General features: G+C 50.8%; 1 protein-coding gene and 1 long non-coding RNA gene across 2 annotated transcripts; one reads left to right on the top strand and one right to left on the bottom strand.

Annotated features, from left to right (window-relative positions):
• The first annotated feature begins 32,864 nt into the window (after positions 1-32,864).
• Positions 32,865-33,061, top strand: LOC133056181 (translation machinery-associated protein 7-like). Its single transcript, XM_061141279.1, has one exon. The coding sequence runs from the start codon at positions 32,865-32,867 to the stop codon at positions 33,057-33,059; it is 195 nt and encodes a 64-aa protein (XP_060997262.1). The 3' UTR covers positions 33,060-33,061.
• A 6,368-nt stretch (positions 33,062-39,429) lies between these two features.
• Positions 39,430-67,990, bottom strand: LOC133056180 (uncharacterized). Its single transcript, XR_009692753.1, has 3 exons — positions 67,858-67,990; positions 44,369-44,681; positions 39,430-39,472 (listed from the first exon to the last, which is right to left on the bottom strand). It is a non-coding gene; the product is annotated as an uncharacterized LOC133056180 (long non-coding RNA).
• Between the last annotated feature and the right edge of the window lie 3,297 nt (positions 67,991-71,287).

The following is a 71,287-nucleotide window of genomic DNA, read 5'->3' as shown; positions in this document are numbered from 1 at the left end:
GGATTCTCCAGGCAAGAATACTGGAGGGGGTTGCCATGCACTCCTTCAGGGGATCTTTCCCGACCCAGGGATGGAACCCGGGTCTCCTGCATTGCAGGCAGACTCTTCACCATCTGAGCCACCAGGGAAGCCCCTATAATCTCCAAAAGTGGGAATCATAAGGTCTGAGTTGAAAAGCAACAGAAGTTCTTGGAAAGAACATTCCAGAATTCCTCCTTCAGAATGAGGGCATTTCATTCAAATTGTCCCTCTGGGAGCCTGGACCCTTACTCCAGGGATGGGGCCATTATTCAAAACATCTTATTTTGAAACTGACTTTTTCAAACTAACTTTAGACTCAGTTCATGAGAAATATTTCACAGTCTAATAGCTGTAACTTTAGCTCTGTGTGTGTGTGTGTGTGTGTGTGTGTGTGTGTATGGGGGTGTATGGAAGGGGTGTGAAGGTGGGGGTGGTTGCTGAAGGCAGAATTCTGAATTCATTTGCACCAGAGAAGTTTCCAAATGGTGATTCACTGACCCTTCTCACCTAGACAATCTGGCCCCAAAAGACGCAGCTGTGTTACCTTTGAAAATATTTCAAAGAGTATTCCTGGACTTCTTATTCAAGGTAATTCCAGAAAGGAGGTCCAGAATGCTTCCTGCTAGAGCAGCTCATCTGAGCCTTGCAGAGTGAAAACTATGATGGAGGAAGAAGATTACACTCTCTTGAAAGAGCACACACACACACACACACACACACACACACACACACGGGCGCACACACACACACACACCCCTACGCACAGAGTCAGGATGCACATTCAGAGACTGACCCCAGCATCCCCTTCTATTTCACTGTCCATTTATCCAGGCTCACACATAAGCACAGCCCCAGTCAGGCATTTGGGTCTGTTTTGGTTACTGGCAAGTCCCCAGAGGCTGGGACACTTGCCAGCACACAGCAGGTGCTTGATGAATAGCTGTGAAATGTGGACCAAGGACACAGTATTAGACAAGGTTTTAAGCAGAGTGAGGTAAGTGCGGGAGCCAACATTGAGGACAGCCCTGACGACTCTTCCCCCCGATATTCACATCTGCGTGTCATCTCCTCCCAGGTTGTGCCAGGCCTGATCTCTGTGACCAAGAGACCATGCAGAAGTGATGGTGTGTCACTTCTGAGATTGGGAGGAGCCAACGGCCGTGTCACCAGCATTCTTGTGGAGAGGCCCACATGGAGAGGTGCTGAACTTTCTTGCATGCAGCCAGCCAGGAACTGAGGTGTCCAACAACCATTTGAAAGAGCCACTTTGGACGTGGTTGTTCAGTCTCCCAGTCATGTCTGACTCTTTGCGACCCCGTGGACTGCAGCATGCCAGGCTTCTCTGTCCTTCACTGCCTCCTGGAGTTTGCTCAAACCCACGTCCATTTGGACATGGGACCTGGGGCAATCTTCAGCCCAGCCTGCATCTCAAGACAACATGGCAGTGTGGGGTGATTTGTTACACGGCATTTGATAACTAGCACAGTGACAGGATGGAGCAAACACAGGCTAGGCATGCACCTTTGCAATCATCCATCAGGTTGTATTTTTTACTCCAAACCTTGATTCTGTTTTTCAGAATCTGTGGGGAAAAAAAGGAGGGATGGAGCTGGTCATACCTATCTTGTAACAGGGATTACAAATGATATGTGTTTTAGGAACTCTTCCAACCCATCTCCAACCCTCCTTAGATATTTTCACTTCAGATCAGGACAGGTGGCTTCATTTCTTTTCTTTGAAGTCACTTTTTAAAAAAAGTATTTATTTTTATTTGTTTATTTGGCTGCGCTGGGTCTTAGTCGCAGCATGTGGGAACTCTGATCTTCACTGAAGCAAGTAGGATCTTCTGTTGTGGCACACGAACATTTAGCTGCATGTGGGATCTAGTTCCCCGACTAGGGAATGAACCCGGGTCCCCTGCAATGGGAGCTCAGAGTCTCAGCCACTGGACCACCAGGGAAGTCCTTCCATTTCTTTTATGACTTTTCTTTTGTCACTTGACTTTCCAAGGTGCATCTTTGCCACACTACTAGAGCTGCACCTGGCCTGTACTGGACACTAAATAAATATTTGCTGAATGAGAAAATGAAAGTGAATGAATAAATAACTAGGCCCCTGTCTGTTCTACTTACCACAGGGCTGACCAGGGAACATGGCCAAACTCTCCTCACTGGCTCTCTCCCCTGGGATCAGGGTCTGCAGAGGGTGAGAGGGAAAGAGAGGGAAGGGATGGGCCCATCATTACTGTTGTTCTGGCTAATGAACTGGGATAGGGATGAGAGAGTCGTGATGGAGAGACAGACTGGAGACTTTTCCAGCCACTATTATTTAGTAGGAGACATGGTGGCAGATTGAGAATGAGCTGGTTTTCATTACTAGATAATGAACCCAAATGATGGAAGAAAGGGATGGCTGGCTGGGGAAAGGAGCCGAGAAGCCCTCCCACTCTGCTTTGTCAGGGAAGAGCGCCAGGGACCAACCGGATACCAGAGAGAGGTGTGCCTGGCTGGAGGAGCTTCCAGATGGCCTTCTCTCTTTGGTTCCAGAAAGACTGAATATATATTTACCTCGAACACGGAACTCAACCCCTGGGCAAAGCCAGCTTCCTCCTCCGGCTGCAGCCATCAGCTGAGCCCCTGCAGACAGCTTCCTGGAGTCTTGGGAATCCCTGCTGATCACAGACCCCAGAACCCCTGCCGCCCCTGGTGGAAGGAACATGACCTCTCTAAGTGTCAGGACATTGGGAAGAGTGTCCAGGGCCTTTGGCCTCTACTTTTTAGAGTTTCCAGACAAATAAAAACAAGGATACTCAGTACAGTTTAATTTGGAGTTCAAATAAATGTTGTTTGTTGCTCTTGCTCAGCTGACCCCATGGATTGAGATTTTCCAGACAAGGAATACTGGAATGCGTTACCATTTCCTTTCTCCAGGGGATCTTCCCAGCTCAAGGATCGAACGTGCATCTCCTGCCCGCGTGCCCCGAATTGCAGCCAGATTCTTTACCACTGGGCCCCAGGGGAGTCCTCCAAAGAGTTAATTTAGTATAAGTGCTGGCTTAGTTGCTTGGCTGTGTGCAGATCTCTGTGACCCCATGCACTGTCCCGCCAGGGTCCTCTGTCCATGGGCTTCTCCAGGCAAGAACACTGGAGTGGGTTGCCATGCCCTCCTTCAGGGGATCTTCCCAACCCAGGGATCGAACCCAGGTCTCCCACATTGAAGGCAGATTCTTTACCATCTGAGCCACCAGGGAAGCCCAAGAATACTGGAGTGGGGAGCCTACTTCTTCTCCAGGAAACTTCCTGACCCAGGAGTCAAACCAGGGTCTCCTACATTGCAGGTAGATTCTTTACTAGCTGAGCTACCAGGGAATCCTTTTAGTATAATTGTAGCCTGACTATCACATGGGTGATATTTATGTGAAAATTTATTCTTGTTTTTTAGGAATTCAAATTTAATGCAGCTTCCTGTATTTTCTTTGGCAATTTTGCGACAAGCCTTCTCACCCATCCTTTCCATGGTCTCCTGTTCCCAACAAATACGGGGAGTGGTTGAGATGCTGCAGTCCCTGTCTGGAGTCCATGTCTCCAACCCTGGAGAGATGCAAAGATGAAAAGTGTGGTTTAGTAAGAACAGCAGTCATTAACAGGTCCACTGGCTATTGATGAACCAACCCAACACTTAGTGGCCTAAAGCAACCATTTCATCATGCTCAGAGATTCTGTGGGCATTTAGACAGGGCATGGCAGGAAAGACTGGTCTCTGCTCCATGACTGGGGGCTTTGGCTAGGAAGCTGCAAAGGCTAGAAGGTCACTGTCACCTGTCTGGTGGGTGACGCTGGCTGTGGGCTGGGACCTCAGCTGGGCTCTGCAAGGGCACAGGCGCCTGGCCTCTTCACGTGGCCTGAGCCTCCTCACATCCTTAAAGTTGAAACCCTTACCTGGTAACTCAAGGAGCCAAAGCTGAGTGTCCCATGAGACCCAAGAAGACATCGTCTGGCCTTTTCTGACCTACTGTCACTTGTGCCAGAATCTGCAGGCAGGGAGAATAGTTGCATGTCAGCCCAGATTTAAAGGAAGGCAGACAGACACAGCCTCTCAGTGGAACTGGAGGGTTAAAGGATCTGCGTGTGTTTTAAATTCCAGCAGGCGGTGGGGAGACCTTAAGTGGAAGGAAAGAGGGGAGCTCACAGCGAGATGATGGAGGTGAGAAGGGTCTGAGGATGATGGAGAAGCTCCAAGGAGAAGTCTTCCCCAGAAGAGGGATGCTCGCCTAGGAAGAGATGCTCCAGGAGGTCGGGGACCTCTGGAAATTGAGAGACCCGGGAGTCAGGAGGAGAAGGCACGCTGGGCTGAAGTGCCCAGGGGGACGGCAGGGGCGGGCTTTCAGAAGGAACCACTGCTGAATTTGGGGAGGAAGAGTAGCGCAGGGTGGGAGGCATCAGAAAGCACCCCGAAACACACCTGACCTTCATCAAAATTGTCTGCTGCTGGAATTGCATTTGACGGACACCGCCTGCACTGATCCTGCTCCCACCCATCTGCACACACCGAGGCTCGAGTCCCCCATCTCCACTTGAGGGCAGAAACATCTGCCTGCAGCAAAGCTGCCTCCGCCCAGCTCGCCTAGGAAGGGTTTTGGCTGCCAGCATGTATTCTTGCCTGAAAAGCCCCATGGACGGAGGAGCCTGGTGAGCTACAGTCCGTGGGGTCACAAACAGTCAGACACAGCTGAACACCCCCCCCCCACACACACACACACGCACACACACACACACACACACACACGGGGACTAGGACCAATTCTGCACACCTGGGAACAGCCTCCCTTTGAGGCTGCGGTGGGGGATGCATGCACTGACCGAGAGAAGAGAGTTTGATCCAAACAGAGGGAAGGGGAGCTGAGGGCGCTGGGGGCGCTGGGGGGCTGGGGGCGCCGGGGGTGCTGGGCTGGGGGTTGGGCAGCCTGAGACCCTACGGTGCTTCATACACTCCCATTCCTTCCTGCTCCCCCAGCACTGCCAAGAGGAGCCGGGAGCAACCTCAACCTCAGGGCGCTGGCCTGGGAAATCTGGATGCTGCCCAGCAGGCCCTTCCTGGAACGCCTGCCTCTAGGACACCGCAGCCGGGCCTGACCGCTGCGCGCAGTGGTGGGAGCTGGCCCCACATGGAGCCCAGGCCTTTTGAAGCCTGAGTTAATTGGATTTTACAGCATCACCTCTTGCCTGCCCAGTCCTTATTAAATGACAGAGAGGAGAGGCGAGGAGCAGCATGTCGTCACACAGAAGGAAAAGGTTAGGACAGCGGCGTCTCTGTGGAAGGTAATCAGTGCTCAGCCTCCCCCCACCACACCTCACCGTGCGGGAGCGCAAGCGGCGCCCAGAACTTAGGGGAGAGTGCAGAAAGGTTAGCTGTCTTTATTACTGTCTGTATCTGTACTGGCTTTGTTTACAGGGAGTTGTAATCTCAGCCCGTGCTTAGTCGCTCAGTCGTGTCTGACTCTTTGCAACCCCGTGGACTGTAGCCCATCAGGCTCCTCCGTCCATGGGATTCTCCAGGCAGGAATACTGGAGCGGGCTGCCATGTCCTCCTCCAGGGGATCATCCCAAACTAGAGATCTGAACCCAGGTCTCCTGCACTGGCGGGCAGAGTGTTTACAACAGAGCCGCCTGGAGAGCCCACACCTACACAATCACACGCGTGTGTGCAAATGCCTGTGTGCACACGTCCCGTGCATTCACACCCAGCCAACCTGCCACCTGGGGTGACCTGTGACTGCCCAAAGGACCCAGGAGGCTGGTGCTCCACCTGCTGTTCAAACAGAGACCTGCTTCTCGGGCCACAGACGGAGTCTCCAGCAGCTGAGTCACCTTGGGCCTCCGTGGCCCCGTCTGTCCCCTCCGATCTGTGATAAGAAGGCTGGAGGAGCATCGCAGAGTTCCTCCCTCACCTTGCTTCCCGAGGCCCATAATTTAAAGAAAAAGGGTGGCTATTCAAGATAACGCCGGTGAAATTGACTAGCGTGAGAGATGGGATCTCGCGCTGGGCGCTTCGCTTCCCTGGGGTGGGACACACATCGCAGCCTTTGTCACGGCCTCAGGGAGGGCGGGGGGACCTCCCCCGACCTTGACTTCCAGCTTGCCCCGTTGAACTGGCTTCAGTCAGAGGAACCGGTGCAAAGACTTGCCACCCCAAGGAAAGCGCAGCGCCCTGATCTCCTGCTGGTCTGAGGAGAGTAAAAACTCAGGGAGCAGACTGATTCCAGCCACAGCCCAGAGTCGGGCTCCGCTGGTCTCCAGCCTACCCACAGAGCAGCCAAGCGGCCAACCCGCAGAGAGGAAACGAGCTGGCTGGTGTGTCCCACCGAGATGGTGTGTAGTTCCTACACAGCTCCGCCCCGGCCATGAACAACCCACACGGCACACCTCACTCCGTCTACAGATTTACATTCTAGAGGCTTTGAAAATTAAATGGAAAAAAACAAACAAACAAAGGGTGAATAAATTTTTTAAAGACTCAAATCCAATGGAAAGCTAGGAAAAAGAAAGACCATGAATTAAACTACAGAACTACTAACCGTCTCTGTCTCATAGAGCCTTATTGTTCAGCCACTCAGTCAAGTCTGACTCTTTGCGACCCTGTGGACAGCAGCATGCCAGGCTTCCCTGTCCTTCACTGTCTCCCAGAGATTGCTCAAAGTCAAGTCCATTGAGTTGATGATGCCACCCAACCATCTCATCCTCTGTCGCCCCCTTCTCCTTATAAGCATATTGAAAATGTAACAGAATGCCTGCTAAAAACTCAGTTTAACTTTTGTCCCATTTCTTTAAGACACTAAAGCTGACACCCTATCCAAGGGACGCGTGTAGGCCTTAGGGCCTCCCTCTTGAAGCCCCCTCCCATCTCCCTCCCCATCCCACAGAGCACTGGGTTGAGCTCCACGTGTACACAGGACATTCCCACTGGCTATCTGTTCTACTTATGGTAATGGATATGTTTCCATGCTACTGTGTCTATCCGTCCCCCCCTCCTTCCCACACCCTGTCCACAGGCCTGGCCTCTGTCTGTGTCTCCACAGCTGCCCTGCAGATAGGTTCCTCAGTAGATTCCACACACATGCATTAATATACAATATTTCTCTTTCTGGCTTACTTCACTCTATACAATCAGCTCTAGTTCATCTGCCTCATTAGGACTGAGTCAAATGCAAAGAAATCAAATTTTGATAGCAAAGGTCCTCATCACTCAGGGAAAATTGGGATTAAAAATGATACAAATGAACTCACATACAAAACAGAGAGAGACCCACAGACAAAGAAAACAAATTACGGTTATCAAAGGGGAAGACAGGAAGGGATAAATTAGGAATTTGGGATTAACAGATACACGCTACTGCATATAAAATAGATAAATAATAAGGACCTACTATAGAGCACAGGGAACTCTACTTACTATTTTGTAATAACCTCCAAGGGAAAAGAATCTGAAAAATAGATATATATGCACGTAAAACTGAATCTCTTTGTAGTACACCTGAAACTAACACGACATTGTAAATCAACTACACTTCAATAAAAATAAATTTCTTAAAAAGACCACCAAGTAAATCCACTGTTTAAAAGATGGGGAGAAATAAAAGTTTGTGACTTTATTTAAAAAGAAATGACAGATTATGAAGTTTGTTTTAGCCTATGTTTAACCAGAGTCAGCTGTGAATGCAACTCTTTTTTAATTCATCCAGTGAACAAAGAATAAATCAAATGTTGATTTGGTGGGCATAATTTTTCTGACAAGATTGTCTGATAGCGCAATACAACATCCTTGATTTCACGTTTGACTTTCACAGCACAATCATAAAGAGGACATTTTTGCAAAAAAATATTTGAAGGCGTCATCAATTTTCCCAATGGCCTGTCTTAATCCTCTAAAATTCAAATCTCTCTCTTTTGAAGTGCCTGTCATTTCATCAGCCTCAAAGATTTCCTCCTCTGTAATTGTTAACTGGCTGAATTCTGCTATATTCTCACTTGCCAGTAGCCTTGCATGGGATTCAAATAATTCTCCATAATCACTTTGATCAATCTCAGGAAATTTTGCATCTTTGGCAAAATTTGAAATGGTTTTGCATGATACTCAAGAATGTTTATAATGTACGGCAAACCGGAACAGACCAACCTACAAATCTAATGATGACAAGTGGAAAAATACAATAGTGTTAAGTGTGAAGGACGTGGGGGTAGGAGGAGAATTTGTAACAGCCCAAGAGCAACTGCTTTTGTGTTTTGGCAAATTTGGTTTTCCTATTTGACCTTATAATGTGAGGGACTTCAATCCTGAGAATGTAGGCAGCCCAGGAGTGGCTATTTTTGTGTTTTGGGAAATTTAGTATTCCTATGGGACCTTGTAATGTCAGGGCCTTCAGTCCTGAGAATGTAGGCAGCCCAGGAGTGGCTGTTTTTTTTGTTTTTTTGCTTTGGCAAATTTGGTTTCCCTATTCGAACTTACACCTTCAGAGACTTTGATCCTGAAAATGTGGAAAACATGGACCCCTGTGTATGATCCAGGGACAGTCACTATAATATGTAAAGAGTTCATACAAAACAATGAGAAAATAATGGGCAGAAATAAAAACCTATTGTGAAGACAAGAAAGAAACACAGGAGACTAACAACCACAGGAAAAAAATTCCTCTCCACTGTAAACAAAGAAATGCACAACAAAGCAATATTTCCTCATCAAATGAACATTTTTTAAATTATAATTCTCGATGCTGCTAAGGTTATAAAGAACCAAACCTTCCTTATCACTGTTGGTGGAGTGTAAATTGCACAGGCTATCCAGAAAGCAAATGCAAAGCTATATCCAACCTTAAAATTATTTCAGCAGCATTGTACTTTTTTTTTATGAAGTCCCATGTTGCCTGTTCATATCCTCACATCATTCTTAAAATGAACAAAGACTAAATCAAATGTTGATTTTGAGGGCGTAATTTTTTCTGGGGGAAAAAAATCGTCTAGTGGCACAAACAATATCTTTCACTCTGAGTGAAGTTAATTGCTTTTTCAGCTCTCTCCAGAGTTTGATCTCTCACTTGGAGGCCGCTTTGCACAGGAAATAAAGGCTTCCCTCGGAGTCCCCATAGGAAGCGGCATGGAGCCAGGCAGAGCTGTCTGGGAGCCTCCTACCCCAATCAAGGGACTTGCCTCTGTTTCCTTCCTCAACAAAATCAAACTCCTGTAAGTTCAGGCCTGTGTGTGGATCCCAGGTAGCAAGAAGCTGGGACCTCAGGCTTTGGATGGCCAGGACTCTACCCATCACGCCAACAGTGGTTATTTCTGGGTGATAGGTATTGAGAGCTTTTCAACTTTCTTCTTCAAACTTTCTCTGGATGTGTAAATTTCGACAATGAGCAAGCATCACATTTACAATCATAAAAGGAAATTATTTTTAAAAAGGGAGAAAAAGAGAGGGGATTCGCATGAACGAAGCCCAGAAATAGAACCAGGAGGAGGGATGAAGAGAAAATGTCAAGACAATTCAGAGGCTAGAAGCTTCAATAGCAGGTGGGTTGGGTGGAATCAGACGGTGAGGGTCCAAAATTATCTCACTGAAAGAGTGCTTATCTCTGTGTACCGTGAGGAGCCAGGCATAGTGAGGAGAAGGCAGTGCCTTAGAGGGGGCCGTGGGGAAATGGAAAAAGCACTCAGCTGCTGAATCAACCCTCACCTGAAGTACACCCTACCTCTGGATTTTTCAGACACAGATGCCAATTAGTTCCCTTTATTTTTTTTAAGCCACTTTGAGTCAGGCTTTCCATTTACAGCAACAGAAAGTGTTCCAGCCGGTAGACTTTCCAAAGCAACGGGGCTCCAAGCAAGACGCTGGGGTGAACCTGCCACTCCTTGTCCTAGTTAAAATAGGACACGTCACTTAAAATTCGCTGAGCCTTAGTCATCCCTACAGATGGAACAGGATGCTTGCGTCCTCTCTCACCAGCATAAGGATAAACATTTTGAGGCTATAATGAGACTCTTAGATGAGCAGAAGATTTGAATTTTTCAAGTCCCACTTGCAGACACAAGAGCAGTTGGTCCGGTGTCAAGGACTGAATTGCTTATGAAGGTCAGATCTTCGGGGAAGTGTGCCCAAGATGTGAAGTGTCAGACGTGTGCATAGGAATCACAGTGCGGGCTTGGGGGCGGGGGTAGTGGATTCTGATTGAACAGGTCTGCGGTGGAGCCTAACACTCTGCATTGCAATAAGCACCCAGAGGGATGCAGAGACAGCCAGGAGCTGAAGTCAGATCAAGGAACACACTGTCTGCTGGGGCTCCTTTCGAAGCATCCCAAATAGCATGTTTAAGAACTTAAGCTCTAGAGTCAGACCTTCCCACCCACCGCCTTACCAGCTGTGCAAATTGGGCACATCACCTACACTCTCTAAACCTTGGGCTCTTACATGTAAAAATGGGGTAACAATAGTACCTAGCTGCTAGGATTGAAAAGATAAAACACATAAAGAAATTAGCATAGCATCTGGCCCCTAGTAGGTACTCCCCAAAGACAGCCATTTTTCTTACTCAGTCCCAGCAAGGAACCCACGTGGTCTGAGCTTTGTGAAATGTTACAAGTGAACACCACTACACTGGCCAAGAATAAATGAAAGGCAATTAGATGTAAACTGTCAATAACAAGTCATTTGATGTACAGCCCTCAGTCTCAAAAATCTTATATAAGCTGTGTCTTGACTTGTAATGAAATAGTTCTCAAAGCCTTCTGAGTTGCTCTTCCCAGGTTACAATCCTCAAATCTGGCTAGAATAAAATTTTCCAATTCTTTCTTAAAAAAAACAAAAGGCAATGCATTGTGTGCACTGGAACCTCTCAAAGAGTATCAAACGTTGACTCGCTTCACTGCCCACGTGCGTGCATACTTAGTCGCTCAGTCCTATCCGACTCTTTGAGACCCCATGAACTGCAGCCCGTCAGGCTCCTCTCTCCATGGAATTCTCCAGGCAAGAATACTGGAGTAGGTTGCTATTCCCTTCTCCAGGGGATCTTCCCAACCATGGGATTGAACCGGGTCTCCTGCATTGCAGGCAGATTCTTTACCCGCCTGAGCCTCCAGGGAAGCCCCTTCCTGCCCACAGATATTGTAAATCCCTACAGCTTAACTCTCCATTCCCACACTCCTCATGCTCCAGGGTTTTCCCCGCCCACCTCGCTCTGGTTGAACGATGCTTAACTCCTCGGGCTTCCTTCTCTGTTTGGGTTCTGCTTTGCTTTGCTGGGGTGGGGACAGCTGCTCAGTACTGTCCTCTGTCACTGCCCGGCCCTCAGATTCTGCACAACCAGGAGGACCCGGGAGCTGATGGGAGTGGGTTAGCTGGGGCTCCTTGGGGTTGAATGTTGGCAAAACCCAACCCAAGTTGACACAGTTAAAAGAATTTCCAGGCTGACATGCCTCAAATGTCCAGAGGTCAGTGGGCCTGGTGTCCACAGCTGGACCTGGGACTCAGTCCCTCTTCCAGCTCTGTCTCCCCTGGGCCAACACCATTTTAGGACGCCCCCAGCGCTCCAGCTCCTACGCCCCCCAAGCCCAAATTCAGGCAGAGAGATTCCTGTTCTGAGAGCTTCACTCACACACCCGGAATTCGGACTCTTTGGCCCTGATTGGCCTATCTCGGGTCATGTGTTCATCCCTGAACCAATCCCAGCAGCCGGGGGGGTGGGGGTGGGGGGTGGGCACTGCTGATTGGCTCAGCCTAGGCCATATGCTCCACCCCATATTAGGCTAGGGATGGGACTATCTTCTGCAGAACTGGAGGGTCTGAGCTGGGGGTAAGAGGTGGGTGTGGCTAAGGGAACCAGGGAGCTACTTTACTGATGCCGGGCAGTCGGAGCCCCGCATGAAGGTGATCCTCTACCCTGGGAAGTCTGTCCTCCATGGAGGACGGTGGAGAAGATGTCTGAAGACCCCCACAACCAGCCTGTGGGGGGATTATGTCACGGGCGTGGCTGTGCTATGAAGCATGGACTCCTTGACAGTCGGTGTAAGGCCAGATGTCCGTATCGCAAAGTCTCGGTGGAGGTTTGCAGAAACTCCAGCACGTGTCAACTCCCCTGCTCAAACGCCTACCATGGCTCCCCATGGCTATAAACCTAACTCCTCAGCCTGACATTTGGAGTCTCCATGACCTCACCCCCCGTGGATCCTGGATGATCTGCCCTTGGGCTCCTTCTGCGTGGTGTCCTCTTTCTCTCTGACACTCAGCACCACCCATCTCCTCTCTGCCCTCGGTGCTTCAGCCCCCCACCTCGACGGCCCCTCCTTCTCACCCCAGCAGTGTCCTGGTGGAAAAGGAGACAATGGAGGTCCCCGATTCTCACACTGGTCCTGCAGCCTTTCTCGAATCAGTCAACCTCGCAGGACCTCCTCCACCTCCCACTTCAGGCTTCTGCCTAAGACAGGTCAAAAAGTTGTGCGTGTGTGCTCAATCGCTCAGTTATATCTAATTCTTTGCAACTCCATGGACTGTAGCCTGCCGGGCTCTTCTGTCCATGGGATTCTCCAGCAAGCATACTGGAGTGGGTTGCCATTTCTTTCTCCAGGGGATCTTCCCGACCCAGGGATCGAACCCCTGTCTCTTGCATGTCCTACATTGGCAGGCAGATTCTTTACCAGTGTACCACCTGGGAAGCCCGAGGTCAAAAACAGGTAAAAAAGAAGCAGCTGTGAAAACTAACTGAAAAGAGGCATGCACCCCCACCCCAAGTTCTTCTTTTCCTTGGAACATACAAAACCTTAACCTACCTGCCTGTCAGCAACCCTCTCCTGCTGTTGGCTCTTTGGAAACATGCCCAGCATATATGCGGGGCCCGTCTCCTCTTGTGTGCCAAGCCCAGGTCACAAACCCTAGAGGTGCCCCTAGCCCCTCAGCGCCCTGGTCCTGCACTCCTCCTGGCCTGAACTCCATGCTGAAACAAGACAAGAAACAACACTAGTTGCAGAGACCAACAACCCACCCGAGTGGCACGAAGCTCGCTGTAAACTAAAGATGTAGATACAGCAGATACAGCTTGAAGCTGTTCCTGAGCTTCCTTTTTTTTTTTTTTTTTAAGTTTTTGTTTGATTTTTTTAATTTTTTGGTCTCATTGCATGGCATGTGTGATCTTAGTTCTCCAGGCATCAGACCCATGCCCCCTGCAGTGGAAGGTAAAATTTTAACCACTGGACTGCTAGGGAAATCTCCTTAATAAGTTTTTTGAGAAAACAAGTAATGTGCCTTATCCATCTCTGTGCCCACAAAGCAGAATCTTCCTTTCCTCTAAACTACAAAACCTTAACCAACATCTGCTTCTATGCCCACTCTGTCCCCATCATGGCTCTTCTGCCTGGACCCGTGTTTGCTTTTGCCCAAGTTGTGTCTCCCCCATCAGACAAGGCTTCTATCAGAGACTGTCCAGATGCCCTAGCAGACGCTAGCGTCAAATGAAAACAAAATTCGAACCCAGTAAAGAGAGACTTATTCAAAAGAGTTATTATTGCCGGGGGCACGAAGGTCCTGCTGTAGTCAAGGCAGGGGGCCCTTGCAACAGAGCAGATGCTTTGACTGTAAGATCTGTACGCATCTCAAGAGTTCGGCAAAAAGAGTTCTTTTTTACAGAGAGAAGCAAACAAGGCTGGAAGAACCAGGAGCGGGAAAGTGGGATGAAAGGGTGCCGTGATGGAATCCGAGATCAGAGGATGTTTTACCTCGAGGCCAGTCTGTTCTCAGGAGGGGCTGTGAGCCGGCGAGGCGCGGGCACCCCAAAGGTCAAGGGCTGGAAGAAGGAGAGAAGCTTAACTGCAGTTTGGCTAAGAAGCATCTTGTTCCGATGGGTCTGTGGAGACAAGCAGTTCAGCTAGTCATTTACGGAACAAAGAATGAGAATTTGGAGGATCTGTGTCTGGCCTTATCATAGGTCCACGAGGCTTACTTAAGTCAAATGGGGAAGGCTGGTTCTTTGCAATGAGTTGTGTTCCAGACAGAAGGGTAAGGGGATTCCTTGAATTGTTGTTATTTTCCAGGAACACAGAGCCTGCACACACGCACACGCACACATACATACACGCACATATACACGCACACACACATACACATGGGAGCATACACATGCATACATGTGTGTGCACAGATAAACAACAGACCACAAGGAAGTCTTGTTTTTAAGCTTCCTGCAGGAATTCCCAGGTGGTCCAGTGGATAAGAATCAGCCTGCCAATGCAGGAGACCTGGGTTTGACCCCTGGTCCAGGGAGAGTCTTCATGCTACAGGGCGTCCGAGCCCGCGCTCCACAGGAAAAGCCACCCCAGTGGGAAGCCCGTGCACCACAATGAAGAGAAGCCCCCGCTCGTGGCAACTGGAGAAAGCCTACGCACCAACAAAGACCCAGCACAGCCAAAATAAAACAAATTTTTTTAATTAAATAATTAAAATTAAATAAAAGTATAAATGACCTGGGGAAAACTTTTTTTAAAAAAGCTTCTTGCAGTTGTAGTTTTTTTTTTTTTTTTATCTCGAGACACAAGTTTGACCCTCCCAACCGCGGCAGGTTGGCCCCTCATTTGGAGACGGTTACCCTCTTAATCGACCTCTCGGTTTTGCAAAGCCAGCATCCACTTCCAGTGTGAGAATTTGAGATGGAGAACAAATGCCGTGCATATCAATGAACACGTCCTCTGAAATGATGATTGCTTTAAAGTTAAAAATAAAATTTCCTCTCCCAAGGGCACTTCAGAAGATGAGAGTTCTGGGCGCTGAGGAGAGGAGGCCAGGCCTGAAACCAGGTCAAGGTTGGGGAGTGAGGACGGGACCCCACGGACCCTGGGAGGAAGCAGGCCACCTGTGTTTGTTTCTCTGGATTGTCCTGCCCTCTGCCCACCCCGAGCCATCAGGGAGAAAGTCTGGTCTATGAGCAAGTAAGTGGGGCTTACCCAGTGGTGTGCTGCTAAATGCTTAACAACTGGCTCTCTGGAAAGATTGGGGAGCCTTACTTCATAGAGTTTGCCAGTTTCCACGGTGTAAATACTCCCACCATGGCCCACTCAAATCTACCAAGCTCACAAAATTCTGGAAATCTAACAAACGGCACCCATATACAGGTGTAAGTCAGCTCTGGCACACACAGGTGTATTTGTGTGGTATGTCGGGCAAATTTCAGGGGAGGTGGTAGGCAGCAGCCTAGGGAGGTTGGTTACACGATGACCAAAGGCAGTGATCAAGCTTGATGAGTGGATGAGATGACTGGATTTGGAAATGGATAAGAGTTTCTCAGGAGTCCCCAGCATCCTTGGAGTGGGGGACCAGGAATAAATGGGGCTTCCTAGTGTCAAATGGGCTTCCTTGGTGGCTCAGATGGTGAAGAATCTGCCCACAATGCGGAAGACCCAGGTTCAATCCCTGGGTTGGGAAGATCCCCTGGAGAAGGGAATGGCTACCCACCCCAGTATCCTTGCCTGGAGAATTCCATGGACAGAGGTGTAGTCCATGGGGTCACAAAGAGTTGAACATGACTGAGTGACAAACGCTTTCACCTGTCGCTTTCACATGATCACGTGGAGGTGGGGACTCGGGTTATCTGGAAAGCGAGGGGGCCAAATGCTGGACCCCGAGTGGTTTACAACAGCCACTTCAAAGTGTCGTGCGTGACCCTAACTCTTAGGTCTCCCCACTCCCAGTTCCCAGGTGGCTCAGTGGTAAAGAATCCGCCTGCCAATGCAGGAGACGCAGAAGATTGGGGTTTGATCCCTGGATCGGGAAGATCCCTAGAGGAGGAAATGGCTACCCACTCCAGTATTCTTGCCTGGGAAATTCCATGGACAGAGGGGCCTGGCAGGCTGCCATCCATGGGATCGCAAAGAGCGGGACACGACTGAGCACACAGGTGTTCACGGTAAAGTCCAAATTCACTGCCTGAATCACGGACAGGGTGGCGGGGACCTCCTGAGCACGTGCTTGTGTCGGCCTAGCTTGCTCAGAACGGCATCCTTCAGGAGTTCCATGTGACTCAGAGTGTGCCTCAGGGCTGATCTCCTTGGTTTCACATGCATGTCCACTGGGCGGTCAACACTTATAACCAAAGCCAGAGACTACTACTCCTTCCTTACATTCCTTCGAGCACCAAGTCCATTAACTGGGCCAGATGGAAACAGATGGGCAGAGCCCTTGAGGGGATTGGGAGCTCACAGGCGTTGGTTCCATGAAGGAATCTCACCTCCCTCCAGGGTGATGCAGTGGAAGAAATTTGCAGTCTCCAGCTGCAGGATGCAGGGAGTGGTGCTGGGCTTCATTTTCTTTAAGTCGGGTTCTGTCTAACTCCAAATCTGCCTCCTATTGGGGTAGCAAGAAACTCAATCTCATTCAAAGTCGGGGCTCCCCCCCCCCGCCACCGCCTCTCTCTGCCCAGAGTCACAGGAAGGAACCAGCCATCCCTGCAAAGTTTAAACATCTCGGGAGTCTGCGATCTGCGCTGGTCCCTTGAAATTCAGCAGTTCCCGGGCATCTGGCTAGGTTCAAGCTTGGGCTCTGCAGAGACAGGGAGCCCTGGTGTACCGCACCCCCACTTTCCACAAACTCACCCCCTGGGTACCTCAAAGGAGCAAAGCCCAAGGAGCCTCTGTCTCCTCCTTCCTGTTCTTGGAGAACCTCCCTCCCTTTGCTGCTGCTTCATCTGTCCCTGCAAAGCCTCAGCCCTCTCTCTTCCAGGTGCCCCCAGCGCCATCTACAAGGTGAGTCAAGGCTTTTTCAGGGACCAAGAGGAGACACGGTGGTCTTCACAGCTTCTGCCCTGCAAGTGCCTCAAGACAAGCAGAGAGAAAGACTCGCCCTGCAGTACAGAGAACCAAACCAAATCGCTCCAGACGGCCTGACGCCTCCACGGCAGGGAAAACAGCACACCAATTAATACTGCAATACATTAGCCTGCTGTGTGTCATTGGGGAAAGAAACGACATGAGAAACTGTCGGGTGGGGAGATGGGGCTCCCTCTGCAGAACTGGGAGCCGGCAGGTATGGTGGCCCCAGATGCAGCTTGCCCAGGCCAGAGATGGCTGGAAATTTCTCTGGAGTTCGGAGAGGCAGCGGGCAAAGGGCCGGGGCCCTGCCAAGGGTGGCCATTACCGTGTCTCCTCTCAGAGACCTGCAGACTCAGCGCTCCAGACCTGCTTCCCCCGAACAGCCTGGATCACCCAGAGCGTGACTGTCTTTCCTCGCTTGCACCGGCCCCTCCCCGACACCCCACCCGGCTTCCTTCCACCCTCACCTTTCCAGGCCCGCCCCCCTCACCTCCCATCCCACAGCCACTCCCCGGCTCTTGTTCTGGGTGTCTCTTGTGCACAGTTAAACATCAGGGCAGATTCACCAGGGCCCCCTGGTGTGGCCGGTGTCCTGCTGGAGTCCGGCAGGACTGACCCCTAAAACACGTTCAGAGTTCCTGAACAAGGCAGGGAGCCGCATGATCAGAACCTCCTGCCTTCGCACACGTGGCCTCCATGGCCCCAAGCCCCCGAGTGGTAGACGCCTCCAAGGGAGCAGCCTGGAAGGTCTGGCCACCATCCCGAAGCCCAAGCCCGTTACTCAGGACTCCTCTGTCTGCTTCTCAGCTAGAGAAACCCACAGCACCCTAGATGTCCCCAGCCTAGCCTCCGTGTCCCTAGAGTGCCCATTTCTGCCCACACAGCCCTGGCTAGAAATGTGGGAAACGATCAGATCTTCCCCAGGTGTCTCCCTGGGCCCGGGCATGCCCTGGCCGGCTCCCGGGGGCTCCAAAGCCAAGCCTGAGATTGAGGTGACGATCATAATGCACGAGTGGCGTGTACCCACTGATGCCTCACAGCAACTCTGCCCACGGAGACATCCGCGTCTGACAGCAAGCTAACTGATGCTTAGAGCAGTCACTTGTCCACGTCTGCACACTCCGCAAGCCTCGAGAGAGAGAAAACGCCGTGTGTCAAGTGCTCTTACAACTCTGTTACAGGGTCAGGAGGGGAATGTGCCGGCCCCACATTCACGAGGAATTAGCCCCGATGTGTTTGCCAGATTAGGGCTTCCCAGGTGGCGCGAGTGGTAAAGAACCCGCCTGCCAATGCAGGAGACAAAAGGAACATGGGTTCGAACCCTGGGTCCGGAAGATCCGCTGGAGGGGGCATGGCAACCCACTCCGGGATTCTTGCCTGGAGAACCCCATGGGCAGAGGAGCCCAGCGGGCTACAGTCCACGGGGTCGCAAAGAGTTGCACATGAATGGAGAGACAGCACAGATACATTTCCCGTGTTGTACACGTATAGACAGGAGGGAGCAGACAGAACCCCAACAAATACACGTGGAGGGCAGGAAAGCAATGGAAAAGGACAGAGCTGTGGGAGACAGTCTGGGAGGCTGGTGGACAGACACGGGCCGGCTGAAAATTTATTCTGATGCCATTTCAACTGCCACTTACAGCTTCCAAAACACTTTCATATAATTCATCCCGATCTGTCCTGGCAACAACTGCCCTAGGTGGAGAGTTAGCTCACTGAGGACCTGGGTTGGGGAGTCAGGGGGCGGGAGGGGCTTGGCACACAGATCAGAACTGGGGGTGCTACGAGCTTACCCCTCCTCCTAGTGGAGGGGAGTGAGGGGGGCAGGAACCCAAGTCACAGGTTGGGTGGAGGTGATACAGAACCACACAGTGCATGCAGCGCCAGGGAGAGTTGTCACAGACAAGCTTTGCTCTCGGTCCACTGGGGCCCACCTCTCACACTGGAATGTGCACCGGAACACCCCCAGGATGTTGTGAGAATGCAGATTCTGGTTCGGCGGGTATGGAGTGGGGACTGAGGGTCTGCACGTCTGATGAGCAGTCAGGTGATGCTGAGGGTCCTAATCTGTGACTACCTGTTGAGTAGTAAAGCTTCGGAGGTTGTTCTCATTTTGAGATAGCTTCCCCGATGGCTCAGCGGTAGAGAATCCACCTTCAATGCAGGAGCCACAGGAGACGCAGGTTCAATCCCTGGGTCAGAAAGATCCCCTGGAGCAGAGCATGGCAACCCACTCCAGTATTCTTGCCTGGAGAATCCCATGGACAGAGGAGCCTGGTGGACTACAGTCCACGGGGTCACAAAGAGTCGGACACGACTGAGGCGACTTAGCATGCATGCACACTGCCCATCTTGAGAAGGTCAGCCTGCCGGGGCCAGCAGACCAGAGCTACTCCAGCTCCTCAAGTCCCCTCTTGGGCTCTCAGAAGGTGCTGCAGATCCCTGAGGCCCATCTGGGGCTAAAACCCCAGCCCCTAACTAGGATGCCCGCGTGCCATTGGCCTTTGCCAGGCTTGGCACTGCAACTGCTGGCGCCAGAGCAGCTCAGGGTACCAGAGAGACCAAGGAAAGTAATATCCTCACAGCCCAGGGGGTGTAAATAATGAAAGTCAGATCCATAAGTAATTACTTTTTAATTAATTAGGAATGATGAATAGCAAAGACCCAGCGACTCCAGGCGGAGTGGTGTTAACTGTAATAGCCTTGGTCCTTTCCCTGCTGAAATTGATTTGCAGAGGGAGGGGGCAGAGGAGAGGGGACACCCTGGGTCTGGGGGTCAGAAGAGGGCTAGGCGAGGAGGGAGGCACAGGCTCCTCCCAGGACCGATGGTCCAGGAATCCTCTCCACTCCGTTGGAAGGTCTCCTCCCTGGAGGAGGAACCTGGAGCGAAAAGCGCTACACTCCTCATTTCCAGATTCACCTAATTAATCTTCACACTCTTGAGAGGAGAGAAGCCTGTGGTTCTTCCTCTCCGCTCAGCGACAGGGGACACCTGGGGGCGAGGGGGTGATGCTCAGTCCCAGAATGCTCAGCGGCAGGGGGTACCCGGGAGCCGGGGAGGTGATGCTCAGTCCCATAATGCTCAGCGGCAGGGGACATCCTTCCGAAGGCAGCTCCCAGGCCCGGGGAACAGTCGGCACGTGGCAAAGAGCAAGGCCAGGTGGCCCTCCTACAACACGTCAGGTCCATGCCCAGGAGGGCAGAGGGGTCCAGACAGCCCATGCCATCCTACACTTTTCTCTCACCCGGTGCCAGGAGCATGGCAGACCTCCCGGCGCCCTGCCCACTGCTTGTCCCCTGAACCAGAGAAGAGGGCCATTCTAGATCTCTACCATCACCACCTCCTGCCTCCCCATCCCCACCCACCCCTGCCCTCTACTGCTGTTAAGAATTCCATCATTCAAAGATGACTGACACTTAAGCGTCCCAGCTTCTTGTCTGGAAAGGGGCAGCAAGGGATCATCTCAACATGAACAGGGACTGGCATCTACGTCGGTCCTCTCCCCTCCCACACTGCATACACCCTCCTCCCCAGACCCCTTAGCCTCTGAGCACAGAGGGGGAGTGGGCTCCCCTTCCCTGAGGTTCCACCAGGGTGAGCGAGCTGGGGAGGGAGGGAAGAAGGTGGGAGGATGATAGGTAAAGATTTTCTTAAGCGCTTGAAGAAGGCCCAGGGCTAGAGTGAAGCAAGCCTCCAGCTCGAAATTTAAGGGGGCACTCAAAAAACTCAGTCCATCTCCCAGGCCTGTCTCCCTGAGAGATAAGATTGCTGAGGACCTCATTATCAGATACATGGAGCATCCTTGCTAAAAGATGAGTGATCTTGGGAATTCCCTGGAGGGCTAGTGGTTAGTACTTGATACTTTCACTGCCAAGGACCTGGATTCAACTCCTGATGGGGGAACTAAGATCCCACCAAAAAAAAAAAAAAAAAAAAAGAGTGTTCTCACAGGCATGAGTGGTAACTAAGTTTTAAGCATCTTCGAGGCAGGAAAGAAAACCAGATGGGGCTGGTAGTCACGAAGAGGAAAGGAAAGAAAGGGAGAGTTTTTTAGGACCTGCTCTTTGGGGCCGTGTTCTTTGCACACCTTGGAGGAAAGCCTTTCTGTCTTCATTTACAGGTGCTGAAACAAGGAGAATCCGATTCTGCACCTGTGTAGAATGGGCCTGAGCTGAAAATCCACAGTGAACAAAACACACAAACGTTAAATCCAGGCCTCACTCTCCTGTCCCTCATCCCAGCCCTACTAGATCCTGTTCTTATTTGAAATGTGGATGATTTTTTCATCATGAATATTTTGCATTAATTTTTATTGTTTAAAATATTATGCATCTTGGGACTTCCCTGGCGGTCCAGTGGTTAAGAATCCACACTTCCACTGCAGGAGGGGAGGGTATGATCTCTGGTTGGAGATCTAAGCCTCCATGTTCCTTGCAGGGTGGTCAATAGATGTATATATAGACATAGATATAGATATAGGGCTTCCCAGTGGTGCTAGTGGTAAAGAACCCATCTGCCAAGACAGGAAACATAAGAACTATGGGTTCAATCCCTGGGTCGGGAAGATTCCTTGGAGAAGGAAATGGCAACCCACTCCAGTATTCTTGCCTGGAGAATCCCCTGAACAGAGGAGCCTGGCAGGCTACAGTCCATGGGGTCGCAGAGTTGGACACGACTGAAGCGACTTAGCACACACACACATGGGTATAGATATATCATCTGTCTTGGTAAGACCGAGTTTTGACCTCCCCCCCTTAAAGTGAAGTGAAAGTCACTCAGTCGTGTCCGGCTCTTTGTGACCCCATGGACTACACTCCATGGAATTCTCCGGGCCAGAATACTGGAGTGGGTAGCCTTTCCCTCCTCCAGGGGATCTTCCCGACCCAGGGATCAAACCCAGGTCTCCCATATTGCAGGCAGATTCTTCACCAGCTGAGCCACTAGGCCCCTCAAATCTAGCACCCAAAGACGCTGCCTCATCTCTCTCTCCCTACTCTTGGTCCTACTTGGAAGCCATATGTGTGAGTGAACAAAACCCATTGATTTTGGAACCAGTCGCAAAACCAAGTCTAGCTTTGCCAGAACTCCCAGCCAAGTTTCCGTTTCCTCCTCCTCAGAAATGGGCAACTAGTGCCTCGGCAGAGAGCGGGTGGGACCAGTAACCGTGTCACTGTGTCCCTGCTCACATGGAGTCCAGCACGTGGCAAAGGCCCAGGAAGTGGCAACTCCCTACCTACCCCAGACCCTGCACTGCAAAGGAACTGGGAGCCATGGACCCCCAGAGCCCACCAACACTAGCGGGGGCCACCAACCTTTTAAAACTCCCTTCTGGGCATTTTTTTGACAAGTTGAGAAATGAACCGCAGATTCAGGGTGAGAAGGGAAAACTGATAATTGCAAGGATGTCGAACCAATTTGTTTGTGTTAATTGGAGCCAATTAAAGTTTTCTCTTCGTCAGTTACCCCAGGTCAGGCTGTCTTACAGGAGTTGATTTCTGGCCAGATGGTAAGTAATGCTTTTATCTATCCTCTCATGAGGTGGAGGGAGACAGAGGACTTTCAGAGGCATTCCAAAATGATAAACAGATGGACAAAGGGCAAGGGAGGACAGGACAGATGGAAATGGATGACCAGGACGGTCTGACCACCCAGCCCCTGTGAGGGACACGTGATCACGGGGGAAGGCCTGCACTGGCTAGGCTGGCTAGTCAATGTGCCGTCCAAGACCAGCTGTAGAGGCATTACCTGGGATCTTCTTAGAAAAAAATACACCCCACTTCCAACCTGCTGAGTCAAAATCTTAATTTTAACAAGATCCCTGGGTGGGGGGAGGGGATTTGTATGAATATTTACGGTACAGTTTGACAGGTGCAGGTTAAGACAACCCTGAGCTCCATCCACCCTGTATCTGTCTGCCCAGGCACCAAATAGAGACTCTCGTAGTCTGGAGTCTTCTTCGAGTCACCCCATCCATTTCTGAGGCCCCTGACCATTCACTGAGAAAGCATCTATAATCTCTGATCCAATTCCATCAACCTCCACATCAGTTCTCTACTTGCTCCGCCCAACTCGGTACTCCAGGAGCTGTCCTCAGGTGCCTGCTGGCTGCAGCCAAGAGGAGCCCTGGCTGGAGATGGGAGAGAGGAAGAGAGAAAGCAGGCTTGTTTCTCCCCTGCTCTCCACCTGCAGGGCTGCAGCTTCACAATAGCCACATCTGGCAGGCACCCTCTCCCACAGTGACAGCTTTCGCTGGCCTCTGTTAAGGACAGCAAGGAGATCAAACCAGTCCATCCTAAAGGAAATCAACCCTAAATATTCATTGGAAGGACTGATGCTGACGCTCCAGTCCTTTGGCCAGCTGATGTGAAGACCTGGTCTTTTTCATTGGAAAAGACCCTGATGCTGGGAAAGATTGAAGGCAGGAGGAGAAGAGAGCAACAGAGTTTGATGGTTGGATGGCAGCACCGACCCAGTGGACTTGAGTCTGAGCAAACTCAGGGAGATAGTGGAGGACAGCCTGCCTCCACTGCATGCTGCAGTCCAGGGGTCGCAAAGAGTCGGGCACAGCTTAGCAACTGAACAAAAAACTACAAATACACACACAAAGGAACTGGGGAGATTAAATAGTATTTTGCACAGGGAAGCAGGAGTCAGGACAAGAGGTACATCGTCAGAATGGGTCTGGTCTTCTCCCATCCCCTGAGGAATAGGGGTCGTCACCCTCCGCTTTGCCTCCCGTCTGCTCCCTGAACTTGATGGTGCAGATCAGGAGCCAGGAATGTGCTGAGCAGGCTGCCTGGAGCTTGCAGGCCTATGATGATCAGATTTAACAATTATCAGTGATCTGTGCATTTTCTGCAGCAGATGAAATAATTGTATAGGAGGGCTGGTGGAAGGAAGAAAGCCATAAATGCCTTTTCCTTTCAGCATTAAACCAGTAAAGCTATACAGCTTGCCACAGTTAATTAGCAGTCCGTCTTATTAGCACCTTCATCACTCATTCCCCCCACCCGCACCCCACACAACACAAATGGGATGTAGAACCAGCCGGTCCCCACTGCTTCGGCAGCTGATGCTCCAGCTGAAGGAGGCCCAGACGTGGGCAGAACCAGGGAGCGGGGAGGGACACCTTGTGTGGGGGGAGGCGGGCGGGAGTGTTGCCTGGAGATAGCTGCACCTCCAGCAGACCAGAGACTGAATCTCCTGGGCAGTGAGCCAGTGGGCGTCACCCAGGGAATCTTGCCCAGGCAGAGAAATGCCAACTGCCAGTGAGTGACCGGGGAGGAGGGTTAACATGTTTGCACCTGCAGAAGCACAAGAGCTCCAAGACTCGCTGTCAAGACCAGCTTCATGGGTGTGTGACCAGTGCAGTCCATGCTAGGAAGCACCCATCTTAAAATCCTTAATCCTTCTATCTTGGAACTTGCCATTTGTCAGTGAAGTTCGATGGGACGACGGAGTGGGCTCAGGGGAGGGGCCTCCTTGGCCTCCCCACTTCCCCGGGGGTGATCTTCAGTCGTCCACTCTCTCATCCCCTCCCATCCTTGGAGGGAGCCTGGGTGGCCGGGGGCCAGGGCCCATGTGTGCACCCCATGCTCCAAACTGTGGGGTCAGCCCCAAGCCTGTGTCAGCTCTCACCCCACAAGTATTTCCACACCAAGGAAGTGCAACACTATACATCAGTTCAGTCGCTCAGTCGTGTCCGACTCTTTGTGACCCATGGACTGCAGCATGCCGGGCCTCCCTGTCCGTCACCAACTCCCAGAGCTTGCTCAAATTCATGTGCATTGAGTCGGTGATGCCATCAAACCATCTCATCCTCTGTCATCCCCTTCTCCTCCTGCCTTCAGTCTTTCCCAGCATCTGGGTCTTTTCCAATGAGTCAGTTCTTCACATCAAGTGGCCAAAGTATTGGAGTTTCAGCTTCAGCATCAGTCCTTCCAATGAATATTCAGGACTGATCTCCTTTAGGATGGACTGGTTGGATCTCCTTGCAGTCCAAGGGACTCTCAAGAGTCTTCTCCAGCACCACAGTTCAAGCAACAAAAAATATTCTGATAGGAAGGAAAAGCTTTTCTTCTGCTCGTAGAGCAAGGAGCCCCGCATTTTTATTTTATTTTTATTTTAGTCACTTATCGTCTTGCCTGTGCTGGGTCTTCGTGGCTGTGTGGGCTGCTCTCTAGTTGTGCGCAGACTTCTTATCGCGGTGGCTTCCCCTGTTGCTGAGCATGGGCTCCAGGGCCCGTGGGCTTCAGTAGTTTCAGCTCCCGGGCTTTAGAGCACAGGTTCAATAGTTACAGCTCACAAGCTGAGCTGCTTCTTGGCATGTGGGATCTTCCCAGACCAGGGATCAAACTCAAATCTCTTGCATTGGCAGGTGGATTCTTAACCACTGAGCCGCTGGGAAGCCCTGCATTTTGATTTTGAACTAGGCTCTACAAATTATGTAGCTGGCCTTGCCTGCTGCTTCTGGGGCAGGATTGAGGGCGTTTCAGAGGCTCCCTCAGTCGTCCGGGCAGCTGTGACTAGGAACCTTTGACGGGCACGTTGAGACCCGGCCGTGTGCAAGGCTCTGGATGGTTCCATCAGGGTGAAAGATGGAAGTCACAGATCCCTCAAAAGAACTGCAGTACTGGGCTCAATTACCCCTTCTGAGCAGCAGACCTCCCACCCCAGGACATCCAGAACTACTTGTAAAATTTAAAAATACAAATGCAAAGAGGGCCTCGTGCCAGTGTTTAAAACTCTGAGCCCTGGCTGGAGTTTCCTTAGCTGAGGAGATGGAGAGAGGATGACAGTGCAGAGGCCGTTTAGAAGAAGCTCAAACTTAGTAGGTTTGAGCCGGTTTAACTTTTGCTAGAGTTAAACTGTATAACTCTATATACTGCCCTGTAGTGGTTAAATATGGAACTAGTCAGAACTGGTTCTTCAGATTCCTGCTCCTGCTACATACCATGTGACTTCCAAGTCCATGAATGTCTCAGAGCCTCACTTTTCTCAGCTGTAAAGTGGGTACCCTTGACTCAAACCAAAAAGAAAAAAAATTGTGGATTATACAGCATAGCATATGAAGGATGTTCACTGACTGTTTTAGTTGACAGAGGCTGCCATAACAAAGTGCCATGGACTGGGTGGCTTATAAACAGCATACATTTATTTTTCATGGTTCTGGAGTCCAGAAGTCTGAGATCAGGTGTCAAGGTGATCAGGTTCCGATGAAGACTGTCTTCTAGGCTGTAGGTGGCTGAATTCTCGCTGGGTCCATGCATGGTGGAAAGAGGGCAACACAGCCGTCTTGGGTCTGTTTGTACAAGGGTGTGCATGCGCCAGTTGTGTCCGACTCTTTGAGACCCCATGGACTGTAGCCCGCCAGGCTTCTCTGTCCATGGGATTCTCCAGGCAAGAATACTGGAGTGGGTTGCCATGACCTTCCCCAGGGGACCTTCTCAACCCAGGGATCATACCCAGGTTCCCTTCATCTTCTGCATCACAGGTGGATTCTTTACTGCTGAGCGGCCAGGGAAGCCCCTCTACAAGGGCACTCATCCTATTACAAGGGCTCCATGCTCGTGACCCCCTGAGATGTTAAATAACTTGCCCACGCTTGGGATCCAGCTGCAGACAGCTCAGCTCCAGAGCCCAGTCTGAGCTAGAGGCACATTCTTCTCTTCTGTGAAATGGGTCCAACGATCCCTCCTCTGATACCCTGAAGGACTTTGGCCTTGAAGTGAAATCAACAAGCATGAAACTGGTCAGAAAGGAGAACGCGGAGGTATGATGCAGGCACAAAGAACCAGGCGGAGGTGTGATTCAGGCACAAAGAACCAGGCTGTGTGCTAGTACAGAGGGAGTGCCAGCCTGAGCAAGAAGAGGGCGAGAAGCAAAGACATGGAAGGCAGACCTCAGTAGAATTCCAGGCACTGGGTTCCCGCCAGCTGCTGTCACCGTAAGTCGGGGAGCCCCTCACCTCACCTCCCCCGATTCCGGGGAAGGCAGACCCAGGGGCATCAGTTGGTGGACAAGGACACTGGCTATCTGCAGTGCTCGTGACAGTCAAATCCTTCCCGGGGAATGATGCATCTCCCAGTCCGTCTGAGCCAGGGTACCGCAGAAATTAAAGCCCGTGGCATCTGTTGATGACAACAGTGGTGCTGTGACAACAGGCCTGCCGACGTCCATGGTGGTCCTTCCGCCCAGCCCATTCAGAGTGGGTGCTTCCCCCCAGAAGGCACAAACCCGCCCTCCAGCTGTCTCTGCCTGGGGTAAAGAGACAGAAACCCTGCAACAAAGATGGTCGTCCGTGGACCTGGACACGGTCAGTCCTAGCCAAACCCGGGAGGACGCCCAGGACTGTTTTTTTTAATTCATTGCAATCAGCATTTTCCTTTCTTCATTTGCTGGTTGAATAATGCAGCCTGTAAGAAAAGGGCCCTCAGCACAATTCTGGTGCTCGTTTACAATGGAAATTGGGAAAACGGCGAAACGCATACCGCAAAATGCATTTAAAAGAAGATGATTCAATTGGATTTGGCAGCTCTGATATTCAGGACCAGAAGGAGAAAATCTGTCTATGATTTGAACATGTATAATTAAGATGAAAGCCTTAAGTATCGGGTGCATTTCTTAAGTTGTCACCAGCTCTGTTGACTCCGGGCGTTCTGATCAGCGGTGCAGAGCATTTATTTCTGAAATCTGAATAGCTGTGAGTGAGATGCCTTTTTAAAATTGGCTCTGTGGAGCCAAGTCAAACCCTGACACTGCACGGCTCATCAAGGGGGAGGTGAAGACAGGGCAGAGGGAGCCTCGGGGCCAGCTTTGATCTTCCCCAAAGGTGCATCCCGAAACCTCGAGACTGAGGCTCAGGCAAGATCGAATCCATTTGGTGCACTCTATTTTCTGTTGTGTGTGTTCCAGTGCCAACAGAAGCTCCATCGCCCTGGGTGATGTTCCAGCCTGAAAGTAGAGACTCTGCTTTGAGTGTTGGCAACTCTGGCTTTCAAAGAAGCAAATGGGCATTGTGAGCAAAGCCAGACAATGGGAACCAGGAGAACAGGGCTCACGCCACGTCTTCGCTCCTTGCTGGAGCTGTGATGTCAGGCCCTTCCTCACCTTTCTCATCTGTAAAATAGGGCTAAATAACAATAGAACCACCCTCGTACAGGAGTTGGGACAATTACATGAGGTTATCCGTGTAAATCCATGTGTCTAGCCTCGAAGCAGCAGTCGCAACATGTGAGTTATTGTTATTATTCTTTCTCCTTTAGCGTGGAAGCCAGAGCATCATGACAGGGTCCCTGCAGTGCGAGATGACTCAGTGATGGAATTTCTGGCAGCCCGACAGCCTCCTCCATGCAGAGGGGAGGCTTCGCAAGGATGACTCATAGGCAGCGTGTGTGTGTGTGTGTGTGTGTGTGTGTGTGTGTGTGTGTGTGTGTGTGTGTATTTGAGGGGGTGGACAGAAAGCTGAGGTGGGACAAGTCATGTGACCACCTCTGTCACATGAACACTCATCTTTCTAAACAGGACTAGAGTTTCCCTAGGACTTCTAATGTCTCCTCTCTCTCTTTCTTCCAGATGGGAGATGAAGGAGGAACTGAGTCTGAGCCGTGGTCACTCTTCTTAGAGGTCCGACCCTCTCTGGACATAACGCAGCCTGACTGTGTGAGACAGAGGCACTCACTCCACGCTCCGCCGTGAGCAGCCCACCGTTTCCTTGGGGTGAGCAGTGTGGGGAGAGGAAGGATCAGAAGCCCGTGCAAAGAAAGAAGAGCAAGAAGCTGGAACCCAGGGAATGGGTGCAGGCCCCACTACCTGGACGGCTGGCCAACGCCTTCCTGTTCACGCCTGCAGCCCGCCCGGTGGGTGCAGCCAGCCTCGGTCTCCCAGGCTGACAGTCCTGTGTGATGTGACCAGAAGAATCCAGTGCCCCCTCCATTCCCGGTGAGAAACCACGTCCCCGAGTGGCCCCCGCGGAGCAGGGAGGAGCCCCCTCCCCCTGAGACTGGCAGTCAGAAACCAGTTCAGGCCAGTTCTGCACAGTTGGGAAAACGGAGACCTGCCGTGGGAGGGAGGCTGAGACACAGTGGCGACCCAGCCCTCCTCGCCTGGCCCAGACTACGGGGCCACACTGCCTGCCTGGATCCCAGGCCGCGGGAGGGACCTGCAGGCGGCTTCAGATCCTCCAGCTCTGGCTCCTGCCAGCTGTGGACTTCTGGAAAGTTACTTAACCCCTCTTTGTCTCTCTGCCATCACCCGGGTAGGGAGCAGAAGTGCTTTCTTTGGAGGTGTCTGAAGAACTTAAATACGACATAAACAATCTGTTCCTTTTCCCTCCTTTTCCTGACTTCCCATCTTGTCCCATCTGTTCTTCTTTCCTTCCTCAAAGCTGCCGAAAGCTCCGTCACGCTCATGCCTCAAGGATCAGTCATCCCTGAGCATCATACCCTCCCAGTGAGGCACCTCCCCGCTTCGGCTAATCATAAGACCCTTGGCTGTTTCATCTGATGGGGAGTCAGAGGCCGGAAATATGCAAGGAAAAGCCCTCTGAATCTTAAAGGAAGCCCCAGGGCTTCATTCCCTAAGAGAAGGGAGAGAAGCGCCTACAGGCCCCCAGTCCGGAGCTTCTGATGTTGTATAGCGTGAAAAATTAATGTTTCTGGTTTTGCAAGTTTTGTTTCTTGCTTTTTACCTTCCAAATCAGGCATAGCTTATAGGAACCAAAGCAATCGGAAAAGAGCAGAGAGAAGCGAAGACAGAATCATAAAAGCACTGTGGCTGGGCGCTCTTAGGGAGGGGACCCAAGGCGCTCAGCTCCAAGGACTTGCCTGCTGCTTGGCTAAACAGCTTAGCTGTCTGTGCTCCTAAGGGGGCTGGTCTGGTTGCTGGGGGTCCCTCAGTGCTAGGATTGATGGTCAACCTTATGGCTGTGGTGGGTGCCAGGAGCCAGAGGCAGCACCCCAGCAGGTGAGATGCCAGGTTGACGAGGGGGCGGAGCCAGAAGAGTAGCAGAAGCCAGGCCTGCTGTCCAAGGCGGGCTCTCACACTCACACAGGGGGGCTATCAGGTTTCTTTCAGGAATTTTTGTCTGTGGGAGAGGCCAGATCAGAAAACGCAGAAGGGGCCACCCTCTGGATGCTGACTACTGTCCTGCCCGCCTGTATCTTTTGAGACTTGATAACCTATGGAAACCAACGCTGAGTATTCACTGGAAAGACTGATGATGCTAAAGCTGAAGCTCCAATCCTCTGGCCATCTGGTGTGAAGAACCGACTCACTGGAAAAGACCCTGATGCTGGGGAATATTGAAGGCAAAAGGAGAAGGGGACGACAGAGGATGAGGTGGTTGGAGGGCATCACCAACTCAACAGATATGAGTTTGAGCAAGCTCTGGGAGACAGTGAAGGACAGGGAAGCCTTGCGTGCTGCAGTCCACGGGGTTGCAAAGAGTCAGACATGACTTAGCGACTGAGCAGGAGAAAAATGGCATTTGGGCCCCCTGCCCAGAGCTTCTGATGTCACACAGTGTGAAAATGTCATGTCTCTGGTTTCACATGTTTTGTTTCGTTTTGTGTGTTTTTAGCCTTCCAAATCAACGGAGTGAGGAGGGCAGGGAAGGGAGACTGGCTCGCTGCAAGAGGCCAGAAGCCAGACCAAGGAAGGACACGGGGCTTCAAGCCCAACAGAGAGAGGTTGCACTCAGAGGTCGTGGTGGGCTTCCCGTGGGCCACAGTGGTGAAGTGTCCACCTGGAATGCGGGAGACGTGGGTTCGGTCCTGATCCAGGAAGACCTCACATGCCACGGAGCAGCTAAGGCCGTGTGCCACAGCTACTGAGTCTGTGCTCTAGAACCCGGGACCCGCAGCTCCTGAGCCCGCACGCCGCGACCGCTGAAGCCCATGTGCCTAGAGTCTGCTCCACAGCAAGAGAAGCCCCAGCACCTCAACTAGAGTGTAGCCCCTCCAGTTTATTTAAAAATAAAAACATTTTTAAAAAGTGGTTGAACTTGGGGCATTTTCCTCCTGAAAAGAGAAAGCCCCTAGTATCAGACGTCTGGCACCCTGATCATTGGAAATTTAGAAGATATTAGTACTTTGGGAGTTTCTGTGAGGTTGGCTTTATTGGGAACATTGGTGTCTAAGAGTGTTGAGGTCTGTTTTGTTTTTTTCACTATATGAACAACATTGTCTTACAATAGATTTTTGGGCTCCAAAGTCAGGGTATGCTCTTTCTTGCTCTTCATAGACCCCTACATCACCCAGAGGAAGACCCCATAGTTGGGCTTAAGGACTCAGAGAATGGGCTCTGGGGGCAGACATGGACCCCCGCCAGCCACTGCTTAGATGATGTTCTGAGGCAACGTGCTGAAGCTCTTGGTGGTAACTGTCCGCCATCTGTCCCAAAGCCATCCTTGCATCCTCCTCCTGCAAAACCTGCCTCCTGCTGTAGATGCTGAAATCACCAGGGAAGCACTTCCTCACTTCCTTACAGCTCAGACATCAATGCATGACTCGTCCCAGTCAATGAGAAAATCTGGGGATCTCTGGGAAAGATGGTTCTGCCATCTCTTTTAAAGGGAGTGGAGGGAGGCAAAGAGACAGAGAGAGACAGAAAGACAGAAAGAGGCAAAAAAAGCCCTTCCTTGCTACTCCTTCTTGTGACCTTTACATGTGGATAGAAGAGCAGGAAAAGTTTGGAGCTGCTGTCGCCATATTTTGATGAAACAGAAAGACTGAGAAAAACTCAAAGAGGGATCCCAGAACCCTGACATGACTGTGAAGCTGAAGTAACCCCAGAACACTCACCTGCAGTGTCTTGTGTAAGGAAAAAAGAAGACCTTCTGTTTTAAGTCACTTTCAGCTGGATGTTGTTACTTGCAACTGAACGCACCCCTTTTCCAAGCCCTGACATGCACAGCTATAGAATGTCATCCCAAGGAAGCATCTGCCCAATGACCCAGGGAGGCAGGGGAACAAAGCGTGAGCTTTTGGGAAGAGAAAGAAACTGTCAAGGAAGTGAGCCGGAGAGGCCGTAAACATCTGACCTCTCCAGAAAGTGCTGCTGAGGCGAAATGCCAAGCAGGCTGCATTTTCAGCCTGTGATTGCATTAATAAGATAATGATGAGTCATTTAACTTCGCCTCCGAAGAGTGAAGCAAATTACCTGTGTCTATATTGCTTAATGATGGAGGCACTAACAGGACCTTTGTCGCCTGCCGGAACTGAAACTGACCCATCGCAAGAGGCGATTTTACGCCCGTGAGTTTGCCACTTGACTGAAGCATCCATCAGGCAGGGAACGCACCCCCACCACGCACTCCACATTAACCATGTCATCCACCGTGCTCCCCCACCTCCCTCGCGGGCTCTGGCCTTCTTAACCCGATGAGCCTCATGTCATTAGTTATTTCCTGGACGTGAACCATTGGGTCCCCATTAGCCAACACTCAGGCACCCAGGTGTGAATATCCCACTTTGGCTACATTTCCCCAGGGGAGTGTCACAGCTGAGGCGGAGTCCTGGCCTCCTCCTCATCCGCAGGAAATGCCTGTGCCTCCCGTGGCATCCAAGCAGAAGGCAGTGAGACAAACCAGGACCCAGCCAACCACACGACCTCTCCAAAGGCCAGAGAGGTTCTTTGGGTTTTCCCATCATTTCAGGGTCTGTAGGTTTTTTTTGTTTCATTTCCTTTAATTAAGGTATGATTTCCATATGGTAACATTGACCCTTTTAAAAAGTGATGGCTCTGGAATGCATGCACTCACCGAGCCATCACATTCGAGATGCAGGACAGCTCCATCACCTCGAAAAGTTCCTTGAGTCCTTTGCATCATCCTGTCCTCCCTTTCCCAGCCCCTGGCCACCACTGCTCTCTCTTCTTTCCCGACAGCTCAGCCGTTTACAGCATCATAGAGTCACCTTTGAGTCTGGTTTCTTTCACTTAGTAAACCGCTTTTAAGATGAATCCATCCGCTTCCAGTGGCAGGGTCTGGGGAAGGGGCGGCAGGCGCCATGTTGGGCCGCAAAGGTGGCAAGAAGAAGCCCCTGAAGCAGCCCAAGAAGCAAACCAAGGAAGTGGACGAGGAAGATAAGGCATTCAAGCAGAAGCAGAAGGAGGAGCAGAAGAAACCTGAGGAGCTAAAAGCAAAGGCCGCGGGGAAAGGCCCCCTGGCCACTGGTGGAATTAAGAAATCTGGCAAAAAGTAAGCTGTTCCTTGTGCCTGAGGCAATGATGACCCTTAGTTCCATTCCTGTTTAAACACCTGGATCCCCTGCCGTGATATCTGTTGCCGCCTATAGCTAGAATGAAGTGTTGTCTTGGAACCTATTGTACATTTAAGAATAAACGTTTGTTTAAAAAAGAAAGATGAATCCATGCATAACCAACAAGAACCTACTGTGTAGCACATGGAACTCTGTTCAATGTTATGTGGCAACCTGGATGGGAGGGGAGTTGGGGGAGAGTGGATACATGCATGCGTATGGCTGAGTCCTTTGGCGATTCACCTGAAACTGTCACAACATTATTAACTGGCTATACCCCAGTACAAAATAAAAAGTTTAAAAAGAATGAATCTATGCATAAAGAAGATGTGGTGTATGCGTGTGTATGTGTGTATACATGTATACATTATTTATATATATATATATGGAGTTGAATGGAATATTACTCAGCCATAAAAAGAGAATTAAATAATGTCATTTGCAGCAACATGGATGATCTAGAGATTGTCATACAAATGAAGTAAGTCAGAGAAAGACAAATATCATATGATATCACTGATATGTGGAATAAAAAAAATGGTATGAGCGAACTTAAAAAACAGAAACAGACTCAGCAATATGGAGACATGGTCACGGTTCCCAAGGGGAAAGGCGAGGAGGGGTAAGTTAGGAGTATGGGATTAGCAGACACACATCACTGTTTGTATAATAGGTTTTAAGAAGGACTTACTGTATAGCACAGAGAACTACATTCAATATCTTGTAATAACCTATAGTGGGAAGGAATCTAAATATACATGTGTCCAAGTATATACATATAAAACTGAACCACTTTGCTATATACCTGAAGCACAATATAGTAAATCAACCAAACTCCAATTAAGAAAAAAAAATGAATGCAATAAATTCCCTTTTAGAAAAAGACATATCCACACAGTGTCACGTGCCATAGTTTGTTCTGTTTTGGTGCTGAGTAGCATTCACTGTATGGACATCCCATGGAGGTGTTTATAAGATCCATGGTGAGCAATGGGCTCTCACCCACCCTCAGCCAAACACTCGAACATGTGTTATTTCACTTAATCCTCAGAAAACACTCAGAGGCAGGTGCTGGGATCTCCATTTAGAGTTTCTTGAACAAGCAATTCGTGGAGCCCCTTCCAGGGGCCTGGCAGTGTGATGTATCAGGGCCGAGGTGCCCCCTCATACAGCCCTGCACCCGGGGGACCCTGGTGTGGGACCCTCCGTCTGCCTGCCTTACAGGATGAAGTCTCCAGGCTTTCATGCACCTGAAGCTGAAACGCCGCATTTTGTGGGCATGGGACCCTGAAAGAATGGCCCCTCTGGAGTATGTAAGAAGGAAAAAAAAAAAATGCAACCAGCCATAAGACCCTGGGGAGCTGACAGTGTGGAGCAGAAAAAGGGCGATTGGAGATGTGTTTTCCTGGCACATTGGTGCTCCTGAAACAATGAAATTGCAGGTTTTGCTAGACAGACATGCCAACTGCTGCCTGCAGGTAATTATAGTTATTCCCTAGGCCTGCTGCCCTCTGACGCCCAGTCTCTGTCACATGGACTTGGACCAGAAAAACAGGAAGGAGGAGGGCGGGACACAGAGGGGCAGGGGGCCAGCAGTCCAGGCACTGGTCAGGACTTTGCTCCCACTGCTTATTCCAACAGCCCCGCCCTGAGGCTGTCCGTCCAGCTGGGAAGACAACACCCACTTCACAGCCACCTCTGACTGCTGTGGATACAGTTGCAGAATCCCAGGATAAGCAACAATTTGCCAATTTACATGTCCCTGGGGGAGAAGCAAGCGTGGCCAGCAGGGGGCTTCCCTGGTGGTCCGGTGGTTAAGAATTTGCCTTCTGATGCAGAAGCTGTGGGTTCAGTACCCGGTCAGGGACCTAAGATCCCACATACTTCTCAGACAAAAAAGCAAAATAAAACATAAAACAGAAGCAATATTGTAGCAAATTCAATAAAGACTTAAAAAATGATCCACATTAAAAAAAAAAAAAAAAAAGGCTAGCACTCTTGAAACTCTATTTAGGGCCTTGGGCTCCTGGGCTTCACCCAACTTTCTCTGAGCGCTGACCACCCTGTCACAGTCCTTTCTTGGCCAGAGACATCAGAGGGTTTCCCTAAATGCGTCATCTGGGGTGGGAGTCTCAGATCCTTTCCTCCTGGAAGGTCCCAGGCAACACATCCCCTGGGCAGGAAGGTGCCCCAGACATAATGTGTTCTCTCTGCCCATGGCAGAAAAGCAATGTTGTTATTGTTCAGTGGCTCAGCGGGGTCCGACTCTTTGTGACCCCCATGAACTGCAGCACACCAGGCTTCCCTGTCCTTCACTATCATCTGGAGTTTGTTCAAACTCGTGCCCGTTGAGTTGATGATGCCATCCAACCATCTCATCCTCTGTCGCTCCCTTCTCCTCCTGCCCTCAATTTTTCCCAGCACGGAGCAATGTTTAATGGAAGAAAGGAGGATGGGAGGGAGAGAGGGAAGGGCAAGGAGGGACAGAGGATTCCATAAATGCAGTCTCAGTTCTTATTTGACAGAGAAAGAAACTTCATCTAGCCAATATAATGAAGTGTGGGAATTTTGGTTCAAACACCAGCTTGGACCTCTATTCTACTATTTATGAGCCTTGCATGTGACTGCTTTTCTGAGACCCAGTTTCCTGGATCTGTATAACACCAACGTGTACCTCTCAAGACCTGGGAGTGGAGACTGCATGAGATCATCTGAAAGAAGACCTCAGCCCATCTCAGGCCACAGAACAACTGCAGAGGATAAACAGCGATTAGTGCTGCCGTTTTGGGTTCTGCAGAAGCCGCTGCGAGCCGGCTCAGTGCAGGCTGGCCAGACACAGCCAGGGCCTCCAGATAGGTCCTCCCGGCCAGCAACTCCAGGGGGCTGGCATTTCTAAGACTTCTTCTTGAACCAGGCCCTGTGTGTCTGCACCCACTGCTCACCCCACCCATGAATGGGAGGCTGGGGCAGACAGGGATGCACAGGGCTCTTTGGAGCCCAGGGTTCCCGGGGCCTGAGCTTGAGGAAGGCAGGAAAGGACTTTATTAAAATGGATATCAGAACCCCGGTCAGCCCTCATCCAGCCGCTTAGGCTAAATTACTAAACACCGGCAAGGACACCGGGGGCCTTCCCGTTTGCTAGCAGGTGGCTTTCTACCACGGTTTCTTGCATCTTCTCGATGTGGTGTTGATGCGGGACCAAGCACAGCCTGGGGTACGCAGCCCTGAAGATACCCGCCGTCGACGGCCACAGACACTGCCCGCCTTGTCCCCTCGAGCACCTTCCCAAATCCGCCCACTTGCATCCAAGTTCCCGTTGTCCCCGCCCCACGCCCCAGACTCTCTCATCCAATAGGGCCACCCCCAGACCTGCCCAGGGCAGCAACTGTGATAATTAATGTTGTGCAAGGGCCTACGTTGCACTCAGCATCTGACATGCGTTGTTTCACTTAATCTTCAGGGTGATTCTCGGCCAGGGAGATGTCGTTAATATCCTTTCATAACAGCACACATGGCTCAGAGTGGTTAATTGCCTGCCCCGTGCTGCGCGCGCCAAGTGACAAGTCCCTCTGACATCTGCATACCTGCTCTTACCCACTCCCCTGCGTGTGCCCCGGGGCCCTGTCCGCCAGCTCCCTGCTCTGAACCCCAGATCTGAGAGTGTTTTCACGGGGTACATGGGAAGGCTCATGGACTTTCCCTGTGGCTCAGCAGTAAATAATCTGCTTGCAACGCAGGAGACGTGAGTTCAATCCCTGGGTCGGGAAGATCCCCTGGAGAAGGAAATGGCAACCCACTCCAGTATTCCTGCCTGGTGAGCTACAGTTCATGGGATTGCAAGAGTCAGAGACCACCTAGCGACTCAACAACAATGGGGAGACTCGCCAGCATCCTCCCTGGAAACCCCAAGGAAGGAGATGAAGGTGGGAAGGAGAATGATATGGAGAGAGCTCAGCCCTCTGATCAGAACCCAGAGAATGACCGCAGGCTGTCTGCCTGGACCCAAGATGCTTGCTGTGCTGGGGTAGCTATCACAGACCCAGCCCCACCAGGCCACCCTGGTCTCTGAAGTGGCATCAGCCTACTCCCCAACATTATTGTAATTGCTTTATTAACTTTTTATTTTGTATTGGAATATAGCCAACTAACAATGTTGTGATAGTTTCAGGTGGACAGGAAAGGAATTCAGCCATGCATAAACATGTATCCATTCTCCCCCAAACTCCCCTCCCATCCAGGCTGCCACAGAGCATCGAGCAGAGTTCCCTGTGCTATTCAGGAGGCCCCTGTTGGTTTTCCATTTTAAATATAGTAGTGTGTTCATGTCCATCCCAGACTCCCTAACTGTCCCTTCTCCCCATCCTTCCCCCTTGGTAACCATAGTTCATTCTCAGAGTCCGCATTTTATTTTACAGTTACTCTCTGGGGGGCACCAGGGTAAAATGCTATCTCATTTAAGTCATCACTCAAAAGACGTGTCCTCAGGAAGGTAGGGTCAGTGGAGCCCTCTGATTACGGCATATACGTAGGCCCCTCACACTCAGGGGCCCATATAGGACTCTTAGTTTTATTTACTTTGCAGATGAGTGAGCTTCCCTGGCGGCTCAGACAGTGAAGAATCTGCCTGCAGTGCAGGAGACCTCGGTTCCATCCCTGGGTCGAGAAGGTCTCCTGGAGAAGAGAATGGCAGCCCACCCCAGTATTCTTGCCTGGAGAATCCTATGGACAGAGGGGCCTGGCGGGCTACAGTCCATGGGGTCACAAAGAGTAGGACACGACTAAACAGCTGACATACACGCACAGGATAGAAATCCCACGCAGTGGCCAATTGCCTCCCGACTCTTCCGAGAGCCCCAAGAAACCCTTTGAATGGGAGGGATGGCTCAAGGGCAAAAAAGCATCCAGACCCTGACCCCGGCCCCTCATCCTGACCCAGGGCCCTGGTGGGGGTCAGGAGAAGGCCAGGAGGGACTCTGTCCCCACCTCCCCATCTCAGAGTTCAGTCTTCACCTCTCTCAGTGATGACACATTTCTCCATGGAACCTAGCGGCTCTAGAGAATCAGCTTAAAACCTCCCGGTCAAGAATCCTCAGACTTTTGCTTCTATCACTTCCTCTGGGGCCTCCCCGCCTCCACACTGGTCTTCTCAGTGGACATTCACTTCCCCCATCCCCTGCCCAGCAAAGCAGATCTTAGCCAGGCTTTGGCCCTGAGGTGGAGGAAGAGCAGGGGGAGACTTGCTAGAAACTGCTTACACTCCTCTTCCCACGGACACTTCCATCAGGAATTATTTTGAGCAGATGCCCCCCTGCCCTTCTAACCCCCTAAGGGGGGAATCAACCCCCTTAAGGCAGTTGTTTATTAACAGTCCTCGGTGTCATTAGCAGCGGGGCACGTGATGAAATATAGATTAGAGGGAGAAAGCCAGGAATTGCCCTGCCATTTGTCCTGTTCCGAATGTCATTACGCGTTCCATCGTGCCATATTACCAAGATGATTAGTGGCATCAAATGACTTCTGAAAAATGATTATGTGCCATTAAAAGCATTAGTCTGTCTGAAACCCGCACAAACAAATGGCCGCGTACGATGACTCATTAGCCGGGAAGGCTGGGTGATGTGACAAGAGCCGCGGAGGTGCCAGGCGATTAACATTGCCTGCAGCTGGCAGAGGCCGGAGCCCCCCCGGCCCAGAGTTGCATCCCTGGCCATGGGTGCACCAGTCCTTGAGGGCCTAAGGGTCTCTGGGGGTCAAACTTCTCCTGGGGCGGCCTGGGGATGAGGGTTTGCTTACAGCGGGCTGCCCCGCCCCCGCAGCTATGGTGGAGCTGTCCCAGCGGTCCCCAGGGTAAGGAGCCGAAGGAAGCTGATGCTTCTGCAGGTTCCAGGAAGCCGGATTTGGGGAGAAAACAGAGGCAGGAGTGAGGCAGCTGCAGAAATGGAAGCGTGCAGGTAGAACACAGCAGAGGCCCCTGGGGGGAGTTTTTAATTGACATCAGAAAAAAAAAAAAATTGGCTCAGGGACTCACAATGTAATTTACAATGACAAGAACATATAGAGAAGCCATAATTTGGGAGATTAAAAAACATTTCTTGAACACAGACCAATCGAATGGCTTTGAAGTGACAGCAAAAGAAAGAAAGAACAAGTGAAAACGATGGTCTCTGTCTGGTTTTCCAAAGTAGCTGAGCTCGACACCAGTCCTTGTGCTAAACACATTCCATGCTGAATTTTGCTCACTGTGTGGCGAAGACTGGGTTTTGAGACGTCAGGTGTTGGGTCCCGCATCTCCCCTCTTCCTTCATCTTGACATGTCCAGGCTTGTTCTGTGGGAGCTCCATCCCTGGAAAGGATGCCTTGAAACAGATGGGCACATTGCTGCCATTGGTCAGGTTCTGGAAGTTGTGGGTTCTCTCTCTCCCCACCCCCTTCCCTCTGTCCCTTTGTTCTTTTTTACTTTTCCCCACCCATTCGCACCATCGCTGCCCTCGTGGATGTGATGAAGGTCAATCAGGGAACCAGTAAGAAGGACACTGGGGGAATTACCTGCGGCCTAGCCGTTAGGACTTGGAGCTTTCACAGACGGGGTCGGGTTCAATCCCTGGTCCAGGAACTAAGATCCCCGTGAGCCGCATGGCTCAACCAGAAAAAGACAAAAGAAAAATAAAGATGCTGAATTTTATTTCCATGCACCAGGCACTGCCCTGAGTTCCATGCTTTTTCTTTTTTTTTGCAACACCTAATGGCTTGTAGGATCTTTGTCCCTCGATTAGGGATTGAACCCATGATCCCTGCAGTGGAAGCATGGAGTCTTAACCACTGGACTGCCAGGGGAGTCCCTGAGTTCCATGTTTTATCTCACTTTCTCCTAACCTGTGAGGCAGGTCTGATTACCATCTGCATCTCACAGATGAGAAAGCAGGCGTAGAGAAGTTACACCCCCAGGAAGAGAAGCAGTCAGGCTCCAGGCTGACCACATAGACCCCTGACCTGGAGCTGCCATCAACTCACCCGGGTCCCCGGGGCCACTGCACAATCCAGGCAAGCCTCCCTCCCATGGATGTCAAGGGGTCCTGGCGTGACCCCGGTTACAAGGAGTCAAAGTGTCCCTGACTGATTCTGGTGGAGAGGCCTGCGATGAGGCCTGGGTACGCCCAGTGAATCTTTGTTTTCCCCTTTTAGAGTCTTTAGAGACTGTCAAGGGCCACAGTCCATCCATGCAGCCCCCAGGCCTCTGGCTACCAGCCCAACTTCTGAGCAGTGCCCAGACCGAACCCCACCAGCATGCAGGACCACCGCTCTAGCCCCCCTGCTGCCTGTTACAGAGAAGGAAACAGAGGCTCATGGAGGGGCAGCAACCAGCACAGACTCACGGAGCTGCTGGGGGCCTCCCCTGGTGGTCTAGTGGTTAAGAATCCGCCTGCCAATGTAGGAAACACGGGTTCAATCCCTGGTCCGGGAACTAAGATCCCACATGCCATGGGGGCAACTGAGCCAGCCACAGCTACAGAGCCCACCACCTCTCTGCCACAAGAGAGGCTACTGCGATGAGAGGCTGGCACGCTGCTCCTGGACAGTAACCTCTGCTCGCCACGACTGGAGAGAGCCCGCACACAGCAACACAGACGCGGTGCAGCCAGATAAATAAATAAGTGATGTTAAAAAAATGCTGCTGGGACAGAACCCACCCAGGAGCCAAACACTTCCAAAAAGCAGTCTCCCACCCTCCCCCACTCCCCTTTGACTCCCCAAAACTCTCCTTCCCACCTGCCTCTCCACGCCCGACTGCAGCCAAGGCGACCAGAGGCTGTCAAGCCCTGACGGCCGAGCCTGCAGGCTGTTGGTACTGATTGGCACCTGTCACAACCCCAGCTTCCCAGGAGCCCCTGAGGCCCGGCCTTCATCTGTCCTGGCTGCTGCCTATTTCCAGAGCCCGCACGCGTCCACCCGCTCAGAAAGGTGGCCGATTTCCAAAAGCCCTTCATCTCTGTCTTCCCTCCAGGCCTCGCTGGGGACGACCGGCTCATTCCGGAGAGCTCAGACACACTGTTCTTCATCTTTATTGAACCTGGCTTTGCGGTTCTTGTTGCTTTGGGGGAGGGGGAGGGGGTGGCTGTGACAGCGGCTCGGAAGGGCTGAGCAGAAATTGTTTCTTGCCCACGCCTTACGCCGTTCTATTAGAAAAACATGAAATCTCTCTCCTCCACTTGTTTTTGTTTGTCTTCCTTCTCACTAAGACAGAGAGGGAAGTGGTATTTGATGACAGCTCTGTTTGGGGCATGGCTACAAGTTGTGAATGTTTGTGAGGTTAGGCCTCTGAAGACGGAGTCCAGCTGCTACAGAAGATTAAAAATAGCCATTGGTATGACCTCTGCTTCCAAGGGTGATTGCCCTCTCTCTGTGTCTCCTCGACACCCAAACAAATTAAGCTTGGAAGTTCCTCCAGGTGTCTAACTTCAGTCTCTCCTGCTGCAGCCCAGTCTTTTTGAGTCAAACCAATTCCCACCCTCTCTGCAGAAGTTGATGATGCACAAGGTAATCACAGGCAGTCTGTCTTCCAGCGACAACCAGCCATGGGCAGCCTTCTCCCTGGTGGGACAGATTTCAAGGCCTGCTGTCCTGCTAAATGCTGAAACAGCATCTGAGGTGCCCACCAGTTCAGCGCACTCTGTAAACATGTTGACGGCGTCTCCTCGTCCGCAGAACTTTCCTCAAGAACAGATCAAGGACATGGACGGACAGAGCTTGAAAGATGTGATTGCTGTACCTCTCCGGGAGGAATCTCCCATAATTCTCCACCTCTAGAGAGCAACAGAATCACCTACTGACGTAGTGGGTGTTTTGGACAATTTTTTGTCTTTCCAATGAAAAACTCACGTGTCGGAAGTCCAGTGGTTAAGACTCCCCACTTCTAATGCAGGAGGCATTCACTTCCCCCCCAATCACTGATTGGGGTGTGCAGGTGAGTGGATGGGTTGGTTGGTGGATAGATGGGTCAGATGGGTGGGTGAGTGGGTGGGGGGGTTGGATTAGTGGGTAGATGGGGTGGATGAATGGGTGGTGGGTAAATGCATGGGTGGATGCGTAGAGACAGAGCGATATAGATAGATATCCTAAACTCAGGTTACAGAGGAAGGGAAAGGAGATGAAAAAAGGAAAGACCCCCTAAGTCAAGCTTGATGGTCATCACAGAACAAAATAAAGGCAGAAGGAGTGCCCCCTCTACCAAAATCAGTGAAAATCCTGTTTTATTTCTAGGTCCCAACAGAACTGCTATAACCCCATGAAGCCCAAATCAGTTCTAACTAGGAGGGAAAAGTGGGAGGCTGTGGAGATTGGGTCACTTGCCTTTTTCCTGGAAGAAGGGAGTCTACCCTGGAACCTAGCACCCTCCTGAGAGGTTCTGCTGACCAGCCACGGGCAGCAGCCTTGCTGGGGGATGTCGTCTGGGAAATGCAGCTGGCCGGTTGCCATGGGTTCAGGAATCCGAGCGCACGGAGTGGTTGCCGTGGGGACGCTGGAAGAGGCAGCGTTTCTGGCCAGCCCAGGTGAGCAAAGACAGAATGCCAGGGGGAGTAAGAGCAGACTCGCCAGACCACGGGGAGAGGGCTGCAAAATTAACCACACAGCTGCTCTCTTTGTCTGTAAGAGGAGCAGTCAGTCTCCACCAGCTCCCACCCGCTGGGGGCTGGGATAAAGCGGGTGGGGTGAGACAGTCCTTCACTGCAGCCTCATCAGGTCCAGTAACTCATGCTTGAGTAAGTCGGAGCTTACTGGGATGACGTGGGTAAGTGCGGACGTGGAGGTTCACGTTATGATGAGCCTAGGAGTGAGTGGGAGAGGGGCGTGGCTAGTTGTGTGCCCCAGCCAGTGGGGACAGCCGCCCCTGCCTCTAGGAGTTCTGCTCAATCACCTGTCTTGCCTGACACGGTTGGTTTGCCTGGCCATCAGGTGTCACCTGCTCCTGCAGTAAGTCACCATCTGGTTCCCTCCCGTTGTTACCAACCAGGGTTCTTGGCCTCCTTGATCAATAGAGATTGATCAGAGGCCAGACAAGAAATTCAGGCAAGGCTTTGTAACAAGGAGGGAGCCAGAACAAGTAACAGGTTCCCTTGCTCTCTCCCCAAGGTGGGCAGGGGGCTGACTCCTTACACGGGGTGGGGGTGGGGAGGTCCAGGGCTCGGGCAGGAGGGGTGGCTTACATGGTTTGTCACCCCTTCCAGGGTGCCCTGGGCAGGGGGCATGCTCCCTTCCCCACTTTTGTTCCCTGCCCCGTAGGAGTGGCAGTTGGGGTTTTTGATCTTTTTGTATATCTTCTTGTACATGATTTGCCCCCACTTGCACGCAGTTATTTTCAGTCCCACACTGTTTCTTTGTATTTTGTTGCTGGAGGAGAAGTTCATCCAGGTGCAGGGCCTGCAGCAAAGGCCCCAGGTCCCCGCCGGTCTCGCTGCGGGTCAAGACTCAGAGCCTTCCCTGTCCCCCAGTACACACGCAGTAAGGAGCAGCAGCGTCCCACTGGTCCCCAACCTCAGGCTCCCTGCGGGATCCCCTGCCAGCCTCACCCTCCCCGCATTGACTGGCCAGAGCGAACCCCTAGCTGGCTTCCCAGTGAGCTGTCGGCCACTTGGAACAAGTGGAAACTGAGCGTGACCTGGAAAAGGGGACGTCAGGGTTCCTTCCAGGCCAACATGCCAGACTGTCTGGCTGTTTCTAGATGTGGTTACACCCAACTGTGGGCTTCCCAGGTGGCGCTAGTGGTGAAGAATCCTCCTGGACCGCACTGAACATCTTGTCTTGTTGTTCTCGTGCTAGTGAAATACCACCTCCCCAAGCGTCTCCTGCCAACAAGAAGCCCTTCTTGTGTTCCCTTCTCTCTTCTGCTGCCTCTCTGACCGCCTCCCTCCTTCATCCTGATGAGTGCAAACCGGGTCTCCACATCGATGTACTTTCACTGCATTAAAATTTCCAAGTTGGTACTTTTCCCGTGTCGAGTGCACTTCGGGTGGGATGTGCGTGTTGACATCTGGCAGAGCCCCTTTACTGCACAGGTAGGTGGCCTGCAGCTCTGCTCAGGAGGGTCTGCGCCAGTCACATGAGCCTTAGAGAATGCATCCTGCCCCTTGTCCTCGGTGTTTCAACGCCTGGGACCCCACTGGCTCCTGTCACAACCGTGCCAGGACCAACGGTGATGACAGCAACACCAGCGCCACCCCTGCGACAGCATCTCCCTTTTACAAAGCACCTCTTACCTGCCCAGGTGTAGGCTGACTGCTTTCCATGCAGGCGTGCTCAGTCACTCAGTCGTGTCTGACTCTTTCTGACCCCATAGACGGCAGCCCACCAGGCTCCTCTGTCCATGAGATTCTCCAGGCATGGATACTGGAGTGGGTCGCCATCCCCTCCTCCAAGGGACCTTCCCAGCTCAGAGATCGAAGCCAGGTCTCCCGCACTGCAGATGGTTTCTTTCCCGTCTGAGCCACAGGGGAAGCCTCTTAGCAATTCTTGTAGCATCCTCTTGAATATGTAATATGACTCCCATTTTACAGACGAGAAAACTGAGGCCTGGAGAAAAATCACTGGATTTAATGTCATACCAAATTTCCTAAAGGAAATCAGCCCTGAATATTTATTAGAAGGACTGATGCTGAAGCTGAAGCTCCAACACTTTGGCCACCTGATGCGAAGCCCTAACTCACTTCAAAAGACCCTGATGCTGGGAAAGATTGAAGACAGGAGGAGAAGGGGGTGATAGAAGATGAGATGGTTGGATGGCATCACCAACTCTATGGACGTGAGTAAGCAAACTCTAGGAGACAGAGGAGGCTAGGGAAGCCTGGAGGATAGGGAAGCCTGTCATGCTGCAGTCCACAGGGTCGGAAAGAGTCAGAAATGACTTAATGACTGAACAACAACTAAGAGACTGAGCACGGTAACTATTTTTCAGTCTGCTTAGGAACTTTCCTATCGTCAGAAGTGATCAAGAATAATTTTCCCCAAAATTGGCAAAATCATGACACCCCTACTTTAACATGTATTAAAGATTTTATTTGGCTTAGTAATTAGTGAGGAAACTAGGCAGATGTTACAACTAATCCAAAGGAGAAATCTAAAAAGTGTAAATTTACATGGAGTGAAGGAAAGTGGAGGTGAATTGACAAATAGTCAGAAACTGGCTCTTTCCTTAAGGAAGAGGGAAATCTATTGAACCTCCAGACAGAATTTATTTGCACGTCTATAGACAAAGAATTATTTTGCATTGCTATTGGTTATCTACAACTTACAGGACCGTAAAACAGCTCAAAGACACTGGAAGCCTAGAATCAGACAGCCTACAAGGATGTTCTCTGAACAGCCCGGTTTTTTCCATCAGCAACACCCAGTGATCTTTGGGGATTTATTCCAGGTTTCCTCACGGGAACAAGTCTAGACAATCTTAGCGCCTCATTCTGCCTGATAATAGCAGTTGATATCAGGAGTGAGAAATCAGAATGCTTCCCTGATGGCTCAGTGGTAAAGAGTTCACCTGCCATGCAGGAGATGCCAGTTTGATCCCCGGGTTGGGAAGATGCCCTGGAGGAGGGCATGGCAACCCACTCCAGTATTCTTGCCTGGAGAATCCCATGGGCAGAAGAGCCTGGTGGGCTGCAGTCCATGGGGTCACACGGAGTCGGTCACAACGGATGCATTAACACTTTCACAACAGAGACAGCGCGAGATAGTATATCAGGGTGAGGACCCCCTCCAATCCCTGGTACGCTGATGCCGCCCTCATCCCACAACTCCCCCGGGGGGATGGGGATGTTTCTAGAAGGTTCTAGAAGCTTCTACAGTCCTTCCCCCTGCCTGAGATTCTTCCAGCAACCCAGTATCCTTTCCAGCTACCAAAGCCAATCCTTGTCACACTTTTCTTATTTTTCCCCTAAGTGCCTTTGAGATATATGTTTTTCCATGAAGAATCTTGACTTATACAGCTATTAAGTGACAAAGTGAGTTTAAAAACCTCACCTGCCTAAAATGCATAGCTGAGTCTTTCAGTTTCCTCACCTGCAAATGGGGTTATTATTATTGTACCTACCCCGCTGGGTTATTGTGAAGATCGGGTACATCCATCCATCTAAAGCTCCGAAAAGACTGCCTGGCGCCTAAAGTACTCAATACAAGTTCATTTTATCATCAGTTCTATTTGGCCAATGGATAAACTGAGCCGAGGATGTCATGAACTTCACCCAGAGTCATGGACTTGCCACCATTTATGAGCAAATGGCAGGAAGGGCTGCTGAACCCGGGCGGTGATCAGAGCCTGCTGGCTTCTCTTGGACCCTGGAGAAGCTGTCTGGGGGCCTGCCCTGGAGGTCTAGAGGTGAAGACTTGGAGCTTCCACTGCAAGGGCCACAGGTTCCATCCCCGGTCGGGGAACTGAGATCCTGCCAACTATGGAGAGTGGCCAAAATAAATGAATAAATAAACTGCCATTATTTTTTTCAAAAGAAGTCATCTGCTCCGCCAACCTGCCCCGGAGCAGAGCGAACAGCTGTCCTGGGAGTCCGGGTCGGGCAGGGCTCAGGGCTGGGGGGTTCTGGAGTCACCTCCTTTGGCAGCCCTGCTCCTGGAACTGAAAGAACCACGGGCAGCTGGGGCTTCCCGGCACTGAGGAGCAGCAGCCAGGTGAGCGGGTTGGTGGGGGGCACCGGCTCCCACCCAGCTGGGATCTGCTGCAGATGGACCTGCTCCCATCCGCCTCCCCAGGGGCCCCCCGAAGCACCGCACACCTGGCCACCGGCCCTTCTCCTGCCGTCGCCGCCATACGGAAGCATAAATCCAGTTAACGCATCCAAAAAAGAAAAATCAAAATGTCAGATCTGCAGAGATGGTTCAATTGAAGGAATATTGATTGTCATGGAGAATATTCTCACTTTATTCACCTACTTAGTCTGCTCCCCTAGGCGCGGACGAATTCATCAAATATTGTCACAGCACATAATAATGCTCTTCCCCAGCGCTACTGTGATTGCGCGAGCTCCGGTCCTGCCCTCCATGCCTGTCCCCATGGGGATGACGGAGGGAGAGAGAGGAAGGTGGTGCCAAGGCGTGGTCACAGCATGGTCCCCTGGACAAGGCAATTTCCCTAGAGCATCCGCTCTGATCTTCAGGACAGCCATGGAGGGGAGCGGGGTGTCATGGAGGGGTGAGATGATCCCATTTCCCAGGTGGGATCAGAGAGGTTAAGCCACTCATCCAAGTTCAAGATACTAACCAGCTAGGATTTGAACCTTGGTTTTCCAACTCCAAATTCAAAGCCCCTTCCAGTCACCTCGCCCTTTGCTGTGGCTGGTGGACTGATCCAGCCAAGACTGGAGATGAGTGGAGCCTTCTCACCCTCTGTTCTGCTCAGCCAGCACCATGATTATGCACCCACTGTTTGCTCAGCCCTGGACGTAGAATCTAGGAGATGATCCATAACCCTCCATAGGTCTCCTGATCAGCGTGGAGAAGTAGATGAGGGTTTTGGAGACTAACAGAGTTGGAACTCTGAGAACACCACAATTGACCCCTGACCATAGGAAGTGAGGGCTTATCAAGATGAAGCCAGCACAAAGGCTGGAGAATCCTGAGAAAGTAACACAAAATTCATGGGGGCATCTTGGCCCACCATGGCCTAGTTGCTGAAGAACCCATCAAAAAGAGGACTTGGGAGTCATGGATGGACCTGGAGCATGTCATACAGGGTGAAGTAAGTCAGAAAGAGAAAAGGAAATATTGTGTAATACAGCCTACATGTGGAAACTAGAAGAAAATGGTATAGGTGAACTGATATGCAAAGCAGAAATGGAGTCACAGACACAAAGAAGAAACTTATGGACACCAAGAGGAGGAGGGAGAGGGATGGATTGGGAGATTTGAAATGATGTAATCACACTTCTGGGGTTTCTGGGTGGTGCTAATGGTAAAGAATCTGCCTGCCAATGCAGGAAACACAAGAGACATGGGTTTGATCCCTGGGTTTGGAAGACTGTCTGCAGTAGGAAATGACAACCCACCCCAGTATTCTTGCCTGGAAAATTCCATGGACAGAGGGGCTTGATGGGGCTGCAATGAGTCGGACACAACTGAGTGACTGAGCACACACACATACACACGACCAGCGTATAAAATAGACAACAAACGAGAACCCACTGGATACCACGGGGAACTCTGTTCAATGTTGGGCGGTGACCTAAACGGGAAGGAAATCTAAAAAGGGGGTGGTGTGTGTGTAAGAATGACTGATTCATTTTGCGGCACAGCAGAAACTAACACCTTGGTAGAGCGACTATACCCTGTAAAAAATTAATTTACAAAAAGGAGAAGGGCTGGGTGCCAAGCCCTGGAATGCGCTTGCCCAGTGAATTATGGGTTCTCTCCAGACACGTCCAAGGAAAATACAGCCCTTGCATACTTAGACCAGCATTTCTAAAGAGTGTCCTGAGCAACAGGAGATCTGAATGTCTATCAAATGGATTATTTCTATTTAGAACTTCTCACATCCTTTATCATCTTGATGAGGGTGGTGATAATAATGCTAATTGTCCATGTTGACTGTACCCAATACTCCCAGCACTCCTTGTGTATTAACTCATTTGAGCCTCATGGTAGGTGCTGCTGTGATCTCCATTTTCTTGTTGTTCAGTCACTCAGTCGTGTCCGACTCTTTGCGACCCCATGGACTGCACCACACCAGGCCTCCCTGTCCATCACCATCTCCCGGAGCTTGCTCAGACTTATGTCCATTGAGTCAGTGATGCCATCCAACCATCTCATCCTCTATTGCCCCCTTCTCCTCCTGCCTTCAATCTTTCCTAGCATCGGGGTCTAAGAAAACCAAGACTCAAGAATTCTTGCAACGTTGGACCAAGATGAGAATGCTGGAACTGACAGGATGGGTCACTTCTTCGCATGACTCTGAGAGGCAGATGTAGGATGCAAACGTCCCAGACTTCTTCGACAGCTCTATACCTGCTCTGATTTTGCCCCAGCGCATCTCTTGAGACTAAGGAACTATGGAATTAAGAACTCTGGTTTAAACAATCAGCCTGACTGACTGGCTCAGAGCCCCCATTTCAATACTCTTAGAAGCGAGTGCAAGTTGCTACACCCAGCAGTTTATGAGCTGTGGCTGGTCTGAATCCAAAGGTGGGAGCTCCTGGGGAAATCCAGAAATGCTGGCCAGGCCAGGGCCGGGCCGTCCACCTCTCTGCCCTCTCTCCTGGCCACCTTGAAGCAGGAACCGAGAAAAGGAGGATGAACTCCTTTCTGTTTCCCCTCACCACCACCCTTGGCTGAACACCAGATCTGAAACTGCCCAGCCACGTGCAGAAAAGGACCTTTCCAGGGTTAGATTCAGCCCAGAAGAATAAAGATGCGAATCACTTTGGGCAGCTCCCCGCAGTGTGGACACCTGGGGCTCAGCCGCATCCCCCTGCAATTTCTGGCTTGCTTTGATGCCTTGGCTGGCATCCCCAGCAGGTGCAGGAAGTGGGGGACTGCATTCCCAGGAGCCTTTGCCAAGAGCCCCAGTCCCTCTGAGGGAGAGGGGACTTTGGCCTCAGTTGGAGCATATCAATGGGAAACTGTGGTGAGAAGACATAGCTGGCCAGAGCTGGTGATGGGGTAATTAATTCTACTTAAGCAAAATGTTACTAATAATTAAAGGTACTAATTAAGAAAAATTGGATCAGCTGTTTGTCAGTGCGGGGCAGAAACTAGAGCATCGATGACGCATCTCTCGAGCAGCATTCTGCTGGGAGTAGGCGGACACTGTCATTTGAGGGGTCCTGGAGAGGCCAGAGGGGCTACCAGCTGGAGGAGAGGGCCTTGGGGAAGAAGGTGACATAGGGGAGTGGCTGGCAAGGTGATGACGAGTCCAAGAGGCTGGGGAAGACTCCAGGAGACACCGATGCAGGTTGAAGGATCCAAACCATGGGCCAGTATACACCCGTTCTCTCCAGAGTCCAGGAAGGCCAGGCTGGAGAGAGCAGTAGAGAGCAACTTCGGGGTCATGGGGGGTCTCTGAGGTGAGACGGAGCCAGCGGCAAGTCCGGTGATAGGAGAAGTTACAGGGAGAAGAGCCGGATCAGGGGTCAGGCAGGGCCAGGAGGCGATGGGCAGCAGGCAGGTCTTCAGGGCTCTGAACTCGGGTCAGGTGAGCAGACAGCATAGACAGACCCAGAACCAGAAGACAGAGGCACTAGCTGAGGCAGGGCTCCTCAGCGCAGCTCTGCTGAACAGGGTTTCTTTGTTGTGGGAGCCTGTCCTGTGCATCACAAAGCAGTTAGCTGCATTCCTGGCCTCTATCCGTGGAAGCAAGTTTGCTGGGAGAAATATCAATAACCTCAGATATGCAGATGACACCACCCTTATGGCAGAAAGTGAAGAACTGAAGAGCCTCTTGATGAAAGTGAAAGAGGAGAGTGAAAAAGTTGGCTTAAAACTCAACATTCAGAAAACTAAGATCATGGCATTTGGTCCCATCACTTCATAGCAAATAGGTGGGGAAACAGTGGCAGACTTTATTTTTGGGGGCTCCAAAATCACTGCAGATGGTGACTTCAGGCATGAAATTAAAAGACACTTGCTCCTTGGAAGAAAGGAGCTGCCCAACCTAGACAGCATATTAAAATGCAGAGACATTACTTTGCCAACAAAGGTCCATCTAGTCAGGGCTATGGTGTTTCCAATAGTCATGTATGGATGTGAGAGTTAGACTATAAAGAAAGCCAAGCACCAAAGAATTGATGCTTTTGAACTGTGGTGTTGGAGAAGACTTTTGAGAGTCACTTAGACTGTAAGGAGATCCAACCAGTCCATCCTAAAGGAGATCAGTCCTGGGTGTTCATTGGAAGGACTGATGCTGAAGCTGAAACTCCAATACTTTGGCCACCCGATGCAAAGAACTGACTCATTGGAAAAGACCATGATGCTGGGAAAGATTGAAGACAGGAGGAGAAGGGGACGACAGAGGATGAGATGGTTGGATGGCATCCCCGACTCAATGGACATGAATTTGGGTAAACTCTGGGAGTTGGTGATAGACAGGGAAGCCTGGCGTGCTGCAGTCCATGGGGTCGCAGAGTCGGACATGACTGAGCGACTGAACTGAACTGGCCTCCATCCACTAGATACATCACCTGGTGACGACCAAAAGTATCTTCAGGACTCCCCTGGTGGTCCAGTGGTTTAGGACTCCCCACTTACAATGTGTGGGTTCAATTCCTGATCAAGGAACTAAGATACCAAGTGCCACATCAGTTCAGTCGCTCAGTGGTGTCCGACTCTGCGACCCCATGAACCGCACCATGGCAGGCCTCACCGTCCATCACCAACTCCTGTAGTTTACCCAAACCCATGTCCATTGTGTCGGTGATGCCTCTGTCATCCCCTTCTCCTCCTGCCCCCAATCCCTCCCAGCATCAGGGTCTTTTCTAATGAGTCAGCTCTTTGCAGGTGGCCAAAGTATCGGAGTTTCAGCTTCAGCATCAGTCCTTCCAGTGAACACCCAGGTCTGATCTCCTTTAGGATGGACTGGTTGGATCTCCTCACTGTCCAAGGGACTCTCAAGAGTCTTCACCAACACCACAGTTCAAAAGCATCAATTCTTTGGAGCTCAGCTTTCTTTATAGTCCAACTCTCACATCCATACACGACCACTGGAAAAATCATAGTTTTGACTAGATGGACCTTTTTTGGCAAAGTCAAGTGTCTGCTTCACATAGTACAGCTAAAAAAATAAAGAATCTGAAAAAGAATGAATATATGTATACGTAAAATTGAATCACTTTGCTGTACATCTGAGACTAATACATTGTAAATCAACTATATCCCAATGTAAAATCTTAAAAATTACATTCAACCTGATTGTATAAGATGTGATCATTGCCACTTTCCTGTAAATTCTATTTCAAATTTTTGTCTTTTCCCACCACTTTCCATTAAAAAGCAGAAATAAAGAATAAAAATTGCAAAAGCAAGCAAAAGCTTCCTTCAGTTTAAAATTTTGTTAGTTGTCTATAATATGCATTTCAGGGACACGTGCTTCCAGCGGTAAAGAATCCGTCTGCCAAGGCAGGAGACTTAAGAGACGCGGGTTCGATCCCTGAGTCAGGAATATCCCTGAGGAAGGAAATGGCAACCCAAGCCAGTACTCTTGCTGAGAGAGTCCCGTGGACAGAGGAAATTCATGGGCTACAGTCCAGGGGGTTATAAAGAGTCGGACAGGACTGAGCGACTGAGCACACACAATACTATTTATCATCGGTGGTGGGGAACCTCTGAACCCCTGTTGAGACTCAGCAAAATCTCCCAGGTAGTTGATAAACTAATTCCCAGGAAAAGAAAGCAACCACTGTTAGGGCTTAAGGCCCACTGGCAAAGGTTATTTTAAAATAGAGTCACAGGCTATGAAAGAGATTCTTTACAGCATGCCACATCTCTTCCAAGTAAAAATCAATTTGAACCAATTCAGAGAGAGAGATGAAGAGGGGAAGTTTTTTTAAATTAATTTAACAAAAAGAGAAGCAAACAAACAAAAAAAGGCAAACAAATGTATCTCCAGACACTGCCAAATGTCCCCAGGTGGGGTGTGGGTGGGGGACAGAATAATTGCCCCAGGTTGGAAACCACAGAGCTGATTTTTAAAAATACTGCAGCACCTCGGCACGACCAAGGTTTCCTGTTTACTCCTCCTGAGGCAAACAGATGCTGCCCTATATATGCACCGTCTAGACCCCAGACTCCTTCCAGCTCATGGCTCACCTGCTGGAGCCTGCCGGCAAACGAACTGGTCGAGAACGCAATTACCAGAGTACCTAGGAAAAAGAAGACTCAGAAAGAGAAAGATGGGGTTGAGAGGGACAGAGCCTGCTTGCGTCCGACTCCGCCAACTTTATTGAAGAACACCACGCCTATATATACGCTAACAGGAGTTACTAAGAATAGATCGAGGGTTTGCATACGTGCAGAGCTACAGATGTTTTAAATTCCCACACTTAAGATCAGTAAAGCATTAATTACCCTAGCGCCCAACATGATTAAGATCAACAGAACATTAGATAGAAAACAGGCTTCATCAATAGAACATTAGATGGAAAACAGGTTTCGAGCATGATGAGTTTATCAGCACCAGAAAAACAGGCAAAAAGGTCACCGGTGTGTTTTTTCCCTGAAGGAGACAAATGCCAGTCTATACTTTAACAAGAAGTGGTGGCAGGACAAAGAGAGACCCTTTGTCCTCTCTTAGGGCCGTAAGGGGCCTGTACATTCAGGCCGGCTCCCTGCACTCACCGACCTCCAGGCCCAGGTCCCTCAGTGGATCATTGCACATCCAGCTGGACGGTGAGTCAAAGAACAGAGTGTATAGGGTTGTTGGGGAGATTTCAGGGGCCAGCCCTGGAAACATCTGACATCACTCCAGCCCTAGGGGCAGGGGCCGTACCTGACCACAAAGGGTAAGCGTGAGCCGGCAGGCGGCCCAGGAGGAGACCCCAGATACGAGCCAATAACCCACTGGCGCCACCGCACCTCCCAGTCCGGGCCTTGGCGGCCAGCTCATCTAACCCTGGCCAGCCCTCAGCTCCCTTCTCTTCAAAGACCCCCATCCACAGGCAAAATGTGCTACATCCACACAATGGACTACGACTCAGCTGTAAGCAAGGATGAAGACCTAACACGTGATGCAACAGGCATGACACTCGAAAACCGTGTGCTTGAGTGAAGGAAGCCGGACCCGGAAGGTCACGGATTGCGTGATCCTGTTTGTGTGAAAATCCAGAAGAGGCACAGAAAGCAGATTAGGGGCTTGGGTGGGGAGGAGGCTTTAGGGGTGCTGCTAATAGCTGCGGGGTGTCCTTTTGGGGGAACTAGATAGAGGCGATGGCTGCACGACATTGTGAGGGTATGAAATGCCACGGCCGTGTACATTTTTATCTATTTATTTATTTTATTCTTCTTGGCCATGCTGCATGGCATGCAGGATCTTAGTGCCCCGAACAGGGATCGAACCCACAGTGGAAGTGCAGAGTCTGAACCACTGGACCGCTGAGGACGTCATGCCTTGTACACTTTTATCTTTCTATTTCTAGTTTGTTTGCTTGTTTGAATAAATGTAGCCCAGTTGGTGTAGCCCACCGCTTCTCTTCTGTTTAGTTATTTGTTTATTTTGGGCTGTGCTGGGTCTTCGCAGCTGTGTGAAGGCTTTCTCCAGTTGCGATGTGCAGGCTTCTCCCTGTGGTGGCTTCTCTCGTCGTGGACCATGGGCTCCAGGGCTCAGTGGTGTGGAGCACAGGCTTCGTTTCTCTGGCATGTGGGATCTTCCCGGATGGGGGATCAAACCCATGTCCTCTGCATTGGCAGGTGGACTCCTTACTGGCTGAGCCACCAGGGAAGTCCTTGTACACTTTTATTATTATTTTTTTTTAATCAAGTAAGGGTTTAATCCTACAGAACTAGATGTTGGAAGGGACAGCTGTGGAAATGATTGTCTTGGCATTCCCTTCATGGCAGCAAGGTGGCTGCCCTAGATCCAGACATCACACCCACATTTGCATCAGAAAGATGGGGTGTAGGGCTATAAAGCCTTCCCCAGAAGCCTCTCTGTTGGCTTTGCTTAATTTGCACTAACAGACAGAGATCTGGCTCTGGCCAGAGTTGGGCCATGTAGTAGAAAGTTTTACTAAAGTATAAAGGAGATAGAGAAAGCTTCTGACATAGGCATCAGAAGGGGGCAGAAAGAGTACCCCCTTGTACACTTTTAAATGATTAGTTTTAGCTTACAAGAATTTTACTTCAATTTTTTAAAAAAAGGAAAAGGCCCCTTCCAGCTCCGATCTTCAGTGGTTGTTTAAGATCCAGGAAAGGCAGGAACTAGACCGATGTGCCAAAAGTAGGAACACAGGTGCTGTTCTTTCTGAAGATATACAGCAAGGAAAAAAAATTTTAAAGGTCCTGATCCTACTTTCCGTCAAGTGAGTGCAATGTTAGCGAGGCTTGTAAACTAGAAAGCTCTTTATGAAATGTCGGCGGACGTTGTTAGTGAGGCTCTGTATGTGATCTCGTTGGAATTCTCCTGGATGCGGCTGGGACAGGCCGGGACAGGAGTGAGTGAGCTGCATAAATATGTGAGCGTTAAGGGCAGGCCAGCTCGAAGGTTCTAAACACAGTGGCCCACAACAGCCATTATTATTTAGGATAATGTAAATTAGCAATGAAGCTGTTTCCCTGTGTCCTGGGCTCCCAGCACTGTACTTTGACACATCTTTCATTCATGCTCACTCAGTCATGTCCAACACTTTGTGACCCCATGGACTATAGCCCTCCAGACTCCTCTGTCCATGGGATTCTCCAGGCAAGAATAATGGAATGGGTTGCCATCACCTCCTTCAGGGGATCTTCCCAACCCAAGGATCAAACCAGCATCTCCTGCATTGTAGGCAATGCAGAAGTCATCTGGGAAGTCCCACGATGTACCTTATATGCATCTAATGAGTGAATCCTCTCTGTGACCCTGAAAGGTAGGCAGATTATAACTGTTTACAGATGAGAAATGTAAAAACTGACTGGTTAAATAATTTGCTGTATTAGTTTTCAACTGCTTGGCAACAACTTATACCAAAACTCGGAGGCTTAAAACACGCAGTTATCATCTCACAGTTTCTGTGATCAGGAGTCCAGGCATGGCTCCTGGGTCCTCTGTCTTAAGGCGGCCATGCAGGTGTCAGCTGGGACCGGGGTCTCATCTTAAGGCTTGACTGGGGAAGGATACGTGTCCAAGCTCATGTGGTTGTTGGCAGGATTCAGTTCCTGCAGGGTTGTTGGATGGAGGGTCTCAGTCCCTTGCTGGCTGTTTCTAGAGACCACCCTCAGTTGCTTGCCACATGAACCTCTCCAACATGCTGGCTTGCCTCTCCTCAAAGCACATGAGCCAAGAAGGCAATGGAATCTGCTAACAAGACAAATTTCAACCTCATGTAGCCGAATCACAGAAGGGACAGCTCATCCCCTTTGCTGTGCCCTGTTGGTTAGAAGAAAGCCGCTAAACTGAGCCACACTCAGGCATGGCTGGGGATTGGCAGAGGGGCAGTGGATTACACACATGCGTGAACATCAGGATGTGGCGGCCATGGGGGCCACACTCCGCAGAGATCCATGGGTAGCCAAGAGCTGAGCCGCCTATGCCTGTAGATTTCTGTCCCAGACTCATATCCCTGCACTGCACGTCCTCCGTGTTCTGAGGGTGGAAAGCAGGGGACGACGGGAAAGAGAGCGAGAGCTTCCTATGGGAAAAAGGCTGCACTGAGCTCTCCCTGGCCAGGCCTCACTGATGAGGCTTGTCCTGCAGGGCGAAAGCCCGGGAGCTAGGGCTCCTCCAATATTCCTGGTCTCCTCATTACAGCCACATGCGGTGCTGCATTTTAATTGCCTGGCAGAGCCCTCATCACCAAAGAGGAGGCTTTCCACATCCTCCTCATCATGACTATTTACAGGCTGGGAACATCTGTGGCTCCTCAAGCCCCAGGTTAACATCTCCCCTCCCAACACATGCAGTTGAAGCTTTCTTTATTATACCAACTCCGTAGACCTGCTGGGAGCAGGGGCAGCACCCACTGTGCCCAGAAACCAATACAGTGTGTGCCCAGGATGCGGGCCCTCTGAGCATTTCTGGGAGGAATGGATAAAGGACTCAACTCATCCCCATCAGACCTGCTCAAGGAAGGACCTCATTTTATCCCGATATCCCTGGCAGATGGTACAGTGCCTAGCAGGCAGGCCTCTGTGGATGTGAAATGAATTCGTGGTCACCCACAAGGGTCATCTATGCAAATGCGGTGGAGCACTGCAAAGCCAGGTTTGAGCAGAGGAGCCTGGTCTCCACCAGCTTCTTATTTTCCTTTAATCCTTGAGTGAGTGGGACAATTGCAGGGGGGGCGGGGGGAGACTGTTTAATGGCCAGAAGACCGAGGAAGAGATGAAGATCACTGAAAGAAGCTGATCCTGGGCTTCTGTAACTAATGAGTGCCCCAGAGATGTAACTATACACAAAATGGCCCTCCCCAAACCCAGAACCACTGCTGAGCCTCAGTGTACCTCCAGCCCTGGCAGCTGGGTCGGAAGGAACTACCTCCCCCAGTTTCTCCCTGAGGCCTCTCTCTTAGAGTCCTTGCAACATAAAAGCTCTTCCAGCCCTCCATATGCCCCCCACTTCCAGCCACAGAGTTGTGTCGTTTGCCCATCAACTTCCCTTCTACACAGAACTCTTGAAGGGACATTCCCTGGTGGTCCAGTGGTTAAGAATCTGCCTTCCAGTACAGGGAACGTGGGTTCGATACCTGGTCAGGGAACTAAGATTCCACATGCTGTGGAGCATGGACGCCCACGTGCTGCAGCTACTGAAGCTCATGCATTCAAGGCCATGCTCTGCAACAAGAAAAGCCTCCATGAGCTGCAACCAAGAGCCATCACAGCCAAATGCATAAAATAAATTAAAACAAAACCTCTTGGCTATGAACAGTGCATGACCTTCACCATTCTAAGGGGTGGCTACACCCATGGATCCCCAGAGTAACAGAGATGAAAATAAATTTTAGGGTTTCCCTGGGGGCTCAGTGGTAAAGAATCTGCCTGCCAATGCAGGAGACACGGGTTCGATCCCTGATCCGGGAAGATTCCATATGCTGAGGAGCAGCTAAACCCATGCATCACAACTACTGAGTCTGTGCTCCCGAGCCCGGGAGTTGCAACTACTGAATGAAGGCCGCGGGCCCTAGAGCCCATGCTCTGCAACAAAAGAGGCCACCGCGATGAGAGGCTTGTGCACCACAACGAGAAAGTAGCCCCCACTTGCCGCAACTGGAGAAAAGCCTGCATAGCAACAAAGACCCAGTACAGCCAAAAATAAATAAATAAATTTACTTTTTAAAAAAGGGAAATGAATTTTATATCAATCAGGGCACTGATATGAACTACATAGACTATACACACATCAGCGACTGTCGCCCCCTACGGACCCGCAGAAGCACCTGGAAACAACCTGCATTACAGGCAACCTGACATTTTATGCCAAATGAAAAGCCTCCCTCGGGCAGGCTGGTAAATATAGCATTCTTATTTGCAAGGTTGGTTTAAATCTTAGAGGGCGTGTCATCCAAAGACCACAGAGACCTCTTGACCCTGACAACAGGAAGCCGGGCAGCTCCTGGCCACGAGAGTCTTGGTCAAGGAATGCCAGGGCCAGCCCTGGCCCCTCTGCCCTCCCTCCCATTACAACCTTCCTTTCCTTCGTTCTAGCCCCAGCTGACTCCTCCTGCTTTCCTAGGCCGGGCTTGGCTGCGCTGGGAGCAGGAGCTTTATTGAATTTCTGCAAGTACTTTGCATGGCGTCTGATTTACAATTCATAACCTGGATTATACTGCAAGTTCAGCCTTCCGGGGTCTGTGTAATTTAGATCTAGGAAATATTTTGCCGTGCTTTCAATTCCCCAGACATCTGAGGTATTGGAAATGGATTCCACCCCTGGAGGTTTACAGCTTGGAGGAGGTGACGGAAAGGGAGGCTGAAGCTGGTACACAAAAGGAGGTGGTGGGGAGAAAAGGCAGGGCGTAAAACCAAAGGGGTGGGGGAAAGCTCCAAAATCACTGTGGACGGGGTCTGCGGCCATGAAATTAAAAGACGCTTGCTCCTTGGAAAAAAGCTATGACAAACTTACACAGCATGCTCACAAGCAGAGACATCATTTTGCCAACAAAGGTCCATCTAGTCAAAGCTATGATTTTTCCAGTAGTCATGTACAGATGTGAAAGCTGGACCATAAAGAAGGCTGAGGGCCAAAGAATTGATGCTTTTGAACTGTGGTGCTAGAGAAGACTTTTGAGAGTCCCTTGAACAGCAAGCAGATCAAACCAGTCCATCCTAAATGAAATCAACCCTGAATATTCATTAGAAGAGCCAATGCTGAAGCTGAAGCTCCAATACTTTGGCCTCCTGATGCAAAGAGTCAACTCAATAGAAAAGACCCTGATGCTGGGAAAGACTGCGGACAGAAGGAGAAGGGGGTGACAGAGGATGAGATGGTTGGATGGCATCACTGACTCAGTGGACATGAGTTTGAGCAAACTCTGGGAGATAGTGAAGGACAGAGAAGCCTGGTGTGCTGGAGTACATGGGGTCACAAAAAGTCGGACTCGACTTAGCAACTGAACAACAACAGCAAAACAAAAGTGGGACTGCATGCTGATATGCATGAGAAAGGAGGAAGACTAGGGCTTCTAATGTCTGAACACACACGGCCTCCTAATGGCGCTCTGATGGCCCAGGAGACTAGGGGCCTGGAAACCACCACAGATCAGCGGAAAATAAAGCTGTCCAGAGAAAGTGGCTGGCCAGTGTGGACGGCCCAGGGCTCAGAAGGAAAATGCTCTGTCTTCTGGTTCTGCCTCTGCCACTGTCTTGCTGAAAGAGAAGCAAACCCCCTGACCACTTTCTTTTCCTAATGGTTTTATTGAGATGTCATTCACATACCATATAATTCACCTGTTTACTTTTTAATTTTTATTTTTCCAATTATGAAAGTATGATAACACATTTATGGGAGACTTGGAAAGTACAGAACAAGGTTACATATAGTTTCACTATATATTGCGATTATTTAAGTAGATAAATGAAGTTTTTTAGTTGGGGTCTCAATATCAAACTCTCAAAAATTAACAGAATGAATATATAGAGAAGTAGAAAAATACAGTAGACCTGGAAGGCACTGTAATTCACCCATTTAAAGTATATAGTTCAGAGACTTTCCTGGTGGTCCAGTAGTTAGGAGTCTGCCTGCAAATGCAGGGGACACGTGTTCGATCCCTGATCCAGGAAGACTTCACGTGCCAAGAGCCAATGAAGCTTGTGTCCCACAACTATTGAAGCCTGCTCCCTGCAGCCTGAGCGCCACAACAAGAGAAGGCCTCGCACCGCAACTGGAGAGTAGCCCCCATTTGCTGCAACTAGAGAAGGCCCCCAGCAGCAATGAAGACCCGGCACAGCCATAAATAAATTAAAATTTAATAATAACAATAATAAAGTGTATAATTCAAAGACTTCCCGTACTTACACTGAGTTGGGTAGCCATCACCACAATCAATTTGAGAACCTTTTCGTTATCTCGAAAAGAAAGCTTATGCGCCTTGGCCTTCGCCCCCTGAATTAGTTTTCTGGGGCTGCTGTAACAAATCTCTGCATAGTCAGTGGCTTCAGGCAGCTTGACCAGATGCTCTCCCAGTTGGGCAGGTTAGAGTCTGAAGTCCAGGTGTCAGGTCCACGCTCTGTATGATGTCTCTAGGGAAGAGTCCTTCCTTGCCTCTTGCAGCTTCTGGGGGGCTCCAGCCATCCTTGGCTTCTGGCTGCACTCCTCCCATCTCTGCCCCTGCCTTCACATGGCCTCCCTCCTGTGTGTGTTAGTCACCCAGTTGTGGCCGACTCTTTGTAGCCCCATGGACTATACATAGCTCACCAGTCTCCTCTGTCCTTGGAATTCTCGAGGCAAGAATACTGGAGTGGGTAGCCATTCCCTTCTCCAGGGGATCTTTCTGACCCAGGGATCAAACCCCTGTCTCCTGCATTGCAGGCAGATTCTTTACAATCTGAGCCCCCAGGGAACTGAGTCTCAAATCTCCTTCTGTCTTCCTCTTATAAGGACACATGTCATTGAAGTTAGGACCCACTCTCGCAGCCTGACCTCTTATCTGGATGCTTCACTTCAGAATTTGGTCTGGAGCACACTTGCCCTTTACTCTCCTCCTGGGGACAAGAGGGGAACCAATTTCTTGACCGAAGAACAAAGAACCAAAGATAGAAGGCTACCAGGACCTGGCTGGGCCCTCGTCTGCCCTGGAAAGAAGACACCAAAGTGGGAAGAGCTGTTTTATTTTTGTTGTTGAGATAGTCCTGGTGGCAGTGGTGGTAGGGATGGTGGTCACGGTCACGGTGATTATGGCAGCGCTGGTGGTGACGATGGTGGTGGTGGGGTGATGGTGTCAGTAGTTAAAATTCATGGATCCAGGACAGCCTGCTGGTCCAGTGTTTAAGACTCCGCTGCAGGGAGCATGGGTTAGGGAACTAAGATCACACATGCCATGCAGCATGGCCAAAAGGAAAAAAATTCACGAACCCTCTCTAGAGAAAGGGATGGCTTCTGTCTAGAGTCACACTAGCCCTCTCCTCGGAAGCCAAGTCCAATGAAAGGAAATGGATGTGTCATGTGACATCTTTAGAACATAGCTATTTCTCAACGTCCCTTCCAAATTCTTCCCAGCAACCAAGAACCCAAGAGCCGTTGACACCTGCCTTCTGTCCTGCGTGGGTGTTGTAAACCTGGTTCACTAAGGCTCAGCGGTTTTTTCTGATCCTCATTGAATGACGCGAGACAGGAGAGTCCTGTGAATCTAACACAGAATCTCCAAGGCTCTGCAAGGTCCCTGACTTATATTAGGCCCTTGATACACATCTGTGAATAGACATGCCCTTTAGGACTTCCCTGGTGGTCCAGCAGCTATGACTCCGTGCTCTCAATGCAGGGGGGCCTGGATTTGACCCCTGGTCAGGGAACTAGGTCCCATACGCCACAACTAAGAGCTCACATCCCGCAACTAAAAATCTCAAGTGCGGCAGCTAAGACCTGGTGCAGCCAAATAAGTAACTTTAAAAAAAAAAACAAAAAACACACTCTTCAGCAAGCCGTAGTCTAGCTGGGGACCAGGGATACCCATGGCTGGAGTCCCCCACCCTCACTGGAGCTCTCAGGAGTAGATGGCTTCAAGATCCTTCTAACCAGCCCAGAAAGTGTCACAATCACATTATTCAAAGACAGAGGGAGGCTGATTGCTGACTACACCTTTCCTGTGACCTGGAAGAAGATACGTTTTATGAGAACACAGGCCATATAATCTCAAATATTTCTAATGGCTTATAGTGTATGTTAAAACTCTACACGGGCGCTTCCCTGGTAGTCCAGTGGTTAAGAATCCACCCACCAATGCACGGGACAGGGGTTCGATCCCTGGTTCAGGAAGATCCCACATGCCGTGGACCAACTAAGCCCATGCACCACATCTACTGAAGCCTGTGTGCCTAGAGCCCCAGGCTCTGCCACCAAGAAAGAAACTGCAGTGAGAAGCCTGTGCACCGCAACTAGAGAGGAGCCCCTGCTCTCTGCAACTAAAGAAAGCGCAAGCACGCAACAAAGACCCAGCGCAGCCAAAGATAATATTCATAAACAAATAAATATTTTAAAAAATCGCTACAGGGATTTACTCATTTGATCCTATTTTTGTCAATATCATCATCGTCATCACCATCATTATCTTACGGAGGCAAAAATGAAGACGCAGAGAGAGGAACAAGTGGTCCACAGCTCCACAGCTGGTTGCCACACGGCAGAGTCAGGATTAAAAATCCCAGACCATCTAGGCACCTGACCAATACACCACCCAGCTCTAGGCTTCCTGAGTGTCCCCTGGGCTCCCCACAACCCCACTGCATGCCGTGTTTTCCTTAAGTTGTCACTGCCAACAGCAACTCCAGTCCCACATAGTGTGTGGACTGGCAGGGTCCCGGCAGGAAGCTCCTGGCACAGCAGTGATGAAAGGACCAGTGATGGAAAGACAGAGATGGGACAAGACTAGGGGGACCTAAGAGATGGGGCTGATGCACCCGGAGCCTCGGATGGGAGGGACACTGAGGAGCCACAGGAAGAACTCAGAGACACAGGTGGCCCTTGAAAGGGCCACCCTCTCACCATCCCTCGGCAGGGGGGGACTCACATGTCCTCCCCTCTCTGGCCCGCCCCCTGAGTGCCTATTAGGACCACCCCGTTACAGGGGCCGGGTCCTCAGATGCTGTCCTCAGGGGCAGGGGCAGAGCAGGTGGACGAGGGCAGAGAGAGGGGAGGGCGGACGGAGGAGACCTTGCAGGGAGGGAGAGCTTCAGGGGAGACTAAGGAGGCTCCAGCCCTTTGCTCAAGGTCACAGCTCCGAGGCAGCACGTGGTGAAACCAGGTTGATTTAGCTCCAGCGTTCTTTCCACGGCCGTCTGTGTGGCCCGCGTCCCGGCGAGGAAGGCTTTGGTGTGTGTGCATCGGGGTAAACGAGCATCAGCAAGGCTGCCAGCAGCCTCCACAGTGTTTTTATAATAGGATTTTAATTCACTCCCCCCACCACCCCGCTGAGCTGGAAAGCGCTCCTGTTTGTCTATTTCTTGTTAGGTTGCTGCTTCGAATGGGAAACAGGAGGCAACCGCTCTGCTGTACTTACCCCTGGGGGCCCTGCTCACTCTCTGGGACAAACTCCTCTCAGGTACCCCAGCCCCTCTGCCAACCCCGCCATCCTCCCTGTGGCCAGAGAGGAGAAGGCAACCCCAGGCACACCTTAGGAAAGTGGGAGGGAGCTGCCCACAGCCGAGACACTGCCCCCAGGCCCAGGAAGGGGCCGTCTCCCCCAGAGCAGAGGAGCTGGACAGAACCCGAAGGCCAGCCCCGGCCCAGCTATGCTTGTATCCGGGGGCACCATCTCGGTCCACCTGATGGTCACACCAAGAACCTGAGCGTTCACTCTTTTCTCTATTAAACGGTCTGTATCTCTTTCTGAAATATGTATACATTTGTTTGTTTATTCGGCTGGGCTGGGTCTTCACTGCTGCGCTGGTTTTTCTCTAGCTGTGGCCGGGATGGGGGGCTACTCTCTAGTTGCGATGCGTGGGCTTCTCGAGGTGGTCCCCCTTCTGTGGAGTACAGGCTCTATCTAGGCTCACGGGCTTCAGTAGTCGCCGCACGTGAGCTCAGTAGTTGCGGACCCCGGGCCCCAGAGCGCAGGCTCAGTAGTTGCAGCTCGTGGGCTTCGTGGCTCTGCAGCAGGTGGCATTTTTCCGGATCAGGAATCAAACCCGTGTCTCCTGCATTGGCAGGTGGATTCTTTACCACTGAGACACCAGGGAAGCCCCGAGCATTCACTCTTGAGGCCTCTCTCCCTCACCCCACATCCCATCCCTGGTAAGTCCTGCAGACTCCAACCCGTCCTCCCCAGGAAACCTACTCCCACCTCCCGGCATGCCGGGGTGCTGTTTGCTCCCTTCTACTCTCAGTTATAAGTGGAATTCCCTGATGCAATGGACCTGCTTCTGCAAATTTGTGCTGAAGCTGCGTTTTTGTGAATGGAATCCCAGAGTGCCGTGGGCTCACTGACGCTCTCTCTCGGAGACAGCCTCCCTGGTGGATCATAACGTTTTCACTCTCGCGCTACCACTGGAAAAGAGCCTAGAATTTTCCAAAAAACGTTTTGCACCGATCCACCCATGCTTATGATGTGAGCTGTTGAGCGGAGTTTCTTCAACTGCTCTGTTCTGGGTCCTGAGCACCTGGGAGCATTTTCCTGGGTGCCCCCTGGCTGTCTTCCCTTGGTTTGGATAGTGCTGGGTGCTGGGGGCTGAGTGCTCTCCACCCCACTCTCTTCCACTTCCCCCACCCCACCCCCCATCCCCGCCACCCCCCATAAAGCCATTCTTTCTGCGCCCCTACAGGCTGGATCAGCTGGGGCTTTTGTGTTTTTCATTTTTATTGGGGTATATTTGCTTTACAATGCTGTGTTTGCTTCTCCCGTGCAGTTAAGTGAATCAGCCGCATGTATGCACACATCCCCGCTGCTTTGGATTTTCTTCCCATTTAGGTCATGACAGAGCACCGAATAGAGGCCCCTGTGCCGTAAAATAGGTCCTCAGTAGACATCTACTTCAGACATGGCAGTGTATATACTGGAGAAGGAAACGGCAACCCACTCCAGTGTTCTTGCCTGGAGAATCCCAGGGACAGAGAAGCCTGGTGGGCTGCCGTCTATGGGGTCGCCCAGAGTCGGACAGGACTGAAGCGACTTAGCAGCAGCAGCAGCAGTGTATGTACATCAGTCCCAATCTCCCAGTTCCTCCCACGCCTCCCCCAAGCTGCGACCTTGTGTTCCCTGCCTCCTAGTTAGGTTTGGCCAATCAAAAGCACCGGCATGAGACTAGGGCGGAGAGAGAGAGAGGTTGGGGTGTGTATCCCACCCACTGCCGCCTTGTCTGCTGCTGCTCTGGCACGCTTTCCACCAGGGCCACCTTTGCATTGGATGGCCCCTTCTTTGTGGCTTGGGGCTTGACAAGCTCCCAGAACGTCACCTCTTGCCCACGCACCTGTGGATCTGCCCATGGTAAAGTGTCCCCACTCCTGCTGGCCCCTGAATCCTACCCCACCCCACGCTGGTTCCCTTGTGTGTGTGTGGTCAGTCCCTCAGTCATGTCCAACTCTCTGTGACCCCATGGACTGTAGCCCGCCAGGCTCCTCTGTCCATGGAACGTCCCAGGCGAGAATACTGGAGTTGGTTGCCATTTCTTCATCCAGGGGATCTTCCCCACCCAGGGATCAAACCCGCGTCTCTTATGTCTCCTGCATTGGCAGGCGGGTTCTTAGCCACCAGCGCTAAGTGGGAAGCCCGTTGGCTCCCTTAACTCTGCTCACAAGCCTGATGCCATCTACATACCCTGTCTAGTAAATGGCAGTCATGACAGTGATGTGGTCCCTCTACAAAATGCAAAGCCCCACTTCCATTCTCCACCCAGGGCCCCAGAGTAAGTCATGCCTACCTCACAGGTAGGTTGGGAGAAAGACTAAACGCCTCCAAGGGGAAGCCCAGACACCAAGGTGAGGTGGGTGCCCCTGGAGGAGGTTGTCAGCCTCTACACTATCGACATTTGGGGCCAGATCGTTCCTCACTGCTGGAGGAGAGAGGTGTCCTGTGTGGGGTTACATACTCAGCATCATCTGTGGCCTCTACCGACTGATGCCAGTAGCACGGTCTTCCCAGTCAAGAACATCAAAAACATCTCCAGGGACATTCCTTACCTGGCGGTCCAGTGGTTAAGACTTTGCCTTCCAATGCAAGGGGTGGGGGTTCGATCCCTGGTTGGGGAGCTAAGATTCCCCCATGCCTCAGGGCCAAAAAAATCAAAGCATAAACCAGAAGCAATATTGTAACAGACAGAGACTTTTAAAATGGTCCCCATTACAAAAAAAAAAAAACTTTAAAAAATATCTCCAGATATTGCTGAATGTCCCCCTGGGGTCAAATGCACCCCTGATTGAGAACCACCAGCCTCCAGGAGGACCGGGCATGAGGTGAGGACTCACTGGGCTGGTTTGCTTCTTAGGAGAAGGGGAAGGATGAAGCGGGCAGCCCAGGATGCCCGGGGAGCGGTCCCCAGCTCCCGAAAACACGAGGACGCAATCCTCAGGAAGGTTCCACAGTCACTCCATCACGTGGCCCTCCAGCCCCCCCGGCTTTGAGAAGCCCACTCCTCACCCTCAGCCGGATGCTCGGCCCGGCCCTGGTGCCAGCACAGGTGCCCCCCCGGCCATGACTCGCTCCTCTTCTGCTCCCTCCCAGCCCCCCCAGCCCCCAGCCCCCGCTACTCGCCTCCTTTTACCAGCCCTGAAATGATTTGGGGAGGCAGTTGGTAGCAGGGGAGTACAGCTGCTGCTAAGTTATCCAAACGATTTATCTTAAGATTCATGCAGAATTCATTGTGTGGGGACCAGGGTGGGTTGCGTTTTAATATTCATGCAGATTTGGAAGAAATGTTAATCACGGGTTTGGATAATTTGCACTTTTGCTTAATTCTCCTCCTCCCGGGCTCCGGGCTCCGTTGGCCAGCCCCCAGGACCCCCCCCCCGCCCCTCCCCTCCTGCGCCCTGGGGTTCCTGCAGCCCACTGCTGCAGCTGGGGCTGGACCCCGAGGGCAGGACTGGTGGGGGCTGCTCTCTCCTCTGGCTGAGCTGGCCTCAGCATCTCTGAGCGGGGGAGTGGGGAGGGTGGGCAGCTACCGAGAAGAGCTGCCAGAACTTCTGGGGCATCTTGATGGGAAATAGATAACCTGCTATGGCAACCAGATATGTGCAAATTAGCATTGATTATTCTCAAATTAACAGCTTGGGCATTTCAAACCCAAAACAAGGCTTCAGCTCGGCTCCGGTCTCGGCCCCGCTCCATCCCTCCCAGCCCTCTCCTCTCTCCCGCCTCCCCTGCCCCTCAGTGACAGCTGTCTGGCCTGGGACAGGTGAGAGGCAGGCTCCTGGGGGAAGGGACCTCAGGAGTCTCTGCCCGGCCTTCCTCAGCGTGCACTCTTGCCCTTCCACCACTGTCCCTGACCTTATGGGGGAGAGATCCTTCTGGAAACCGTCCGTGGTTCGCACTGCCCAGTAGGGGTAATCCTACCACCCTGGTTTTGCTTTGAGTCCTGCAAGAATGTGGAATAAGCTTCAGGACTCGAGGCCAAGTCCCACAAGAGGGTCTGTCACTTCCTCCCAGGTAGAGGTAGAGACAGCTTTGGAAAGTCACTGGGTGATGTTGGAGAGTCACCCCCAGGACAGCCATGCATCCCAGAAAAGCATATAGACAAGCCCCAAATCCACCTGACAGAGAGTCCCAAGTTCCCCAGGGGCTGCTACCTGGACCCCCTCTCTCCCTTTTACAGACAGCAAAGGCGAAGTCCAGAGTGGGACGGTGACTAGCCCATGCTCACACAGTCTACTGGTGGCCGGAGCGGAGTTTGAGTCCAAGTTTGCCAGAGGCACAGTTAGATGGCGGCAGCATCAATTTCCCAGCAGGAGACAGACACCACTCTGAGAAGCTAAAAGGGAGGGACTTACGTGGGGAAGGAAATGGCAGCCCACACCAGTATTCTTGCGAAAGTCCCATGGACAGAGGAGCTTGGCAGAGTACAGTCCACGGGGTCGCAGAGAGTCGGGCACAGCTGAGCGACTTCACTTCACTTCACTTCATGGTTACACTGGTAAAGGAAGAACAGAGAAGCCAGAAAGCGGACGGTGAGGCTACTCAGCAGTTAGCAAGAACAGGAAGCTGCTGACGCCCCGGGGAGGAGGGACAGGGCTTAAAGCTGTGTCCCCGTGGAAGCTGCTGGGCTCATCTAAAAAGAGCAAGGATGGGGAACACATGTAAATCCATGGCTGATTCATGTCAATGTATGGCAAAAACCACTGCAATATTGTAAAGTAATTAGCCTCCAACTAGTAAAAATAAATGGAAAAAAATAAAAATAAAAAGAGCTGATGTATAACCAACAAGGTCCTCCTATAGAGCACAGGGAACTCTGCTCAATGTTATATGGCAGCCGGCATGGGAGGGGAGTTTGGGGGAGAAGGATACACGTGTATGTATGGCTGGGTCCTTCCCTGTTCTCCTGAAGCATCACAACATTGTTAATTGGCTACATCCCAATACAAAATAAAAAGTTTTACAAAATAAATAAAAAGAGCCAAAGTAACAAGCAGACACAACAGTGCAGGCGAGGAGGAGGAGAAATAGCCCGGTTTCTCCCTCCCTTCCTCCTGCCTTCCAATTTCTTGCCAGGACCTCATTGGCTGTCTTATCTGTTTAGACTGCTGTGACAAAAAATATCAGAGCCTTGGGTCTTACACAGCAAATATTTATTTCTCATAAGTGTGGAGGCGGGAAGTCCAAGATCAAGGCTGCTTCGATGTCTGGTGAAGGCCCATTTTCTGGTTAGACAGCTCTGTCCACATGTGGCAGAAGGGGCTATGGATTTCTCCAGGGTCTCCTTTAGAAGGGCACTAATCCCATTCATGAAGGCTCCACCCTAATCAGCTCTCAAAAGGCTCACCTCTGAATACTGTCACCTTGGAGGGGGGATAGGTTTCAACTGTAAATTTGGGGGCGGCACAAACATGCAGTCTATAGCATCAGCTAAATCCAGTCTAGAGCCACCTGCTGTGACCAGCCCCCTGGTGACGCTGAGCAGAGCAGGGGAATGGTGAAACGCAGGTCTGAGAGCAAACAGGGGAATGACTGGCACAAAGGCTTTCCCCCTGGACGTTGTCCCCCCTGCCTCCCCGATGCCTCACTGGGGCCTGGCAGGAGGGGCTGGGAGGAAGGCCCAGGAGGGCCATCGCAGGGTAGTCCAGGACATCAGAGTGACGGAGACAGCAGAGCTGGCTGACAGAAGGAGAAGAGCTCGCGGGCATAGAAGGGGGTGGGTTCTGCCCCTCCCCAGCTGGCTCTCTCTCCACCTGGCCTTTTCCTCCCTCCCCTGCTGGGATCTGGTCGGCTTCCAGCCCCAGCAGCCGGTGTTACCTGTCACTGCCTGTCAGCTTCCCCCACCACCATGCAGCTGCCTCTGCCTGGGCCCTGAATAATAATGAGCAGGGAGCTGCAGACTCCAGAAAATAAAGGGGACCCGGGAGATGCGGCAGTGATGCGGAAGCCACTGTCTTGCCCCATCTCTCCCCTGTCTGTTAAGACTGGGAGCTCCAAACCCCCGACACCCCACAACACATATACACACAGAGCGTCCTGGAACTAAGGTGTCCTGAGTGCCAAGGTGGAGCAGAATGCCTGCTAAAGCAGACAGTAAGATGCCCATCAAGGGAGCACCTTAAAGTAATCCTAGTCTCTTAGTGGAGCTGGCCTCAGAGTACCAGGAGCAGACCTGTTTTCGAGACGGAACAGGGAACCAAGATGTGTGAGGGGATGCCTCTACCTGTTGCAGGTAAACTGTGATGCTCCCTAAGGGCCCTGGGATGCAAAAGTCACCCGGAACAGATGGTCCAAGCTGCTTCTTAGCACTGTGCCTGAAACAGTGAGCATTTAGGAAAGCATTTTCGTTAACCTACCCTGCTGCCCCAACTTGGCGCTCTTTGTGGAAAAATCACCAAGTATTACATGTGATGCTGGTGGCTTCAGACCTGGTGGCCTGAGTGGTCCCTCCTCCTGGTTACAGATGTAATCATGTGACATCACACATGGGACGTCATGATACCACTTTCCCCCGGTTCAAGAGATTGGTTCAAAGACAGTCATGTGATTCAAGGCAGCCAATCAGAATCTTGCTTGGAACAAACCTATGGATGCTCTTGGAAAAAGGATACTTTGGCAGGTTCATCGCTTGTAACAGAGGTGCAGGATATATATATAGAAGGGGGTTGAAGGCAAGGGGTATATGGGAACTCTATATTTCCCACTCCATTTTGCTGTGAACCTAAACTGCTCTAAAAAATCAAGTCAATTTTTGAAAAAGTTTAGGATCTTTAAGTACTATATAGAGAGGTGTGGAAAAATTGGTATTTGTTAGTTATCTTAAGCATGTTGCTGAATTTGATGACTTATGGATTCTTTAAAGTTGGTAATCAGTGTTGGATAAAGTAAGAAGCAGTTCACACACACACAAAAGTTTAGGGTTTTTAAACTTGAGGGGAAGAAAAAAACAGAAAGACATGTAAAAGGAAGAAATACAATCACAATTTAATATTTGAATTTTCTGGGTGTGAGGTAGAGGAACTGAGAATTCTACTTTGCAAATTGAAAGCTATTCCTATGAAATCATACACGAATTTGGCGGGAGAATGTACAGGAATTACTCACATTGCTCAACGTTGTTTGTATATGGGGTATGAGATGATATGGAAGGTCATTTATAACTATTTTTTTAAAAGTTATCTTTATTGAATTTGAATAGAATGCATAAATTTCTTTAAAGAAAAAAAAAAGATACTTTGGGGATTTCCCTGGTGGTCCAGTGACTAAGATTCCATACTCCCAAGGCAGGGGCCCAGGTTTGATTTCTGGTGAGGGAACTAGATCCCACATACTGCAACTCAGACCCGGCACAGTCAAATAAATAAATAAATATTTTTTTAAAAAGCTACTTTGCACTGGGATTGGTAACACTCTAGTCAAGTCTATAGATTTTCCGGTGGTCATGTATGGACGTGAGAGCTGGACTGTGAAGAAAGCTGAGCAGTGAAAAATTGATGCTTTTGAACTGTGGTGTTGGAGAAGACTCTTGAGAGTCCCTTGGACTGCAAGGAGATCCAGCCAGTCCATCCTCAAGGAGCTCAGTCCTGGGTGTTCATTGGAAGGACTGATGCTGAAGCTGAAACTCCAATACTTTGGCCACCTCATGCAAAGAACTGACTCCCTGGAAAAGACCCTGATGCTGGGAAAGATTGAAGGCAGGAGGAGAAGGGGATGACAGAGGATGAGATGGTTGGATGGCATCACCAACTCAATGGACATGAGTTTGGGTAAACTCTGGGAGTTGGT

This window comes from Dama dama, chromosome 5, assembly GCF_033118175.1.
Source record: "Dama dama isolate Ldn47 chromosome 5, ASM3311817v1, whole genome shotgun sequence".
NCBI lineage: Eukaryota > Metazoa > Chordata > Mammalia > Artiodactyla > Cervidae > Dama > Dama dama.
The sequence above is the reverse complement of the archived record's forward strand: the minus strand, read 5'-3'. Positions and strand labels throughout refer to the sequence as shown.

What these genes read in the sequence shown, in the direction of transcription:
- LOC133056181 (XM_061141279.1), top strand. Translation starts at nt 32,865, where the DNA reads ATGTTGGGCCGCAAAGGTGGCAAGAAGAAGCCCCTGAAGCAGCCCAAG.